The sequence below is a fragment of the Micropterus salmoides genome, unplaced genomic scaffold (genome assembly GCF_014851395.1).
Source record: "Micropterus salmoides isolate LMB-PRFRI ecotype aquatic unplaced genomic scaffold, ASM1485139v1 Ms_hic_scaffold_1, whole genome shotgun sequence".
Classification (NCBI taxonomy): domain Eukaryota; kingdom Metazoa; phylum Chordata; class Actinopteri; order Centrarchiformes; family Centrarchidae; genus Micropterus; species Micropterus salmoides.
In genome coordinates, this window is record NW_024040040.1 from 17,172,530 (window position 1) to 17,244,618 (window position 72,089).

At 40.2% G+C, this 72,089-nt stretch overlaps 1 protein-coding gene and 2 long non-coding RNA genes across 5 annotated transcripts; 2 read left to right on the forward strand and 1 right to left on the reverse strand.

Moving 5' to 3' along the window:
* Positions 1–8,704: 8,704 nt before the first annotated feature.
* LOC119904381 lies at positions 8,705–50,613 on the reverse strand. Of its 2 annotated transcripts, none has more exons than XR_005444693.1 (2): positions 49,105–50,613; positions 8,705–10,120 (listed from the first exon to the last, which is right to left on the reverse strand). It is a non-coding gene; the product is annotated as an uncharacterized LOC119904381 (long non-coding RNA). The 2 variants fall into 2 exon arrangements; XR_005444694.1 differs by lacking the exon at positions 49,105–50,613 and adding an exon at positions 11,572–14,001.
* prox1a (prospero homeobox 1a) lies at positions 14,104–53,114 on the forward strand. Of its 2 annotated transcripts, none has more exons than XM_038720991.1 (7): positions 14,104–14,287; positions 17,604–18,033; positions 18,150–18,770; positions 19,193–20,440; positions 27,930–28,037; positions 37,761–37,955; positions 52,390–53,114. In XM_038720991.1, the coding sequence occupies exons 2-7, from the start codon at positions 17,671–17,673 to the stop codon at positions 52,573–52,575; spliced, it is 2,721 nt and encodes a 906-aa protein (XP_038576919.1). In that variant the 5' UTR covers positions 14,104–14,287; positions 17,604–17,670; the 3' UTR covers positions 52,576–53,114. The 2 variants fall into 2 exon arrangements, with proteins under 2 accessions (XP_038576919.1, XP_038576926.1); XM_038720998.1 differs by having other exon boundaries at positions 14,106–14,287; positions 17,604–18,015.
* LOC119904390 lies at positions 28,044–36,588 on the forward strand. The gene is made up of 2 exons (XR_005444695.1): positions 28,044–30,628; positions 31,413–36,588. It is a non-coding gene; the product is annotated as an uncharacterized LOC119904390 (long non-coding RNA).
* Positions 53,115–72,089: the final 18,975 nt, after the last annotated feature.

Consider the following 72,089-nt stretch of genomic DNA (forward strand, 5'->3'; position numbering starts at 1 on the left):
GTTGAGAAGTGACTAAGGGTAAAACTTCTTTAAGCAGCCTAGTCGGGATGGGGTCTAAGAGGCAGGTTGATGGTTTAGATGAAGAAATTACTGAAGTTAGTTGGTAAAGATTGAGGGAAGCAAAGCAGTCTAAACATATCTGGTTTTACAGCTGTTTCTAAGGTTCCTGAGTTTGGAGATAAGATAAGTTGGTGCCAGTTGAGGGCAGGTCTTTGTTTCTAATAGTTAGAATTTTATCATTGAAGAAGCCTATGAAATCGTTACTACTAAGAGCTATGGGAATACTTGGCTCAATAGAGCTGTGACTCTGTCAGCCTGGATACAGTGCTGAAAAGAAACCTGGGGTTGTTACTATTTTCCTCTATTAATGACGAGTAGTACGCTGCTCTGGCATTACGGAGGGCCTTCCTATAAGTTTTAAGACTATCTTGCCAAATTAAACAAGAATTTTCCAGTTTGATGCAGCATCTAATTTTCCTATTCGTTTGCACTATTGCTCTTGTAGTTTTAAGTTTTTATGAGGTTTCTATGCACAGCTCCTCTTCTGTTTGCCTTTGACTTAAATAATTTCAATGGTCAGGGGACAGACATGGTCACTGTAGGGTTTGGGTTATTTTCACTAAGTAACTCCTGGAATGGAGAAGTGTGTTAGACTGCGACTCTGCGTAGGGTTTTGGGTGGGTAACTGCTGAAATAGAAGGGCAGAGAAGTGTGTTAGACTGCGACTCTGCTTCCTGGTCTCAATTCTGGGTTGTCATGGATTTGGTCCACTAATAAACTTGGCCAGATTTCTATAAATGAGAGCTGCTCCTTCCCAAGTGGGATGGATGCTGTCTCTGCGAATCAGACCAGGTCTTTCCCAGAAAGTCTGCCTACATCGTTTTCTGGACACCACCTCGACAACCAGCGGTGAAATGACGACATCACTGGTCAGATTTGGCAGGGGTCCAGAGAAAACTACGGTGTCCGACATTGTTTTTGCATATGTACACACTTAACTATGGCCGCTGGCTTTGCTAACTTCATGTTTCTCAAAATGGAGCTGCCAATGATAAGTGTCAGTTTCTCAGCGGGTGTGTCGCGGAGTGGGGAAAATCTGTTAGAAACGTGAACAGGTTGGTGGTGACCCGTGGGCTTTGAATGCTTACGACTATTCCTCCTTCGGACAGTTTGCGGGTGGTGATAGCGCAGTGGATAAGACGTGCGTTTGGTGTGAGAGACCTGGGTTTGAATCCACTGTGAGACACCAATGTGTCCCTGAGCAAGACACTTAACCCCTAGTTGCTGCAGAGGCATGCAACCTCTGACATGTATAGCAATTGTAAGTCACTTTGGATAAAAGCGTCAGCTAAATGAATAAATGTAATGTGAATTGAATTTATTGAAGGATAGCCCCTTGAGATGCAGCATCAAGGGGGTCCTATAACACAAATACATAATGAACAAATACAAAACAGAACATTACAAAACTACATATATTACACTTGTTACATTACACATATATAGATAACTCGCACACCCACTCTCGCCCACACCCAACAACCAACACCCTCAGAAGCAGCGAAAAGTGCTGATCGATCTTAGGGTAGGATGAGGTTTATTCCAATCACATGGTGCTTTATATTGAAATGATTTCCGTCCAGCTACAGTAAAAGTTCTTGGTACAATAAAGAAGAGATGTTGCATCTGTCTGAGTGGATAAGGAACTCTACAAGGAACTAAAGATTGTTTCAAGTATGGAGGACAGTTAAAGTAAACACATTTGAAAATAAAGTTTATCCAGTGAAATTCCCTTCTTGCTTTAGGCTGTAACCATGACAAATCTAAAAAGACAATTAAAAACAACATTAAGAGGCCTAAGATTGGTGTCAGTGGTGTTCATATAGACGCTTTCATCGGACGCATTGCCGAGGTGACGCGCCCGGCCCAAAGTTAACTGTTTGTTTATCACTGGGTTTGTGTTTACTGGCTAATACAGTGAGTGATATCCAGTACAGTGTTTCCCATACATAAATTTATTTGTGGTGGCCCACTACGTTATCAGTGCTGACTGCCACATATTGATATCCACTTTTCTTTTTACTATTTAAGATGGGAAAACTTGTATTTGATTGCAGAGCTGCACACAGCACGTATTCGCTCAGCACCTCCTCTCACTCGCTCCCTCTCTCTCTCTCTCTCCCACAAACACATTGACAGCGGAGCAGTCTGTGTATTGAATGGTTAGTATCATGAACACCACTGTATAAATCTGTCCAACGTCAATGTGCCCCCCGCCGCACTCGCCACAGTTACGCTGCCATTCTGTGGGAAACACTGCGGTAAATCAGGCAGGTCGGTAGAAAAACATTCTTGTCTCAAATTTTAGTACAACGGGTCTGCTAGTGTGACCTTATCACATTTCAGTTTGGCCAAGTAACGATTCTTTTCTTCGACTGGCAGCTAAGGTTATTTACTTGTTATGGATTGCTTGCTCAAGTCTGCCGGAAGTTAAGTGTGGGCTAGAGTAATGCACATGCGCAGTACCATTTGTTTATGTTGTTACAGTTGAAAGCGTCTATAGATGATATCAGCATAATCAATAATCGGCAGTATCAACTGAGTAATAATTCTTTTCCTGACTTAAAGAGTCCGTAAAGAGAACTTAAAAACAGCCATAGATTTTTTTTATAATGAAGTCAATATGCAATTTGAAATTGAGTTGAGGGTCTATCCAAAAGCCAAGATATTTAAAAGAATCCACTTCAACCACGAGAGACCCATCCTCAAAGTTAATATGCATAATGTACTAAGACGAGTATGCCTTGTTCCGAACAACATATTACAGGACTTCTTTTTATTTATTACCAATTTAGTCATGTGAAGCCAGTTTTGTATCAAATTGAAATCCGCTTGTAAGGAATTCTGTATTTTTAATATATCTGAGTCCGAGGTGTAAATAACTGTATCATCAGCATACAGATGCACTGAGCAATTTTTACAGAATTTTGAAAAATCATTGATGAAAATAGAAAAAAGTAGGTTTCCCAAAGTGGATCCTGACTGGGAACCATGGAAAACAACACACTGTTGCCTCCCGTGAAGATAAACATTAAACCAGAGTAGAACATTTTGATGCAAACCAATGGAATAAAGCTTATCAAGCAGCAGGTAGTGATCAACCGTATCAAAGGCCTTAAGGTCAATAAAGACAATCAGGTCTAAAGCCAGACTGATTAGAGGATAAGATATTGTACTGATTAAGATATTGTGATAATTGATTGAAAATAAATTTCTGAAACATTTTGGTAATAGAACCGTTATTATACAAATTGGACAGTAGTTGTTCACATCAGATGGGTCTCCAGTACAAGTAGAAAAGGACAGGTTGAATAAATCAGCAAGTGGGTACATTAGCACATGAGCAGCAAGCTTAATAAATCTTGCTTCGAGGCCGTCAGGACCCGCACTGCTACTTTCTTTTAACTCACAAATGACATGAAAAACATCAACAGGCATGACTGATATGAAACTGAATGCACCAGTAGAGCACATCATGCTGGAAGGACTGGCTGTATCATTACAATTTAAATTTACAATTTTAGAACTACTAATCAAAGAAAAATGCTGATTGAAAGCACTAGCAATGAGTAAAGGATACAAAATAATGGCATTATCAATTTGTATTTGATTCACAGAGTTTTTGTTATTTTTATTGAGTACACGGTTCAAATTATTCCAGAATCTTCTGGGATTTTGAAAGTCCTGTGAAAAGCTATCTCTATAATAACTAGATTTTGCATTCCTTGTCTTGGTCTTACATAAGTTCCTGAGATATCTATAAGCTTCCAAATCTGTGGCATTTGAAGAAGAGCGAAATTTAGCCCAGGCTATATCCCTTTGTTTTAAAAGACTAATCAGATGTGAGCTGATCCATGGCAAATGTCTATCTTCGATTCTAATTGTTCTAAAGGGAGCATGTTCGTCAATTATTTTAGTGACCTCAGAATAGAAAAAATGTCATGCATCTTCAACGTATGGAATTAACTGAAACCTATCCCAGTTGATACAAAGTATGTTGTGTATAAAATGATCAACATTAATATTTGTCTTAATGTAATATATTTGGGGGGAGATTTAGGGATTTTAATTTTCCAGACACAAAATATGATGGAATGGTCACTAAAACAGTCATAACACCTGAAGTAATTATACTATCAGGATTAGTGACAAGTATTCAATCCAGCAGGGAAGAAGACAGACAATCAACTCTAGTTGGTTCCTTAATTAATGGAGTGAGATTTACACTGCCAAATAAGTTTTTTTCTGCAGAGGACGAACGATTAAAATCACCCAGGATAATTTTGCCTTTCAAGAGAATTAACAGTTGACAAAATACAATTTATAGAATTAGTCGGAGCAGAGGGAGGCCTGTAAATATTTCCAATAGTTAAATGTTTATTTTTATGAAAAATAATATTGATAAAAAGACACTCAAAATTACCTGGCTCTATGACACATTCTGAAACTAAATTTAAAGCCACATAAAAATATACAATTATACAATCAAATTTAATGTATTGCAACACAAAGGAGGCTAACCCTACCTAGCAGCTGTAGGGTTAGTCGGTCGACATGCATATATTTACTGATTTAGGTTTAGGCACTAACTTCTGTGATGGTTAAGGTTAGGGTAAGTTGCCTCAGGGGGGCTGTCAACTCCTTAAACACAAACATCGGTAGCTAGCTAGCTACTTAGCGACTGGAAGCACTACTAGCATTTCCGGTCACCCCAGGGCGTCATATACACGAACATGGGGCGTATCATACACACGCAAAATCGTCGTTTTGCAAACAATAGCAACGGTTTTTCACTTTTCACAAAGTGTGTAGATGTGATGCCTGAGCATGAGAACAGGCTGGATCAACTCATCTTATTTTGAAAAACATCCAAAGCACTGAGAGTTGATTCAGTCCAGTTAGATATGCTGTATGTACCTGACCAATCAGCAAACATTAGGAAGTATCTGGATGACTAAAACCTTCAGAACCCCGACAAAACCTTATTCATAATCAAAACTAGCTATTACAGATACAGTAAAGTGGTTATGGAGAACATTTCCAGAGGAGATATTTGGTTTTGTAACCAAAGACAGCTCAGTAAGGCATGTTAACTTGTACAGTCAGGGTTCATGTTGACAGAACTGTTAGTCCTCTTTTGTGCAGCACACTTGAAATCCATCCATACTTCTACCACATGTCACAATTAATCTGACACTGATGCTTAATGTAGAGTTTCAAATTATGGAAATGAAAAACTTAGTAATATGCAATAAAATATATTCCATCACAGTGATGTAATTCCATGCGTAAACATAAAGGTAGTAAGAGAATGAGAGATGGTTATAATGACAGCCACAGTTTGCCAGCTTGTTCTCCACATAGACAACTGCACCGTGTATGCACTTCTCAAAATGTTTACTTAATAACATTGTCAGTCACACCTTCAATTATGAGCGATGCCATGTTACAATATTATTCCATAAATTATATCACAATATTTAGAATGTAACTAAATAAAATAACGTTAAGAATATTGTGTTGAAACATTAAACATAGAAAACATAATTTTCCTTGCAGAAAAAATGAAGCACTGTAGTGATGATTATTATTATAATTATGTGAGTTACATTAGAGTCACAATCTTAAATACATTCCTTCTAGACATGTTTACTTCAGCTAGACTGAGCTTTACCATTTAATTACCCTGTTACTTTAGCTCGTGTGTACATGCACACATGTACACATCCCTCTTGGTGTGTGTATGTCTGTTTGTGAGTGTGTGTGTGTGTGTGTGTGTCTATCTGTCTGTCTCTGTGTTGAATACCCTAACAGCCTTATTACTTATCGTGTTTTTACCTTAAACTTCTTGGTTAAATGAGAGCATGGCTCAGCTTTGGATCAGCCCCAGGCATTTCCTTACGTGCTCAGTTAAAGGGGCGGGAGGTAAAACTCTGTAATTCAATTTCAATTAAAGGAGAGAAGAAGAGAAAGCTTTAATTGATTGTCGTTGTGCCAGAGCTGCGTGTGTGCGTCAGGCTGACTGTAGACACACACACACAGATGTCCTACTTTCTCCTTGTTTGATTATACTCAGCTCGTTTCCAGTCTATGTTGAGGAAGCATGGGAAGGGCTTTTCAGGCAGCTTTCGGACAACCACTATATTATTCCATGGAATGACTGAAAAAATGTTAATTATATTTATTTTTGTGTCATTGTATTTAAATATTAAGCTTTCAATTGAGTTGAATTTATTGTATTACTAAAAGTTGGTTATAAACAACAATGTGCATCAGATAAAAATGCTCAAAGGTTAATTAATTTTTATCTTTTGTGATATTTATTAAATAAAACAAGTCAACAAACTGTTTGTTTAAGCTATTGTCACTGTCCAAAGCTTATTCTAATGTGCCAAAGGGTATCATTATAATACCCCATGCAAATATGGCAACATTATTACACTGAGCATAGTTTGATCCCCAAAGTGATGGCGACTCAAAAACGTCCTGAAAGTCTGTCCTGCAATGTCACACTGTGTACAAAACGACACGGGTCAATGAGTGGATGTAAAAAAAAAAATAATAATAATAAAACAAGGGATAAAAAGGGAGAGAGAAAGAGAAAAACCCACAGAACTGCTTTTACCAAGTTTGTTTTTGCTCTGTTTTTTGGGTCTTTTTATCCTTTGTTTGTTTGCATTATTTGTGTTGGGATTTTTATTCGGCATCTCATGTCCCTTGTTGGGCTTTTTTTTTGGCTCAGCTACAAGGCGTTAATGAAAGCATTTCAAGCAAACATGTTGATTTTTGTTTCCACGGGGATCCAGAAGGCCTGACAATGTCACAGAGGCTTCGGCCAACAGACTGGTGGAAAAGACGGCTGCTTTTTTCCCTCTTTTATTCACATCGTGTATCTCCACTCTACTACGTCTCTCTCTTTCATTGTTAATCACTTGTTATATTTCTTTAAATTTCTCTAACTGCCCCGCTGTCTTCTGTGTTTTTGCCTTTACCACTTGTTTTCCCATATCCATCTTTTTTAAGCAGCCCTTCAGCTCTGTTTCTCTCTTTTTCTCTGCCACTTTTCTCTTTCTCTTCTTTCCCTTTCTGTTTCTGACCCTCTCTATTCTGCTCACTGCCTTTCTTCCTTTGTTGTCATCTATGTGTGAAGAGCTGTGATAAATAAAGACAAACACAGCAGTATGTGTTTGTGTGTGAGCAGTGTGAGAGACGGACGCCAGCTCTCTGATAGCATTGTTAGCCTCTCCACCTCTCCTCACTCCACTGCACATCCAGCTACAGGCTTTCTTCCCCCCACTCCATCCATCCAGGCCCCAAGCCAGGAAGGCGGCTTCGGGGCCAAGTCAGGCCAGGATGGAGGCTTCATTGTGGGGATGCAGGGGGGCGTTGGTGGTAGAGGATGAGGACCAGGGATCCAGGCCAAGCCCCAGACCCAAGACCCTGATCTGGCTTGCCAGCCGGCCCACTAAAGGGCCTTCGTGGCTGGGCACAACATCAGGGCAAGAGGGGAGATGGAGGCTGGAGGTCTCAGCAGCGGTAATGGCAGTGGCTAGATTAAGACCTTCTCTTAGAATCAGCACAATGGAGGAGGTCTACAGCGGAGCAACACGCGTATGCGCGAACACACACACACAGGCATGAACACATACACACTGCCTCTATTCAGCTCCGTCCATGTCGTCCATCAGAGGCAGAAAAGCATGAATAAATACATGAGCAGTGTAGCGCTCCATAGGACTGATAAAAAGAAAGAAAAACACACATGAATTACAGGAACTGAAAGAAAGAATGGTAAATTGAAAAAAGGGAACATATGAATAATTTTGATGGTTTTGTACTACAGTAATTGTAATGGGACAAAAAAAAAGAAAATGGAAAAGGAGGGTGTTGAATTATAAAAATCCTCCAAGTCCCTGAGCTCAGGAAATAAAATAATTAGGAAAAGTTAAAGAGGCAAGTTTGGAAATGAATGGCAGAAATGAACTTTCAGAGGCCTCTGAGTTATTGTGCAAGTAGTATCAGGTTTATATGACGGTATAGGTCTGGTTGCACTGTTGCAATGGCAGCAAGCAACCATTTTTGGTGATTCAAAGATAAGTCATTAGATGTTTATATGCTGATGCAGTTATTTATGACAAATAAACCAGATAATTCAACATCTAACACAGCCTGCAGCTACTACTACTAGCATAGCTAGTAGTAGTAGCTCTAGCAACATTTTAATACTCCATCTTACAGTTGACGGTTTCCAATGCAAATACTTTTTACCAAAGAAAGTAGTTGCATTGAAAGCTGTTGTGAACTGTGAAGAAAATATTAATAACCATCATTGTATTGGGGTGGAGGCAGAAACCCCTTAGAGATGGACAAGTAAAAACTGTGAAAATAAAACATCTGCACAGCTAAATAACAATGGGGGAAAGTGAGAAAATATGTTAGCCATAACATTAGGATGGACCAACTGAGAATGAAGGAGTGAATATATCACACTGACTGATACAGCTTCCAGATGCTGTGCTCGTCAATTGTCGATATATCCATGCTGAAAATTTGTAATAAAAACCACGTTTGTGAGACTTTTTAAGGCTAAACCAAGGGCCCACCTGTTCTGAAATGACAGACAACAGCTCAGTGTACAACCGAAGCGGATTGAGCATTTTTATTAGGACTTTCAATTCCTGTTTTGCTTTGTTTGTATAATTGGCATGGTATTCTATCTATACAGTCTAAGTTAGGTATTCACATGAGGCACAAAAACATGTAAGTGTAATCCACTCCTAAGAGATTCTTAAGAACATAATACAAACTTGTGATAACAACTCTGGACCTGATAAAAAGAAGCACAATTAAATGCAGCAGAATTTCTAGTTGATACACTATCGAGAGCATTGCATCAATACCCTTATCTAATTTGGTCACACAATTTGCACCAATTTTCTGTTTCTTTTTACACATAATTCAAGTCATTATGAGAGTGGCGGGAGAAAGGAAAGCTGAGAAAGCAAGCAAAGAGAGAAGATGACGTGTATCAAAGTTCACAAAGTGTAAATATACCCGTGAGGTCTGCCCAGTGCAGCACACTGTATGTTGCTTTATTGAGCACTGTTCATTTTTCTTTGTGTTAGCTAATGTCCATGTTTTTGGCCACAGAGGAGAGTAGAGGAGCCTAGATACCTGGTAATGTCTGCAATAAGACCTTTTTACCACCTCTTACCTCTTCACCTATACTATATGGTACTTCTGTAGTCAAAGTGTGTGTGCGTGTGCATGCATGTGTTTGTGTGTGTGTGTGTTTGCGTCACAGCTCTCAGAAAGGACCCTGGGACCCTCCTCGACAGTGAGAGCTTTTAGCTCTTCTTCGCTAATGTCCTGAATAATGGCATCTTGATGGAGAGAGAGAGAGTAGACAAAAAAGAGAAAGAGAGAAAGGGGGAGAAAAAGAGACAGAGCGAGGGGGGTGGGAAAAAAAGACAGAAAGAGAAACCTCTGCATCCATCTGCCCCTACCTCCAGACCTCCATCAGTACCAGGCCTATCATTATTCCCTCTCTCTGCCTTTCTATTTTCATTTTTCCCTTTTTGTCTCCTTTTTCAGCATGATGATCCGCAGAGATTTTACTTGCTCTTGCAAAAAGACACATCTCAGTATGTGTGTGCACGTCCATCCAAAAGTAAAGAAGTCCTTATGTGGCATTCCAACCTTTCAGCAAAATTAACTTGTGATGCCTTTGAAGCATTATTATGAAGAAATGGGAATATGCTGTTTTCAGCAAAATTACCATTACACAAGTCCTTCAAGACGCAGCTTCATGTTGGCTCCAACAAAAACTCAGACTCTACCAAAGTCCAGTAAAGAGGTTTTCTGTTGAAATGCAAAGTTAGATTTTCTGCTCCACACAATTAAGATCTTGATAGTGAGTCTTGTAATGTGTCTTAGGTATGGCTTTATTACAAGAAAGAGAATAACATTTTGGTGTCAGCCATGGTGGGCCCAGACTTCCTCTCCTGTTGCCCAGATGTAGAGCTGACGTCATTGATGCTATGTGCGTGTCTTCTTCAGTCTATGGTTGAAACAGAAAAGTGGAAATGGAATAAAACTGTTTAAGACTTACAAGATAAAACTGGTTCCTGTTTTGTGCTACAAAGAAATCTTCTCAGTGTTTGTGACGTACATTACTTGCCTGATTTTGTCACTTGTCATGTTAAATTGCTATATGGCTCACTTAAAATTAAACTGCCTGAAAAAAAGATTAATTCACTTTCTATTGTTTGTTTAAAGTCTGTTCTTTAAAAAGTGATTATGAGGGAGATTACCACAGGTGTACCCCATGTTTAAAACATATGCGATAGTACTGTGAAAGTGGCAAACCAATTATGTATAAACTACGTACTGAAATACTTACTTACTTACACTGATGAATAAATCCCAAAGATAGCTTGAGTCCAGTATACAGTAACATGATGCTAGTAGCACCTCCCATTTGCATAACACACTTCATTAAGTATCAACACAGATTCCTTAGAAAATGTCACATCCAGGTATTTTAAAATGATGCTCTTAATTTCAAAAATACCTCAGGTGTTATTTTCAGATTTTTCTTTCCTTTTCTCTTGTGGGAAAACTGTTCCTGCTCCGTCGCTATGGATAAGAGTGTGAGCTAAACGTCAAGAGTTCTGTGCTCTTTGACGATGTTTGGATGGTCAGTTTGACTCTTTGGTTAAACCCTTTAATATTAGCAGCAGGTGGTTAATTACAAACCTCACTGTTGGTATTTGGGTTGTCAGGTAACTGTGGCACTGGAACTCAGCAAACTGATAGTCCAGGGTGACTGGCTATGACCGAAACACACACAGAAACACACTGACAATGCCACACGTTCTCTTTCTCACACAGTTTCCACCTTCTTGTCTATCTCTGTTTCACAAATGCAAGAACACTGGCTCTGTGTGTGTGTGTGTGTGTGTGTGTGTGTGTGTGTGTATGTGTGCATGACTCATTTATTGGAGTAACACACTCTCCCTCTCTCACATAAACACTAGTGTGGGGTCATCACCACATCAGGCAAGTAAACACAGGTAGGTCAACCAGTTAAACATTAATACAATTATTTTCTAATCATGACTGTCAAAACAGCTGCTACAAATATACCTGTCCATTATTGTTTTGAGTAAGTGAAATGAGACAGGTATTAGCTCCACTTTCTTTTGACATTTTTATCATCCTGCCTTTCTCATTGTCTGGCTGTTAAGTAGCAACACTTCTTTTGAAAAAAGGGCCATCCTCTTTAATAACTGCCCTCTTACCCCTTTTGGCCTTTTCTGTAAATTACCATTATTTGCTTTTTTCCATATTGTCTTATTCACATTTTCAGCAGCAAAACTGTCTCATAAGCAAAATACAACATTGTACCCTCCTCTTTAGAGAGTCATTCTAACCACATGGACTCATATATATATATAGGCCTATATAATTTTTTTTCTCTCTCCCCACAAGCTCAGGAGCGATACTCACTTCATAGAAGTTGGATTTTTCGTTAGCATTTTCTCGTCCATTGCTGATGCGCTGCACGCAGATATGTAGGCTAAGTAGTTAACTACAAAATGGCATCACCCAGGGCGCCGTCGCTCAAATAGGTCATAGCTTTTACTGCTCGTTGTTATGGGAAAAAAAAGTTTGTGTGTTGCATTGTGGTGAAGTTAAGTTGCCATGCCTGTGCCAAATAATTGGCAAAGCATCATTACAAAAACAGGGCCTGTCTGCCTCTGCATGCAAGGACAACCTGTGTAGCACGGAACACACATCTGTCTCCTCTGGGGAATTATTTATTAGACATTTCTGGGTTTTAATATCTATCTTTTCTACAAATTAAACCGCACGGCACAGCTGCAGAGCACTTGAAATTATAGTACAACTTCGTGTAAATGCCAATTATTCCCGTGCGTAATTAAGTAAAGAGGAGAGATGCTGGTTAAGTGGCACTGCGACGCACAGCTCTGATACTGCTTGTTTGTTAGAGAGGGTACGCCGATATTTAATATTGAAAAATAATGGAGAAATTCCGAAACCACGTTGAATTACCTCAATTGAATCAGGAGGAACGCAATGCCTCAAGAAAATTATTTCATCTCAATAACTTTGAATTACAAATGCACTTTTTATTATAGGAAATAGTGGTTTTCATAGGGTGGCCCACGCAGACACCGAGAGCACTGGCATACCTATGCACAAATATACACCGCAGAAATCTACATTTTTACTTTTATTCAATGAATCTCCGATCTAACTGTTTTTAAAAATCATACTAAAAATGCTGACATTGTATAGTTCCACTTCTCTCACAAAAAAAATAGTTCCGCGAGGTTCCCTTTAGCCTCAGAAAAAATTTAATATGCACGGTTTATTCCATAAATCGTGTATAGATTATTCTTATTAACCTCCATAATTAATCATTTTCGCTTCATGAATTTTTTTCTGTCTGTGTGATTTTGATTTTATTCATCTGTTGAGCGCCTGCGGATTTACACATGCTGCGTCAAACAGGACCAGTCTGTGAAATAATTCTCTTTTTTCGACCTGCGCACCCAAAATAGATAGCGGTCAATCGCTCATCAGTGAGCCTTGATACCATAGGAACGTTAACTCAACATAACAGTGCAACAAACACACAACTCTAAACCTTTTTATTTTATTTTATTGTGCCAAACTGTAATTAAAAACTCCGACTAAGATGATATCTTCATGTAATAAATGAAAAGTAGGCGGAGGTTTTATTGCTGGATCTTTAAACAATCTGCTTCTTAAAAGGCCTCAGCCTGTCCATCTTTTAAAATTCGCTTTAACATGGAAATATAGTTTCATCTTCCTGTGATTATGTTTTATTTACAGCTCTCAGTGTCTCTAGAAGGACGGAGAACGTTCTGGATTGGCGGAAATGGAGAGACTCCTCCAGCTCGAAGCGAGTCTCAGCTCTTCTGTAGTATCCGTGAGCTAAACACTAACACCCTCTTGCCTCCAGGGTTGCCTGACCTCTGGTCTCGGGATAACCCGGGAGTCTCCCCCATCAGAAGTATAATTTAAAAGCATTATTTTTCTGCGTTTTGGGCAACTTTCTTTGATTGACAAGGAGCTCCGGCAGAGGCGCACGGTTGTTTCCAATTACGCACATGCAAGCGGCATAAAGGCACGAGGAATGAAAAGAAACATAAACTTGAAGCATGTGTTTATTTAAAACACGTAATAATCAGAGCTGCATGCATACAGTGCACATGTACATAGGCATGTTGTTTTAGCTGTAACTGAGTAAAAGCATGCAAACCATGAAATAACTGACATTTCAAAGTTATCTTAATTGAATGACACAAGTCGGGAAAAAAGTAGGCCCACGCAGGTTAAATGTACTGCTTTGATTTATTAAACTGATGATGTATTTGTATCGCAAACCAGGGTATTTGATCTTCCTTCGTTAATCAATTAAATAGAAAAAACAAAACAGGGGGAATAAACTAAGCACAAACATGGAAATTAAATCCGGATTAAGTTAAACTATAAATTGGTTCTACAAAGATTTATGTTCAGCTTCTCCGCAAATGAGAAAGGTTGGTGAACCTGACTTTCAGTTTACCCTCCACATTATCCTCTGCACCTCTCTCCTCCCTCTCCGCTCTGGCTTCGCGCAGTTTTCAAATGGGTCCTTATAAATAAAATCCACCGTCCCCGGTTCCTGTTCCTTATTGGTCAGGTGGAGCCATTACCTCACTCCGGGGCCAGTGACGCAACGTCTTCACGTATCCTTCATGTGCGTCTCTTCGTGTTTCTTATTGAGAGTCTTGCCGTCGGTCAGAGGGAGAAAGCGGGATTCGCGACGAGCCGAGAGTGCCGGACGGACCGGGTGCGCTTGATACTAAACACTTCCCATCCCGGGAGGAGAGCGGCGCACAAGAGCAGGTTCTCTCTCTCTCTCTTCTCTGTGTCTCACTCACTCTCTCTCTCTCTCTCACACACACACACACACACACACACACACACACACACACAGACTTTCTCTAAAGGATCTCTCTCTCTCGCTACCTCCAGCACACACACTCACGCCCGCGTGCACGCACGCTCTGCGTACGTCTCCACTTTGCTGTAGTAAATTACGGCATTGATCTTAACGGCGAGTGCGGATCTGTCTCTTGTGTTCGCCCTTTCTTCGACGGACCGGCTTGGAGAAACGCTCGACAGAGAAGTAAGTACACACACTTATTTCTTGCCATTAGCCTATTATTATCACTCGTGGGTTTATATGCTGAACGTGTGTGTGATTTGTCAGACCGCACCGTGTTCGTTGTAACTTAACCTCCACTCCTCTCACATCATGGACTCAGATGGTTTAGTTAAATTTTGGACTGTTTTCCAAAAACAGTTTTTCTTCACACTGACTTCATGCGCGTCAGCCTGACACTGCTTATTATTTTAGCCGGCGAAAATAAATGTGCTAAAATCTCTGATTTAAGTCTCTTTAAGAATTAAAATGAGTTTTTGTTCGCTGCCGTGCTTTACTTTCATGGCCAGTTTGTGGTTGTTGCAGAGTTGAACTCTCGGGGATTTACGCACCTACTGTTGCTTTTGGATTTCTTATCGACTGATGATGGTCTATTTCTCTAATTAAAGTAAATAAAGAACTCGGACAGTGGATCAACATCAGATAAATGTATTTCAAGTCCGTTTTATTGATATGTAGTAAAGTAATTTAGCATTCAGCCTTGTATCTAGAGAAGCTATTGATTCTTTATATAGTACCGCTAAAAAAGAGCAAACTGCTTTAGAAACAAGCTGATTTATCTCTTTCCATTGGCCCAGCTCTCCACTACTCAGAGATAACTTTATAATACAACAATCAACGGTATGTTAAGATGGAAATGTTTGCAGCGTGTGCCAGTGGAACTGCCGCTGTCGTGTCATTATCGTGGACTAATTGGTGTATGGACTATGACAAACATATTTCTATATTTGCCGTCCATAATGCCGTGCGTAAAAGTAACAGATTGTGTTTTCTGTCCGACTCTTGGCAGCGGTGCTCTCCGCTCACAGCGCGCACAGTCAGCTTAAGCGAGAAGAAATGCTCTACTTCACACTTTAGCTATCAATAATGACCGCGCTATTGGGTTCCTCTTAAGAGGTGTAGAAGGAAGTAGAGAGTGGTGATCTATCACCACTTTCAAAAATAATTTTTACATAATTGTACTTGTTTGTTATTTTCTGCCAAACCTATTTCTATGAGGCTGAAACATTGGGATAAACTCTATAAGTAAGGTGAGCGGCTTTACCCTTCACATCATTGTCATCACTTCCTATTTCAGTTCTCAACTGCAGAGCCAGTTATTCCTGCACTTTAAATTCAGATAAATAAAAAAAAAAAAAGTTTCTGTTTGATACAGAAACCCCCACACACTCTCACATCTCCTTTCACAGGCACCTCTGAACAGTACTATGAATGTTTTTTCTGAACACCTTGTATTGCTGCATGGTGTTACAATAGTCTGAGTCCAACTTAGATTTCTGCATGATAATACTTGTCAATGTTGATGAAAAAGGTGCTGATCATCATCCTCCTTTGCCTTGTTTATTATTAAAACACATAGGATTTTCTTTTTTACACTGATGCGCTCATGGTTTGAACTCAGACACAAATTTCGAAATAACCAAGTTTTCCAGCTCTTTGGACTCCCTAATCTAAACTGTTTGCCTCTCACTCTCTCTACCTCTCCTCTGTGTGTGTGTGTGTGTGTGTGTGTGTGTGTATGAGAGAGGAACTAATAATGCAAACAGAGAGCAATGTGTGTATGCATGTACTCTGTGTGTGTGTGTGTGTGTGTGTGTGTGTGTGAGAGTGTGTGTATCTGGGTCACTGTGCTGAGGGGCTGAGTATTTATCTGAACACCTCTTGTCTACAACACTGAAAGTCGGAGTCACATTCGAACTAACCCTTCTCCCCTGCATGGAAAGTATTTGTCTGTATATGTCTGCTTTATCGGCTGTTGTCGGCTATTGCAAAAGCATCTCATTTGTGTCCCTGATTCAGCCTGTATGTGTGTTTGAGCACGTTCGCATTTTCTGTCATTCTTGTCCTGCTACAGTTTGTGTTTTACCGCATTTAACACTGAACGTATATCTGCTTAACTCCTATGAACACAGGCAACAGCTCTGCCAAACTGTTATAGGAAGCAGCTCTTTATTTTGTGAAATGACTTGAACCTGAAATCACTTGCAAAACAGATGCAAACATGTAACATGGAAAACGCTGCCTATATGCATGCGTGTGAAGGCACAAGTGCAAGCAGACATGCACTTCCATCGTTCACCCGTTTTACAATGGCTTTTTATAAATCGTGTTAGATTAGTAGATAGTTTTTGAAACTTTTTTGTCTTCATTCATTTGATTTGATCCATAAATTAATGAGGAAAGTCAAATAAAAAAATTAAAATCATCTGTGCTATAAATTCAGATTTGGCACGAGATCATATATTTTAAAAATCCGGTTTTGATAGTTTAAGTTAAGTTAACATCCTACACTATCCTGGGATTTCTTGCATTTTTTACAAGCACCTCTCTGGTGCCTCTACCTCTCTACACGTGCCGCATAATCGATGTAGTCACTCATGACAGAAAAATAAACTTATGCTTTGAAAATGCAGTATGTGGAGAACCTACCTCAAGTGGCAGCATGTATAAGATTTTTTTTATATATATAAAGTTTTATACCATCAATGCTTTCCAAAATTTTAGTACAAGTACCTATTTCTTTCACATCATGTGAAGAAGGAAAAAAGAAAACTAACACACTCTTGAGAGTGGAGTGAAATCCCTCTGACAATAAGAGAACGCCTGTCGATTCTTCACAGCTCCTCACAAGATGCAGAAATCAAGGTTACCCCTCAGGGGACGAGGAGGAAAAGGGAAATTGTTTTGGTTATTACTGGCAGGTGTTACTTCTCTGTGGGAATATATCCTTTAACTATTTTAAAGAGTGTGTTTGTTTCTCACAGTGGTTCCCTTGACTTTTGGTCAAGAAATGCACTATGAGTAATGTTTTGAATTTGACTCAGTTTGCAATCTATAATAGTATCTGCCCTATTTCTTTCTCTGTTGGTTTGAGATGTTTGACATTTTTGTGATGGTTCTTGAGTGGTGATTTATATATCTGTTAATTATTGTCTACCCTGTTTGATAGTTGGAAAGGTAAGACATAGGGTAAAGAAAGTTTTCTACATGAGATTTCTATATTTATTTCGGAAAGGAAAAAAGCACATTATCTGCAGTTATCTAATGTCTTTTAACTGCATTTCCTGTATTTTCAAAGTTAAGTGTCATTAAATGTAGCTACCAATTTCAATGAGTGGGCTTCTCTCTGCCCAAAAGATTATCACTTGATGCACTTTCTGCTAAATGACAAAGATTTGATTTTGGGAATGAAAAAACTTGGCAAAACGCCACTTTCCGGGTGATAGTAAAAAGATGAAATTATACCAATTTGTGTTTATTTGTGTTTGCCGTTGACCAGGTAACTCCTCTCACCCTGCGTGTGTCTGTGAGGACTCCTGGACATGTCCGTTTAGCCCCCCTGCGTGATGCCTGATCATGACAGCACCACCCTCCTAACCAGACAGACCAAGCGCCGACGTGTCGACATTGGGGTGAAAAGGACTGTGGGTAGCGGGATATTCAGCCGCGCCAGGGAGACCCTTCTCGACAGCATGAATCAATCGCACGGCATCGATCAGGACGGAGACTGCTCATTGGCCAGTCATGGCCATGGGGGTACAGACGGAGAAAAGTCGAATGTTTTGAGGAAGTTGCTGAAGAGGGCCAACTCGTACGAAGATGCCATAATGCCTTTCCCCGGCGCTACTATCATCTCTCAGCTACTGAAAAATAACATGGGAAAGAATGGAGGCAGTGACTCAGGCTTCCAGGTATACGCAAATATACAGGTAGTGTTGAAATGTTAAGTCAATCAATAAATTTTTTCAACCCTTATCGATTGATCAGTTAAATCATTAATTCAATTTGGTGTTTATTAATTCGGTCCTCCTGTCCTGCATCACAGGGGAGTGGAGCTCTGTCCAGTGGAGGCTCAGAGATTCAGGCCGAGGACGCCTGCAGCAACTCATCCCGTGACAGGGACAGCCCCTCTGACTGCCTCTCTCCTGGGCCTCCTCTTCCACCTCCACCTTCCTCATCCTCTTTCGGGCGGCCACCACCTCCTTCGAACCATAACCCCCACATTCCACCTCAGCCCCTCTCCCTCTCCTCCTTTGACTTGGACAGGCTTTCAGATGAGCACCTTCGTGCCAAGCGTGCCCGCGTGGAAAACATCATCCGCGGCATGAGTCATTCACCACTGGTCCGGCCCAACGCCGGTGACCACAACCAAGAAAGCAACCGCGATAACGAGAACAGCAGCAACAGCAGTAATGACCACAGAGTAGACGGCAACAGCCACGGTATCAGCAGCCATGACCACAGGCGGAGCGATGGCCCTTCTTCCCTTCTGAGCTCTCCGGGTTCGCGGGGCGGCGTGGTTGGCGTTGGTGAGGTTTACAGGGAGAATAAGAGGAAGCAGCGCCTGCCACAGCAGCAACACAGCTTCACCCAGCTGGTGTGTTCCAGGCAGGAACAGAGACAAGAAGAGCGGCGGCAGCTCAAACTGCAACTGGAGGACATGCAGGTTGGTAGCAGATGACATTAACAGACCTTCTGTGTAGCCATTTGTAGATAAAATGCACCACAAACATCAGCCGCCCCTACCTCCTGTGTGGAATTGAAGTCTGAAGTTCTGAACTGAGTTTATTTAGTAAAATGAGGCACTAGAATGGCAGTGAATAAGTAGATGGTATTCTATTCCTTGAATCTGTACCTAGAGAGAAGCAAGACCTGTTACAGAAAATCATTGCGCTTGGTGTTTTTGGTGCTGATGCACATGCAAAACAGTACAGTAGAATAAAGTGTGACAGAGTGTCTGACCACCAAGTGGGTTACATGTAATATGAGGCATACTGTACTATTTTCATTCCCCCTTCAGTATATTTATGGTAACGTGACCTTTAGGTTCAGAAAGCTCCTTCTTTAACATTCTTTATCCTTGTTCAGAAACAGCTGCGTCAACTTCAGGAAAAGTTTTACCAGATCTACGACTCAGAGACAGAAGAAGAGGAAGAGAACGGTGAGAGCGCAGAGGCTGACCGAGGTAGAGAAAGAGAGGAGGATGGCAACTTGTCAGAGGACAGTATCCGCTCTGATGGCTTGGAGGAGAGGCATAGAGACAGAGGGCGGCATAGCCACAACGACCTGTCTGACCTGGACCCAGGCCTGTTCCTGGACCGGGCCCGAGCACTCCTCCGAGAACAGGCCCTGATAGATGGAGAAATGGAGGAGGATGTGGATGGCAGGGAGGAGGAGGGGAGGAATGGAGAAAGAGTGACGAAGAGAAGAGGTGGAGCAGCAGGAGGAGGGGGAGGAGGAGGAAGGCAGTTAGCAGAGACACTGAAGCAGGAGCTGAACTGTGCCGTGTCGCAGGTCGTCGACACCGTTGTCAAAGGCTTCTCCTCACCCAAGCAGGCCATCAGTCACCATCACAGCTGTCACAGCAGCACACCGGCTGCACCCTCATCTTCCTCTAATTCGTCCTCTTCATGTCCTCCGCCTTTTGGTCCCCTTCCCTCCCTCACCCCAGAGTCACGCTTTGGTGGTGGCGCTCTGGCCCTCAGTCTGAACGGCGACGGCAGTCCCACACCTAACTACCACTCATCCAACCAGAGGCTGCACTGCTTTGGCGATGTAATCGTCCCAAGCCCGCTGGATTCCTTCGGTGGTTTGAGTGGCAGACTGAGTGGTGTGCCAACTCCCAACGACCAGACAGAGGCGCTGCCTCTGGTGGTGCGCAAGAGCAGTGGAGGAGGTGGAGGAGAGAACAACAACCTCTCTTCCTCTCTTCCTCCTCCTCCTCCTCACCATCCCTCCCTCCACCCCTCTCCCCTCACAGCTTCACTTGGGTTTAGCCCTCCATCCTTTCGCCACCCATTTCCTCTTCCCCTTATGGGTTACACCTTTCAGAACCCCCTGGGGTCACACGGGGTTGGAGCTGGCTACCCTCCAGGGCCGAAAGACCACCACCGGTCCTCCCCCGATTCCATGGACATGACCCGGGAAACTGTCAGCCTCAGAACCAAAATGGCATCTCTTGGAGGAGGCCATCTCAGTCACCACCACCACCACCACCACCACAGGCAGAGCTCACCAAGCCAACATGGACCGGAGGGTCTCTCCCTGTCCCTAATCAAGTCTGAGTGTGGGGACCTGCAAGACATGTCCGACATTTCGCCCTACTCCAGCAGCACTGTATCCTTGCTTTTTAGTCTTGGGTTAGGTTTGGGTCACAGAGTTAAGATTAGAATTTAGCTGTATCCCAACTGCAAACCGCATACTAATTCTTAGCTGGCTTTTAATATCCAGTTCATTACATTGCAATGTTCAAAGGAAATGGAGGCGGCTCAAAGGTGGAAAAACTCTTGGGGACGATGGTGAGAAGGCTCCAGGAAAAGTATACATACATCTAAAAGTATTTATGTGTCTTCTCTTGTTAAGTTTGATTCAATCAATCAATCAATCAATCAATCAATCAAACTTTATTTCTAAAGCACAACCAGGTTAACCAAAGTGTTGTACATTGACATGAAACAGTTAAAATACAACACCAGTCAAATATAACATACAGCTCTCTTGCCGAATTAAAGGCCAAAGAATAAAATGTGTTAAATTGTGATTTTAAAGACCGGAAAGATGGGGGCCAGTCTGACATGAAAAGGCAATTCATTCCACAGTCTTGGGGCTGCGACTGAAAAAGCTCGATCCCCTTTGCTCTTGAGCTGTGTTTTAGGGACAACAAGAAGAGACTGGTTTGCAGACCTCAATGACCTTGAAGGAGCATGTGGCTTCAACAGATCAGTGATATAGGCTGGAGCTAGTCCATGGAGGGCTTTAAAAACAAACAATAGAATCTTAAAATCAATCCTAAAATTAACAGGGAGCTAGTGAAGAGAGGCAAGAACAGGGGTGATGTGATCTCTCTTACGAGTTCCAGCAAGGAGACAAGCGGCAGCATTTTGAACCAGTTGTAGTCGAGAGAGGGAGGCCTGGCTAACGCCTACACACAGAGCATTACAATAATCAAGGCGTGTTGTGATAAATGCATGTATGACCCTCTCGAAATCTGTCAAAGATAAAAAGGGCTTAAACTTAGTAAGAAGCCTACGTTGAAAGAAACTTGCTTTCACAACAGAATTGATCTACTTCTTCATTTTAAAATCACAATCCATTTTAACTCCTAGGTTTGTTACAACAGACTTAAATGCCCAGGTCTATTTGTGAGACATCAGAGGTGCCACTGGGTCTAAAAACCATGACCTGTCGAGAGTTTTACTCTTGTTGAAGTTTAAAAAATTTAAGGCCATCCAGGCTTTAATATCATTAAAACAGTCAACCAATCTTGTTAAAGAACTACCATCTTTTCTTTTGATGGGCAGATAGATATGCGAATCATCTGCGTAGAAATAGAAGCTGATGTTATGTCTTTTTAAGATTGATCCAAGGGGAAGCAAATACAGTGAGAAAAGAATTGGCCCGAGAATTGAACCCTGGGGAACTCCACATGTGAGGGACACAGAAGGTGAAATAGATCCACCAAAACTAACTCTAAAGTCTCTGTCTGAGAAGTATGACCTCAACCAGTCTAAGGCAGTACCCTTAATCCCCACGCCATGCTCGAGGCGAGAAGTAAGGACGCTGTGGTCAACTGTGTCAAATGCTGCTGTAAGATCTAAAAACATAAGAATTGAATAATCTCCAGAGTCAGTTGAAAATAAAAGATCATTAAAAACTCTTTCTCTAAAATCTTCGAGACAAAAGGTAGTTTAGAGACAGGGTGTTTTTTTGATGAGTGGTTGCACCACTGCTTGTTTAAAATAGGCTGGTACAGAACCTGAAGTAAGGCTGCTATTTATAATTTCTTGGATGTTAGGTCCAATAGTGTCCCACAGCTGGTGTGTAACAATATTTTTGAGAGTAGAGATGGATACAGACTCAAATCTGGTGAAAACAGCTGCACTCTATGGAAATGGAGGGGTCAAAAGCAGGAATGAGATGCTTGCTCTAACTGAGGCAATCTTACCCACAACAAAGTGGAGAAATTTTTCACAGGCCTCAGAGAATGCTACATGATAAACGTATTGGGGAGTATTAAGAACAGAGTTAATTGTTTTAAAGAGAACATGATGTTTGTGGCAATTATTTGAAATAAAATCTGAGAGATACTTGGTCTTCTCAGCTATAACTGTTCTCTGATAATTGTGCAAACTTTCTCTAAGAATGTCATAAGAAACCTGCAGATGATCTTTTTTCCATTTGCGCTCAGCTTTCCTACACTCTTGTCTAGCAGCCTGAGTTAAGTCATTTATACAACGTTCACATTTGGGTTTTGAACACATGGATTTAAATTGGGCAATGATGTCAAGAATGTTGCAACAAGTGGATAAAAAAGAAGATATTAACTCTGTACATTGTATTTTGACAAGCAGAGGATTCCATAGTCTCCCTAGCAATATTAAAAGCACCAGAGCATTGGTAGTTTAATTGACATATGTTAATGTAATGTATATGTCCTGAAATATCCAGTATATCATGATACATTTTGCACATTCAGTTACATTGACGCATCATTTCCTACCTCATGTTTGATAATTGGACTTATTTGTCCTTATATATTAAATTAGGTCAGATTATTTAATTTATTGTCCAGCTCTACATACACAATAAGCATGTAGTATGGAATTGGGGCACATTGGTATTAGTATGTATTACGGTGAGCATGTTAAACACTATGAAGTAAAAGAAAATGATTGTTAGCATTAAGAACATCCTAAATTTAACTTTTTTGTTTGTGCACTTGGAAGGAGTTTAAATCGGCAATGATTTGATTTCCCTGCTTTACAAGAGTCACATTTTTAACAGTCAAACACACTGACACCATTTAGAAGCAACCGCAGCAGCAGGCAGTGGTCAAAGAAAGTCTTTAATATCAATTAATCTGCATTAATTGGTTCCTGCTCTAAACCTCTTGTTTCCTCGCTGAGTGGGGAAGATGAAACAGGGCGCTATGGGTCTTGCAAGAGGGGGATGATTAAACAGGTTGCACGCTGCTCTCTCAAGCTCTTTTAAGTCTGTGCAGCAGGTTGTGGTGTTTAAAAGTGCTTCGAAAGGATAGGGAGCTACCTCTTCAACTCACACGCTCTCCCACTGTCTGAGACACTCTTGTGCGGTTAGGTTCTCTTTCATCACAAAGACTTTGTACATAAACGCTCAAAGCAAATCATATTTCACTGCGTCTGTGTGTGTTTGTGTGCTAAGACCCTGCACATAGGAGCTCAAAGCTAATCATATTTCAAAGAGCACGGGAGAGGAACAGGTGAATGCTTGGCCTTATTGATGGAAGCTTTTTAAATGTGTGTGTTTTGGGGGTTGAGGAGACATATAATGTTTAAAATGTAAGTATTGGTCTCAGCTTTACAGTTTCTAGCTAGATGTCTCCCTTTCGTTTTCTCCCTCCTACTTGCTTTCATTTGTTGTCCTTCGTTCACAGTTGCTCGGCAGCTGTGTGTGTTTTGCCTCCTTTCACGGTGCACACACACACATGCCCACGCACACACACACGCACACACACACACACATTCCCTTTTCATGGCGTGTGCATGTGGACAGGTGTTTGCAGGTAGCTGTTTATCTTTTCGTTCCTAACCTTTCATATGAAGAGGGCTTCTCCCGGCCACGACACATGCACACACTTTGACTCACACATGCACACAAGCATGTGTGCGCACACGTGCACGCTTGAAGAACAAAGTGAAAAGAAAAATAAGACTTTGAACCTCACAAATAGGAACTCCTTGCAGCTGTGATGAGGATGCGATCACAGTGTCGTCTTCAAAGCCAATGTAGATGTTGCTTTAATTAAAAAAGAAATATTTGACACGTCTCTTGATCCTGCTGAGCCGTTTCATTCCAAAATGCTTTTCCATTCATTTGGACGGGAAAAAAAGTCTTTGAAATTGGACATTAGTATTTCAAAGATATTGAACACCCTGCAACCCTCCCTTTTTTTTATTTTGTAGGTAAAAAAAAGTTTGATTGTTTTCAAAAACTGTGTTTTTACAAGACATTTCATTTTAACAACAACAATCCTTCAATCCAAAATGAGTTAACTCACTTTTATGAGAAAGGTATCTACTATGTAGGCTTTATTCATTAATATTATTATACGATAAATTCTTTATGCTACTGGCAGTCCTGAAAGGATGTCCAAATAAGCCTTATAGAAAATGTATTGACAACAATTTTGCTGCTTTTCTCAGCTTTCTATCATTTTTAGGGCTGGGCGGTATTTCGGTATATGAGGTATACCGAAATAATTTCAAAAGAAATGTGAAATTAGACAATGCCGTTTATTCCGATATAGTTTGATGTTGAGTTAATTAATATGTTTCGCAAAGTCCTGCCAGCACTCCTCTCTCTCTCCCTCACCGCGCAGCCCAGCCCACCCTATGTGTTTGCACATAGCCGTCTACTCACAAAGTCTCTAACAACATGGAGGGAGAGACTGCTGAAGTAAAAAACAACGGTTCAGTCAGTGTTTCCCACACATACACTTTACTTCAGAGGGCCGCCCAGGTATATTAAAGGCCGCTCTGGGAGATTTTTACCATTTTCTGACATTTTATAGACCAAATGATTACTCAATTAATTGAAAAGATAATGGACAGATTGTTAGTAGCATTGCTGACTTTGTATGACATGCACACATTTTTACATTTCTTGGCATCAACCATGTCTTAAGCTTTTGAGAACACACCAAACATCATTGCTATGTTCATAAAAAAGGACACATTTTGCATAAACCTTGTTGTTTCCTGTGGTGCTACTTCTTCTCCCTCAATCTGAAAGCGATACTTTAAAAAGAAAACAATTTCTGTTTTTTTCCTTGTTTTATTTCTTTCTCTGCCTCCAATTTTGATTTGCATGGCAGGGATAAAATGATGATGGCATTGTCATGGATTTAAGGCTTCAAGAAATCCTCGCAGTTAGGTTAAAGTGTTTTGCATCAATCATGGTTCATGGAAAAGGCACTCACACACCAACACACATACAAAAACAGTCACACATACTCTCTCTCACAGGTCTGTGTATCGTTAATCCTTTGTACAGAGCTGAGCAGATGTCCCCCATTCATGTACCCCCCCCCCCCCCCCCCCTTCTCCTCCCAAGCCAACCCCCCCACCCCAACCCCCCATTAACACACAAACACGCATACAAACACACACACACCTGGCAGCAAGGTCAAGTTACAGCTGATACAGTGCTGCACAACACACACACACACACACACACACACACCATCATCATCGTCCATTGCATTGTTTATTCACTGACTCACACAAACAGACACACACAGCATTGTTTTTTTGTCATTATGATATTGCTTCACACTGTTTACTCTGAGTCATGTTTGTGCGGTTTAGTGTGTATGTGTTTGAGATCATATGCTTTAGTTTGTGTGTGTGTGTGTGCGTCTGTAGAAAACAAGGTAGGCTGCAAAAACACAATGTATTATCTGCCCTAAACACACACAGATAGTGACAGGTTGATATGAATGTTAACTAGGCGGTGGTGTTGTTGTCCGGTGACCTGACGGATCTGCTGCTCCATGAATGATGGATGACAATACGACTCACCTCTCGCTTCAGCTACTGAACCAAAGTGAACGGTGTTGTGTCATTTTTTTTAACACATAGTCAGTGGATTTCTTTCAAAGTTTCTTTTTGTCAGGACATTTGTTTGAGGAACATAGAGAAACACAATAACACAAAAAACAATATCTCTGTCCTGAAGCTGCTCCTTCTCTCTTTTTCTTTATACTTTATTCATTTGCTTTCTCTCTCTCTTTTCCTGATTGCTGATGCTACTCTCTCCCTCTTTCCCTGTTCTTCTTTCCAACCATATAGGGCCCCTGGGGTTTCTGTATGTGTATGTGTGTGTGTGTATGTCTGTGTGCTAATTGACCTTGCAGGGGGTTCCATTGATTGCCTCATCTTCTCTGATAGATTATAGGGCTGTTAATGTGGTGGGGAAATGGCAGCGTGGTGGGGCACAGCTGTTGTCTCACACACACACACGCACGCACACACACACACACACACACACACACACACACACTCTCTGTGCCCATGCAACCAGGGCCTCCACAATTATTATTTTCCTTGTTGAGACAGTGGAGTAGACACCGGGGCTGCAGAGTCGGCGAGATGGCAGGAGTGAATGTGGGATTTGATCCAAAGCCAGCAGGTGCTCATATTTGCTTTTGCTTTGGGTGTAAAATGGCATGCCAAACAGAGGACTGGCTTTCTTTAATTGTATCTCCTAATTTTCTGTGGTTCTGTTAAATGGTAGTGTTGTCGTCCTCCTTGCTTTTGCTGGAGCGGTCACTCCTCGCTCTGACATGCAGCCAATGTGCTATTTTTTAAAAAGAAAAAAATCCCACCATCTCTGGCACTAATCACTCTGTGTTTACAGTAAAACATACATCTCATACTTGCACTGGCTACCATGGATAGCTTTAAAAAAATAATTAATGAATATTCAAGGGAAGGGAGCAAAGTTTCTTGTAGTTCTCCATCCATCTATCCATGTTGTATTCCTGCTTATTCTTTCCAGGTTTGAGGGCAGGGATGTAAGACAACTAGATACCTTTTTCCAAGATGTTTTTCAGACTCTCGGTCTCTCTGCATTGTTGGCAACTGGTCGAGCCCAGTTGAAAGGATGTGCATAAGACACTTGAGAAATGACAGAGTCATTTGAGGGTGACACTCAATGACACTCTGAAAATGTATTGATTGTAGGAAGTCTTTTTGGGTCAGTGTGCACCACGTCAAAGCTCAGCACTGTTCCTGGAGGCTTGGTTGAGGGAGGCTAAAGCCTATCCCATCATGTGAGACAGGTAGCTAGTCTATCACTGAGGCCTTCGTAGTTCTGTTCTGAGCAGTTGGCAACAGTGTATGAATGTGTGTAAATGGGTGAATGTGACATGACAAAAGCGCTATGAGCAGAAAGGTGCTAGACAAGTACAGACCATTTACCATAACTGTGCTACCAGCAGCATTTACTCAGACAACAAAATCTGGTCAACAGCCAGTATATGTTTGCGGCCCTGACCAACAGGGGCCTGTGTCTGGTAAAATGAGCAGCACATTTTCTTCCTGGTCATACTTCCGATAAACAGAGAAACTGGCACCTCAAAACACAAAAAGAATCACTATACTATACCCTCAGTTTTTTAAACATTTGACACTTTAGGAGACCACCAAATTCACTGACAATAGAAGAAGTGGATATTGAGTGATTACTGCTAATAACAGAGGAGCATATTTAGGTTGTTAGATGCCAGTTGGAAGTTTGGAGACACCACATTTCCTCACCCGTTAGGTCTAAATGCAGAACTCAAGTGCCAAACTGCTTTAGAGGGCCTACATCCAGCGTTCTTTGCGGCATATAATAATTGTGATTGTTGCTGTGGTACAGCTAACAAAACACAATTTCATTCCAAAATATAACATGTTAACCAATGGTACAAATGAAGCTGTAAATAATGTGCACTGAATGAAAGTAAATAGAACATTTTAAGGGGGTTTACTTGGATGTCAGGTCCCACTAAAACATCACTCTGCTGTTCCTCAAAAGCTCTTGACACAACTGCTTGGTGGCTCCTTAACATGTTATTATTCAGATTCAGGAGGGCTTGTCTCCCAACCACCTGAAGAAGGCCAAGCTGATGTTCTTCTATACACGCTACCCTTCCTCCAACATGCTCAAAATGTTCTTCTCCGACGTGAAGGTAGGATTTTGCCCTGTCTTTTCCTTCTTCTCCTTGTTTCTCTTCTATTTATTCTCTTTTATGAACCTCTTATCATGGTTCTCTCCTAATTCTGTTTTTCTGTTTCATGCTGTCATAGTGAAGTCTCTCATCTGTCTTTTTTCATCTGACTTTACTGATTTATTTGTTTCCTGCTCTAGAGATTGTAAGTCAATTTAGTCTGTGACTGATAAGCTAAAGCTACATTATTATTTATTGGAAACACTCAGGAGTTTGCTCAAGTTGCTCTTGGATTAAAAAAACAAACAAAAAACAGATCGATGGGAATTCAATGGCATCTCTAGAATCACATCTCAAAAATCACATCCGTGTATTTTTCAGTGACAGATGGGGCAGATGAGCTGTTGTAAACAGGTATGCGTCTTTGCGTGTAGCGTTTGGTTTTTAGATTTGGTTACAGTTACATGTGTGTGTGCCTGTATGTGTGTGTGAGACCCTATAGCACAGATGGGTGATCCAGTCTGTCACGTCTTTGTAGCATAATTAGAGTTTCTGGCCTTAATCTGCATGGGTTTGGAGAGGGGGGTGTTAACGCCCACTTTCTCTCTCAAACACATACTGCACCCCCCCCAGCACCCACACACACCCTGACCTCAACCTCCGTCCTTTCACTCAAACACCCACACATACACTTTCACTCTCACTAACATAAAATGAGACATTAACTTTTCTTTCAACACAGAAACAATAAAATAATAATAATAATAATAATCACGGCATTAGCGCTCATTTGACAGGTGACAGGATGCATAGATGGAAAGAAAGATAAAAAGAATAGAAAAAGGAAAGAAAGTATATAAAATCAGTAAGAAAAATGAACAGAGTGAGTGTCAAGGCAATAAAAATGAGTTTGTGCAAGCGTTGGGAGGGGGTTTGAGAAAATGACAGAGGGAGTGAGGGGAGGGGAGGACAAACAAATGAAAGGGATGACAGCAGAACAACAGCTTTAAAACAAAGGCGCTGATTGTTTTGTGTTTACAGGCTGCTACATGTTTTGCAAAGGAGCATACGGCTCCTCTATGGATTCAGGACACTGTTTTCAAATGAGCAGCCACACACACACACACACACACACACACACACACACACACATACACACACTCCAGCTGCCCTTTGGCTCATATCTGTGGTGACCACTTCCTCGTGGCGGTGCCACATCCTCAATGGCTGCCATGGCAACAAGGGTCGCTGGGACACCGGGTTGCTAGGCAAACACGAGGTTGCTAGGCCTACCTGCCCCGAGTACGTGTGAGTCTGATTGGTCGTTAAGTGGGAGTCCATTAAGTGATAAAAATGGGTATCATGGTATCCAGTTATACCTCTGTTTAGTGTTACTCAGACAGTAAAGGTGGAAAATGCTGCATTTTTCGACCAATTATCAAAACTCATGCTTTAAAACTTTTTCATCTCTCCAAAAAGTCCAATTATGTTATTGTAATTTAAGTGAGAATGTTGGGAATATTTTATTCAGGCTAACAAATGACACTAAAAATCCTAAAAATGTTAAATGAAGTAATGAAATAAAACTAAAATAAGTGAAATCTGAAATTAACTTTAAATGTACACCATAAAAATGATTTTTATGATTGATTTTAAACACTGCATCTTCTTCAAGCTAAATATGAAAAAGCTAACAGGTTGTGCAGTGACATATTCACAGCAAGCTTTAAACTGCATTTGACTTTTTGTCACAGCTGCTCCAAGGTGGTTGTAGATATGCTGCCAGTCAAATGTGCTAGCTTTAGTTTTTCTGAAAATCTCTGGGCAGGAGAGAGCGTAATTAAACAGATACCTAAGAACTTGTGAATATCAAGATTATTAGTGATGAGATACACCAGCTAATGAGCTATAACAAGATTTACCAGTCACCAGTCTCACTTCATTTTAACCTTCAGATTTGGGAAAAGAAAACAGTTTAAAACTGTTATGTGCCGACATTGATCATTTTCCATAATCGGCTTACTTATCATGTCTAAGTCATACTTTCAATTATCTGAGTAAATATGCTTAACATTTATTTGGCCATATAAACTGTGGCTTTGGGGTTTAATTTGGAAAATGAATAAATTAGGACTAATGAGTTAATGCATAGGTTCAGTGTATGAGTTTATCTTTTGAGATTGATATTAGCTTTTAAAACTAATCTAGTCCCCAATCTGTGGGTTTACCTCCAAACTGATATTCAATTAATTAATCTCTTCATCTAAACAAACATGGATTTAGATTAAGAGATATTCACAGTGCTTTGGCATGCCACTTTGCTCAGCAGATGGACAGTATTACAGGCTCGATCTGTAACGAAGTCAGAACCAAACAGTGGGATTTATCAGAATCTATTTTTCTAGTGGAATGTATTGTCCAAGCTTTAAGGACTGACAGCATGCTTTGTGACAGCTAAACATGAGGTTTTTATTTTATAGACAAAGAAAACCAGATGTTAATTGTGGTTAATTTGTTTTGTACATGTTTTCCTCTAGTCACATTTACAGTGACAATGCCTCTTTAATGTTATAATCCTTAAGATCTCAGTCCTGGGTGATGGCAACAACCAGGTTTGTATTAGCAGTGACTTATTATTACTTACTCTGATGTGGAGTTATGAGAGCGAACAGGAAAGAGTGAGGCTGATATCAATTAGATACAATTAAAAACAGTACTGCCAAATTACATACATGAATAATTTCCTGTGAATCCCTCGTGTGTAAGTAGACAGTCTGAATCCAGCATCCACCGCTAACAATGAAAACTACCAAATAGAGAGGTAATTGCTTAATTTATATACAAACAGAATCAAAAATAGGATGTGATTCCATGATAGCATTAAGGATTATAATATTAAGGATAAGACTGACAAAAATATTCTATATATTTGTTACAGTATACAAATCCTGTGACAAGACCAAAACTAGGGCTGCACAATTTAGAGAAAAAGTCATGTTGCAATTATTGTGGACAATATTGCAATTTGATTAAAATGGAACAAATGGTGCTATGAGTCTACTTGCTTAATTATCAAGGAAAATGCACAAAATACTGACGTTTTGAAATGTGTATTTTACCACTAGTTGAATATTAAATCCAATTACAGCTGTTTCATTTGTGCAAGAAGGAAAGGCTCTACATTGATCTCTATTTTGTTAATGTTAAGTACTAACTCTTCAATATAATATTGTTCAACATTTGAAAGTTTTCTGTAGTATGTGAAACTTTTTTGATGTCCAGCCCCAGGCTGTTAATTGGTCGACGAGACTTTATGAAAAGTTGAACATGTTGAACAAAAGGCCCAAACCCAAACCTTCCTTTTCTTCTCCCTTTTCTTCTGTCTTACCGCTTCAGCTGCCGAAGACACATCTCTGTCTCTGTCACAGAGTGGCCGGCCCACCGGTATTTCTCCCGGTATTCCGGTGTCCAGTCCGACTATGTTTTACGAGGGGGCGGGGAGGGGGGGTTACGGTAGGTTGTTGTCTTTAACGTTACTCACACACAGCTCATAAATTATTTGTCTGGTTCGCACGTATTTGTTTTTAGGGGCACGTGTGAGAGCCCGGTGTGGGCGTGGATAGTGAGCAGACTGCATAGCAAACAAAGACTCGTTTCACACAAACTTTTTATTCCCTTTTTTGTATTTATGTAATCGCACATGATGACATCAGGATTGCAATTGCGATTAGATTAATCGTGCAGTCCTAACCTCTTAAAACTTTATACTTTTCCTAGCGTATATGTGGCATTCTGCCCAAAGCCAAGTTCAAGAGACTGGGTTACAAAATGGGTCACAAATGTCAAGTTGTTTTTTAAGTCTAACTAGTGTCCTAAAACAGCTGGACACTGTAGTTTTCAACAAATGTTACTTAAACAGAAGTAAATGGTGCATTTTTGGTGGGACTATTTTCAGATGTGGATTAATATACATTCAGTGCTTTAGTGAGTATTAACAGCTCAAAATAAACTACAGTGTTTGTTTATGGTAATGAAGGAGCCTGTCACCCAGTGCAAGGTGTTTTGACAACTATGGAGGTCTAAGAAACAGATGAATAAGATATATCAGCCTTTGGATACACAGACAATAGAGGAGCAAGTCATTGTTGGCTATTCGTGGGATTTGTTGACAATAAGAAGAATACATTAACAGTCTTATCTATTAAGAAAATTATGGTTTCTTTATGCAAATAATGATTTATAATCAAATGTTTTAATTGACTCGTAATCCCACTTAATCCAGTATATATATATATATATATATATATATATATCCGTGGGAGGAACTCTGCAGATATTATTTCGCTTAATAAAGAAATGATTCATGGATAATCCTATTTGTAATGAGCCAGGTTGTTCTTTTCAAGGCTTCAGTATGTGTGTATGTGCGTGTGTGTGTGGAGGATGGAGTAAGAGAAAGCACCATGTTGCTGTCTGTCTATGTATTTGTGTGTCCTGTTTCATTGTCCCATTGCATTCATTACCCCCCATCATTACCATATATCCTAAATCCGGGTCAATGTATCTTTCTCTCACCCTCTCTCTCACTCCTACTCCTCCCTCCTCCTTCCCAGGGAACAATAAGTAGCATGTGTTAGGAGGATCAGGCAGATTCACTGTAAGGGAATTAGGGCCCAGAATGGCTTCCCCTAATTGGACTTGAATGGACTTTGACTATGAGAAACTGGATCTTATAGATGAGCTTCTTATGCACAATGGTCGCCTCGCTCAGTGTGGGAAGTGGGTTGAGCTGACAACTGTTTTAGGCACAGATGAACAAGCACGCACATAAACACACACGGGATCTTAATTGCGTAGTGGAAGCTCTTGCCTTCTGACCAGACAGTCGTGTGTGTTAGCATGCGGCGCAGAGGTTGCTGTCGTCTCGTCTTGAGAGAGTCAGTGAGAGTAATTAAGACCTCGTTAAGACTGGAGGAGTTAGGATTAATTAGACGCTTGCTGGCTCAGGGAGCTCCTTCTGACTCACACACACTCACTCACAAGTTCCCTGGCAGCTGAGGGTTTTTACATATGCTCTAACACACACACACACACACACACACACACAGACACACTGAACACGAAGCAGCAATACGTTTATCAGCGAGAGCCCTGAAGACGCTTGCCTTGAGAGGCTAAAATGACATCCCGATGCCGCCTTCTCAGCAGGAATCAATTAGCGCCCAACCCGCCTCTCGCTCGTCTTGTCAATTAGAGCTACACAGCCAATTTGGCAGCGTCAGGACATGAACCAGCAACAGCTTGTCTATTGATACCGATATAACTGAACTTCAGTGATTACAGTGTTTAAATATTAATACCTGTCCCAAGTTTTACAATGTCTTTAATGAACTGTGAAGACTGTGGAGGCAGAGATCTGTAGCATGAGTGTAGCCTTATTCTTGTTATTTAGGATGTATTTAAATGAAAAATGCTAAAACAAAGATTTCTGAATTGCTCACAATTTATATAAATAAACAAAATAAATAGTTTAGCTAAATAGGAAGGACAGTCAAAGTCAAATCATGGCTATTCACACCATGTGGAGGGAAGGGTTAGACTAAGGCCAGTGGGTCCAAAAAGGCCAAATTTAAGGTAAATTTAGTTATAATCCTTAACATTTAGCACAACGTAATACAATGCCATCGAAGGGAATTCTGAAATCTGAGCTCAAATCTGAAAACGATCGATTGAAAACCCAATATAACCAAGCGTCAGTGGCCTATAGCTAGTTTCTATGCCAAACGTTTGGCACTGCTTTGTCAACAATTCTGGAAGACTTTTTCCAGTAGCAATATACAAAACCAAAGACTTAGAGTTCTGCGTGACTATAAATTAGAGGTTTTGTTATTATGCCTGAAGTTGCCTCATAAATGCCACACACACAAACAACTTTCCTGCAGTCTATACTGTCTAGTAAAGCAGAAAAGCCCCAAAACATGATTTGAAAAAGTTACTACAACAGCTATTCTTCCAGGTTCCACAGGAAACCTTCATGGTACAACTCGTAGAATTATGTCGATTGTGCACATTCACACTGTCCTCTATAAAATGTGCCGAGCAACGACGAATCTGGTTGAAGTGGGCAGATTCTTAAAGGATGCGTGTGTTTGCCCTCCCAACATGGCCTGGGGGGTGGGGGGACTGACAACAACCGCCATCAAGGGAAGGAGAGAGGGAGTGAGGCACCCTGACACTTTCTGTGACATTCTCTCTTTCCCCCTTTTCGTTGTAAACAGAAAATGGCATTCCTCAAGCTCAGCATTTTGCCCCCCCCCCCTTTCTGTCTTTTGTCTCTCTTGTTTTTTTTGGTTTGCGCTGATTGTGATGAGCTGGGTGTCGCAGCAGTGGTTGGGTGGGAGGGCAGCCGGTGGGATGACTGGGTGTATGCATGTGTGTTTGTGTCTTATCTACATGTGAAGTCATTCTTTTGAAGGAAAATTACCAGGTTGAGAAAACACACTTGACAGTTACCGATTTTGGCTATACACCTGCACTCAAACAGTGATATTCTGCATTGCATTAATTTCATGGGGAGGAAAGAGAGACTTTGACACGTATTTTGTTGTAAACCATAGATGGAAAAAAGAACTTCTGTGCACTTCTGGTGTTATACCTTCTAAGGAAAACTGTATCTGTCTGTCATCAGCAGTCTGATATAGACAATTTTGACATTAGTGCTGTTAATGTATTTAAAATATTTTTAGTTTTGAAACCCTCCTTGCAGTTTGAGTCTCTGCACATACAGTAGTATAGAATCACATCAATACATAAGACCTAAACACATGAGACCAGGTTGTACAGTAATGCTGACTGCAGTTGTTTATCTGGCCGGAGCATTCAGTGTGGCATAGGCCGCCATCAAAAAAAGCCAAAGCATGTAAAACTGCTCACAGGACAAGGGGACTTTTAAAACATTTAACAAAACATTTAATTGAAATGTCCCAGATCCCAGAAAAGCTCATTTTATACACATGACATTGTCTTAAAAAAACTAATAAAGTGGTTAACTGTTTGGTTTTATAAATACCAAAGTAGTGGAAAATGTCCACCCAAGTGTTGTTTTTTGACCGACTTGCTCTCTAAAACCCAAAGACTTGTTTTTCATAAATTTATAAAACTAAGAAAACCAGCAAATATTCACAACCGAGAAGCTGGAGCCACTGAATTTTTTATATTTTTTGTCAGCTATCGAATCCGTACCTTTGGTAAATCATCTCTATGTATGTATAAAGTTGTATAATTTATAATCCTTTACTTGTACAAGGGCAAATGTTGCAGAGCTTGTGTATTTGTGTCAGTGTATTATTTTTTGTACATTTGTGTGTCAGAGGTTGTCACTGACACAATCGTCTTTTTGTGATTTTAGAAGGACAGATGACATCGCCTTGTGTGTGTTTGTTTATGCATTAATTGCCGAGTTATTACGTTCATTCCATAACTCTTTTGTGGGTCAACCCCCCACCCAACACACACTGCTTTGTAAACCCACCTCCCTTTCCTTCTGCTGCAGACACACACACACACACACACACACACACACACACACACACACACACACCCTCCCAATTATGCTCCATTATGTCACCCCCTCTGACAGCTCCTGAAAAAATATCTCTTTCCCTCTGTCATCGTCTGCTCATCTCTCTCACTGCATTCGCTTTTCCATGCTACCTCCCTCCATTCATCTCTCTCTCTCTCTCTCTCTCTCATCCCTTGTTCCTGTGAGACAATGTCTTGTAACAATACCGAGCTTAATCTCCGTATCAAAGCCGTTTTTCCCCTTCACTGAACACACACAAACACACACATACACTTTCACTGTGCTTTTTTTTCTGTCCGTATTTTTGTTTTTTATGGAAAAAATTATATTAAGTGCTAATGAAAAATGTTATCTTCTGTTGCCTCTGTCATTTCCTCCTTCATCCCTCCTCTACATCTCATTAATACATCACTTACGAGGTGACAGATACATGGAATTTGGCTATTCAAAAGTCGCAACTACAAAAAAATCAAACAACATTTTATCAGTATGCGTATCCTGCATTAAGTACCATTGTTTTTGTACTTGTGGTGTGATCCAACATGTTTCACATCACTTATAGTTGGGATATGCAAACAAGTGAAAATATTGCATTATGCTGAATTTTTTAACATGACTTTTGGTAGACATTTTTACAGTGTACTGTTAACTTAAGGCCTGCAGGACAGGAACAGTGTTTGAAGAGAGATGTTTAATGTTAGTTCAGCTCAGTCTGAAAGCCCATGATGGCATAATAATAGGATAATATTTGGGTCATTCTTGTTTGATTAGGAAGGTTTCTTTTTTTTCTCCAATGAGGACCCCCAGGTGTAGACAGTGTTTTAGTGGCTAATGAGGTAGATAAAATAAATTGAAATATCTTAGATAATTTAACTGTGTGTGTGTGTGTGTGTGTGTGTGTGTGTGTGTGTGTGTGTGTGTGTGTCAGTTAAAGTTAAATGCATTTACACACTTGCATTGTGTACAAACAGTGACACACACAAGAAAACACAAGTAAATTACAACTATTTCCCCCTGTTTAGATTGCCTATTACATTTTTGAATGATAATCTCATTATGTTGGAAATAACTGAAACTTACTGATTCACCCAAGTAGTAAGCAAACTTTATTGAGTGAGATTATGCTGCTGTAAACAAGCATTTGACATTGAAGAAATAACCTTAAAAAGATATAGTAAAAGCAGAGATCTTACTTTTAGAGAAAGGACTCCAGGTTTGGCTGCCAATTTCCTCTCTGTGACCTGTGTTTAAAGCTGCTTGTTTGATTCATTTGAAAGTATACAAAGCACTTTGTAACTTGTTTTTGGAAAGTGCTCTACAAATAAAAATTATTATTATTATTATTATTATTACAAAGATCTTGTGTAAAAACATTCCCTCTCAAATCTTCTTTTTATCCATACATTTCAGAGGTGGTAAGGTTTTCTTTAAAGAAACCAGAAAATGTACAAGTAATGACTTGCTGGCCAGCTGTAACTGCTTGAAATGTCCATCCTGATAAAAAAAAATGTTTATGCCATAATCCTAAGTAAGCACGGAGGCCCAGTTCAAGTCAAATTTGATCACATGCCACCATGCAAATAAGTACCAAAGCAAACATAAGGCTGTGCGATTATAAATCCACAGCACCATGAAACAGGAAGCAACATTCAGCTTTAAATCTACTCAATCTCACCATGAAATTAAAATCATTTAGAAACTTTTAAGATGTTTAAAATCTGTTGCAGTCCTTTAAAGTTCCGAAACAGCTATAAACTATCTTGTGGATAACAGGCCAAATATATATAATGTGATATGCTGAATATCAATGTAGTTCAACAATAAATATCAGGGGGAAAAAACAGGAACCTCTTTCAAGTCGTATTATTCTAAACTGATGTAAAATAACCCTATTGTATTCCATAGTGACCTCAATGCACACAAGTGCATTCACTTTTCCCTACTGGGAGAAATGTTGTCTTTTGCTATTGCTATCAAGATCTGTAATTCTTTCTCTGCCGCACACATTAAATTTATCAAGTTTACAATTGCCAGGGCTGTCGAATGTAAAATTTACAAAATCACATCTAGCCATCAAATAAATAAAATAAAAGATTATGAGGAATGTATTCATCTATGAAACGTAATTAAATGTTCTTTTCCATCTCTGGCTTCTGCTATAGTTCAATCGATGCATAACCTCCCAGCTGATCAAGTGGTTCAGCAACTTCAGGGAGTTCTACTACATCCAGATGGAGAAGTTCGCCCGGCAGTCCATCAACGAGGGTGTGACCGCCGCAGAGGAGCTGGTGGTCGGCCGCGATGCCGAGCTCTTCAGGGCGCTCAACATGCACTACAACAAGGCCAACGACTTTGAGGTAAGATGAGCTGGTGGGGGGCTGTCCGGTGTGTGTAAGCGATGTTAGTATAAAGGAAGATAAAGATCAGTGTGGAGTGTGTGTGCCATTGTTAATAAGACTGAGAGCTTTTTCATTTTAAAGTTGTTCTACTATTACTACTATTTTTGGAGTAATGCAGTCATTGTGTCAGAAACCAACCCTAGCTATGAGAAGCTTTATGTTTTTATTTTATGATTATATGGTTCCATAAATTATCCAAACCATTTTAAAACATTTTTGGATTATGAAAAAATAGTCTTCCTGTTATATATGTATTTCCTTTATCTAGTCCACATTATTTTAAACATTTAAACTCCCATCATTAAAAAACTGTTTCTGAGTTCACTTTTAAAATTGAATTAAAACTGGATTCAGCACAACTCACACACACTCACACAAATGTCCTCTACCAAGTCAGCTGTTCAGAGCGCAACAGTCACCTCACGATTCTGCTGAAGTGTGGATGTCGCAGAATGTGTGTGTGTGTGTGTGTGTGTGTCTATGTGTTTGTGTGTGCGTGTTCGATGAGGCGAAAGAGGACTCCGCTCGAGGCGCGAGTGTCCTTGTCAAAGCGATTTGCAGAAGTCACATTCTCTCCCTCACTTTTTCTCTCCCAATATTGGTCTAAAGGGACCTGAGGGCCCTTAAACTATTCAATGTAACATCAGCAGCATTTAGATGTCCATTAGCACACACCTCACTGCTGACACACACACACTTCTTGTTTTGGCTTCGGGAGAGAAGTGTTGATGCTCAGTTGGAGCTTAAATGCATAAAGACACACAGACTTTAAGGTATACTAGGATAGTTTTGGAGGAATGAAGAGCAAATGCTTTGCATGCTTTGCATAACAAGATTCAGGTAGCCTTTCACAGGTGTGTATGTAAAGAACCTGTACAGGAAACAGACACACACATGCAAATAATTGGTGTGTGTGTGTTTATTTTAGCTGGTCTTCAGTAGAGTTATTTTGAGGACTGTAAGGTAAGGTTCATATTGGGAACCCTGACAGTGGCTGTGCATATTTTAGCTTTTCAATCACATTTCAAATATACTTGAAATTGGCATACTTTTAAAAATGTATTTCCCTGCATCCATTAGTTTCAGTTGTTTTCAGTGCAATATGAAAATCAACTTGAAGACACTGGAAACCAGAAACTGAGATAGGCAAATCATTCCAGTGAACATTAAGTTGCCTGTATTTTCTGTCATAGTTTGAATATTGTAGTAGTGCATGTGCGAGCAGTTACTGCTCTTCCTTGCGTTCCTTGTGTGCGTTTAATGAATAAGGTAACTGATTTTCCAAAAACACCATGTGAATGCAATGCTTTCATTGCTTTCAATGCTTCATTTAATCTACCTATTGCAGTTAATCTTTTAAATCAATAATACATTCAATTTCAGAAAATAGTGACTAGTACAACCTCCTAAAGCCCAAGCTAATGTCTTCAAATAGATTGTTCTGTCCAAACCTCAAAGATTATCATCTTACTATGACATAAGATGAAGAAAGGCAACAAGTCCTCCCAATTCGGAAGCAGTAACAAGGCAATATTTGGTATTTTCCCTTGATTTTGTGATTTATTTTTTGTCATTTAACCAATGAATTCAAGTAGTGGTCTACAAAGAAGACCACTGATTTAGAGCTGTACCAGTTCTAAAACACCTCATCATTAAAAAATACATTTTCAAAAATGTTCTTATATGATTTTTTTTGATGAGACACATTTGATAGGATCCATACATGTATGAGGCATATTGGCACACAGACCCAAGAGCCACAGCAACAAAATGGGACCCTACCAGGACCCTGAGTCATGAAAACTTTGTGTCCTGAGATTAATGGAAACTGGCTGCCTTAAAAAGGTAGAAAAAGAAAACAAAAAACGTATGATAATGTGTTGAAAACAGTCAGGATTTGTAGTTAAAAGGCTTATTGGCTGCCCTATATGTTAATCAGTAGAACGTACTGAAAAGGACATCAGTAAAACAACATATGCGTCCTTTATGCAATAAAGCACTGGTGTGTTTGCAAAGGTAGGTATATAGTTTCTTCCTGTACTTTGTGCCCTGTCCTGCCTGCCTCCTTCTCTCCCTTCACCTCCCTCCTTCCATCCCTTCGTTCGTCCGCCCTGAGGGAACATAACTGGCTAGGGACTCTCTCTCTCTCTCTCTCTCTGTCAAACTCAGAGGCATGAAACTGGAACCACGGCCGATTCAGCAAGTCTCTCGACATACACACACACATACAGAAGTCTTCTCCTTTTGCCAAATTTAGCATCATCAGAGTTCCACCTTGGTTTGTCCCATATCACACCCACCTCCCCTCTTTTCCTCCTCTTTTTGCTCCCTCTCCTTCCTCCCACCCTTCATGCTGAATCTGTCCTCTGTCAATATGTTCTCTTCGTCACCACCTCTCCTTATCCTCTTCTCTTATCCTTCTTTCATTTAGCTTTGTCCTGGCCTCCCTCTATTTCCCCTGATGTATTTTCCTTCTGTCCTATTGTCCTTCTCTCACCCAGTCCTCAATGCTTTTCATCCCCTCCTTTCCTTTTCTCCTTCATCCCACCCTTAACTCCTCCTGACTCCCGTCTCCTGTCCTCTCCCCTCTCTTTCGTCTCACATCTTCTCATCTTCATGCCCCAACCTTTATTATTTCTTCCAAAAAGAGCTGCTCTTTGTCAAATCTCAGGCTCAAAGGAGGGCTTACAAGGTTAAATCATTTGCATTTGTTATGTTTTTCCTGGTTAAAAAATAACTTAATCTTAGTCAAAACTGTGCTCTTAGGTTTGATGGGTCGAAAAAAGCTTGTGTCATTAGTAAACGTACATGGCCGGCATTTTAAATAGTCATTGTAGATTATTGCTGTGGAAAGGTGAACGTAATTTGCCGGGACTGTGTGTGTGTGTGTGTGTGTGTGTGTGCATGTTGTCTTCCAAAGTTGGCGTAAACAGACCCCAGTAATTATAGCAGCTTCATTAATTACCTCCTCCTCCCCTCTCCAGCCACATTCTTTCAACTCTTCTTTCTTGTTTACCTCTCTCTCTCTCTCTCTCTCTCTCTCTCTCCATCCTCACCATCTCCTCTCTCCTTCCCCTCCCCTCCCCAGTCTCTGAAACTATTTTGTCCTAATTGCAGCTCTGCCCACTAACTAATGAGGAAGGCAAAGAAAGGAAGAAGGCTGGAGAAAGGGAAAGGAAACGGGGAATAGTCTCATCTTCAAAAAAAGAGAGAAAACAAAAAGAGACAGAGAGAGAATTTCTTTGCCAGGACACTCAGGGATAGGTGTCAGCTTCTACCTTCTGCCAAGAGGAAGAGAAACGTTTCCTCTGTTTCTTTTCTTTTTTTTTTTTATATTGCGAACAGATTGACGAGTCATTGGTTAGGGCTGCCAGCAGCATTGGGCATGGCACTCTTAACTTGTGGGTTTGTGTGTGCTAAAGTTTTGGTGTGATATTTGAAGTACACCTATGCTTTGGTAACTTAGGCATGCCAGAGCGCGCGCGCGCACACACACACACACACATAGACTAAGTGTGAATGTAAAGTGGAAGAATAGAGTTGTAGTATTTTGGTGTGGATGTGTGTGTCGGCTGAAGAGGGACAACAACAGTTTTTTTTATGAAGCCTTCTGGAGGACGTTCTCATCTTTCCAGTTCAAGGATCCTCGCTGGCTTTGTCAGCAGCAAACCACGGCACAGCTGTTTCACACACATACACAGATACTCATTTGTGTTCGTCTGAAAGAGCAGAGATACCCCCCCTTGAGGGGTGGGTGCGGTTGCTACCAAAATCTGCCCTTTGACTTTGAATGACACACACACACACACACACACACACACACACACACACACACACACACACACACACACACACACTCCCCTGCAGGCCACAGAGTGGTCACACACTCACATTTCAGGCTTATCTGGTTTCATAAGCTGTGCACTTCATGAAAGGCTAAACTTCTCATGTCTTTCTCCGCCGTTTGGATTCTTTGTCATCCTTTGTCTCTCCTTATTCATCTATTCACTCATCTTTTCCGCTTCCTCTTCTACTGAAAAAAGGGGCCAACGTCGACTCTTAGGAATCAATTCTCAAAGTGGGCTTTCTATCAGGTTCTCTGTTCTCATAGAAATGCTCTGCAGCTTTAAAAAAAATCCTTGGTGCTGAAGTTTTGGTTTATTTTTTGAATAATTCATCCTTTTGTTATCAATTAACCAACACACACCAAAATATTATAGACTTGTCTCTCAATCCATTACCCTAAAGTTCTTATGTTTTTTTCCTTGTCTCCTCCGTCTTTCGGTTGTCCTCATCCATTTTTGTCTTCTATTTGTAACCTACCCAGAAGGCGCGCACATGCACGCGTGTGCGAACACACACACACATTTCAAAGACTGCACCTGTCCTGCTTTCTTTTTCTCTCCTCCCTCTTTCTCCAACTCTGATCTCTACTTCAGACTGAGTGTAGAGTTTTGGGCAATTACTACATCTTGACTCCATCTTTTAATATCTGTAATTTGACTAGTTTCTTGCCAAGTATTTAAAGTTCCCCCCTAAAATATATTGAAAGACGGTACCAAAGCATCAATAAAGACTATCATGGGACACCAAAACACTCGCTTCAAGATTAAAAATACAAAAGTGTCTCAAGGGAATCATTTCAGATTTGAGGGATTCCCAGAAACAACTAGGGTTGAACTAATAGCTTCTACAATAATTATGCAGTAAAAAAAGCTCCACAACTATTGGACCAGAGTTAGAAGAAACCTTGTCTTCTACAAAATATGTTTATTTGCTATTGATTTGCCTTGATAAATACATTTCTGAGTAGGTCAGGGTGGGTGGACAGACAAACAAAACTAAAGACTTTGACACTGGAGAGAGGGATTTGCGTCATGCAATATATTGTAAGCTGTAGCTGAGGCTACTGAAACAAAGGTCAGGGTTTAGCTGAAATTTTAAAAAGTCAAAACATCACGTCGTGCTTAAAGTCAGCATGATCTTTTAACCAACATGTCCATCTTTCCCTGAGCTTCGAGCTTCAAGTTATTCATGTTTTAGTTGCCTGCAGTAGATATTGTAGTTAAAAGCAAGAAACTATCTTTGCTAATGCAAATTAGATTTATATGAACTTTTATTTTTCGGAAACAATGTTGAATACACACACACACACACACACACACACACACACACACACACACACACACACGTCTATAATCTATGTGAACACACACTCTTTGTTGCAGTCACTCAAAGTATGAGCACTGCGTAACTAAGTCTTCCTCACTGTTGCTGATTGACAGAGAGCGGTATGGTACAGACAATGCCACCTGCCAGTTTCTGTCATTATAATTATAGCTATCTCTATGCAGTGTGTGTGTGTGTGTGTGTGTGTGTGTGTTTGTGTCTTAGTATTCCAGTTGAGAAGAAGAAGGCATCATCTTTGTCACTGAGCCTGATTGGAGTCACGAGGGGGCGGTGTATGTGTGTGTGTTTTTGTGTGTGTGTGTGTGTGTGTGCGTGCCTGTGTGCCTGTGCATGGTCTTCCTGTATGTGTGTGTGTGTGTGTGATTATGTGTGTGTGTGTTGTGCATGCAGTGATTCCCTTCCCCTGCCCCAGCTGTCTCCTTAGCTTTAACAATAGGCCTGGTAACAAAGACGTGGCCTTCAGCCTCCGTCATGTGATACTAGTGGTCTGCAGCCTCTCAGTCAGATGACCCAGGCTATTGTCCTCTATGGGTGACACACACTTGCACACATACACACACACACAAGGAAGCACAGAACACACACCAATCCAAGGAAACACAGCACGTGTATGAACGGACAAATGCAAACTGCAGCGTGCAGAGATACAAAGACAGACGCAACGGTTGCACACAAGAAGAAGAAACACACACTCATGAAATAGTGAGAACAGACGCAATCTCAGGACGCAGACCCTTCCTCTCAGTCACATGCAGTCTGAACAAAGAGAAACTTTATTTCCATTGTCCTGGTGACAGTGAGATCAGTGACTGATTGACAAAAGAGCAGCAGAGAAAGGAAACATATTGCTGATGTCCTGGAGGAACCCCCCCTGTCTCCACTTTTACCTTTAATTTCACACTTTAAATGGCAGCTGGTTTTGTGACCCTGAGGCCATGAGAGAGACGGCTTTATTTGTCATCAAACAGCTGATTGTTTCTAAAAAAATTATGAGTAGTTTTTCTTTTTATCCTGCAAAAGGTTCCAGCAATGTATTTCCTGCTTCACTTCGGCATGGCTGCTATCTGCCTGGTGCAAATATAGGTGACTGTGTCAAACAGCACCTTACCAGCAGGTCATTGTATTTGCTATTTATGTGCAGTATGTAAGGTGCTGCAGGAACATAGAGGAACAGAACTGAAGAAGCTGAAGAAATGAGAAATGAAAAAAGTCCAGTCCCCTCTTCCCTGAACAACTAGCATCTTTGCATCGATGCTTCGTTTAATCCATGTAACTATACAGCACACTGTTTCGCACGGACATTTGTTACTGTTGCACATCGCATGTACGCTTTGAACACAAGGTGATTATAATGGCGCTGTTTGCAAAGTGGAGGAAGAGAGAGAAAATAGTGAGGGACAAAGAATAAAGTGTCCAAAGTATGGGATTATTTCAAGCTAAAAAAAACAACAACTCTGTAATGTTACCGTCCTTACACCGTAAAACGAAATTTATGTCGCCTCGGCAACAGCACGACGGCACCTGATCAGAAAGCACCCGGTGTACAGCAGACCACAGACAAGTTAACAGTAACAGCAACTTTAGCATTTAATTGAAATCATGACTGATTGTTGAGTTGAAGGCTAGCCAAAGTAAGCTGAAAATGTGCACACGTGCGTTTGTTGTTCTCCTTTTTGGGCCGTGAGTTGTAACCTCACAGTCAAGAGTTAACTGGGTGTCGGGGAGCTGCACCTTTTAACTCACCTCCAGGCCGATGCTGAAAGTCGTGTAGTCTGCACGAGGCATTAGTATGAATTGTATAGCACTCGGGTGATTTTTGTGTTTGTAAAGCAGCTGTCATGTTGTTGGTCTGATGTTTGCCGTATGACAGACTATGAATTTCCGAAAGGACCAATAAATATCTATCACCTATAAACATGCACAGCTGATCCCGTTACCGGGGGGGCCCCGCTACCAAGCAAAAGTACCTCTTAAACGACACATCGATGAATTGTTGAAATAATCTATAGAAGCTTTGAATACTAAAATCATCGTTAGCTGTAGCCCTAGACAAAATGATGCAGCATTTGAACATTTCTGAACTCTTTTCAAAGTTGCATTAATACCTTTTTTTTTTTTTTAAACACCCTTCATTGACTTTATAATGAAATGTTCCAGGTGGGTGGCCAAGCAAGGCCTGCCTGTCATTTGCCGGGTTAAAACCAGAGAATTTAAAGTTTTTGTTTCGAGCATCAAGGCAAATGTCAAGTCTTCATTTTTCAGTCTTATTGTTGAGTCTACCGCCAACACTGGGTGTACAGCTTCACCACCCGCCAAGACAGCAGAAGTAGTTTGTGATTTTATTAGATGCGCCTAAATCTTGCATGTCACAGTTGTGCAATTTCACATGTTTTGAAACACAGGTGTGCATGGAAAAGGACAACATTTACAAAATCTCCTGTTTTGTCTTTCACACTAACATTATCCTAGAGGAGGACAGTTACAGACAGTCTGAGGGGAAACAGAAGCTAATGCTCAAGGAGCTCGCAGACAGAAAGAGGAGAACACGTATGCATGCGGTATATGTGTGTATATTTGGAGTTTCAAACCAAAACATCAATGCTTTGGACACAGATTAAGGAGTGTCCTTTTAATGTGTTAGCGTGGGAACTGGAGAAATGGGCACAATACTCAGTCTGCTTTTCTCAGATAAATAAATATTCAAATAGGAAAAAAGGAAGGGAGATAGAAATGGAAAAAACAACATAAGGTGTTTGACCACCATTAGCTACCAGATAGCATAGATTCCACAAGAGACGAAGTCCTTTTTAACATCCTTAATCACGCCCACACTCCTGTCTGTATCTACAATTTAGAAAGAAAAGTCAAAGTATGAATTTCCATTCTGTTGATGAAGAAAGGATTGAAGGAAAAAAGATGAAGAAGAGGAAAGGACTCCCTACTCTGGATGTGTTTGTGTGTCTTCGTATTTTCCTGCCAGGGTGTGTGTGACTAAAGCCAGGCCTGATAGCAGGGAAAGAGAAGGAGAGTGAGAGAGAAGAGGAGGAAAAAGGAAGCAGATGCTTGTGTGCTGGCACAAAAATGATATGTCCACTCAGTCTCACACACACACACACACACACACACAGCATTTGCTCAGTCCACAGAAGGAGCAGCACATGAAAGAGTTCCAGTATTGTCTCGATGATAGAAAAATAGTACATTGACCAACAGCAATGTGGACCTCAAGGCCACAGAGCGAATGAATGGCATACAAAATGGAGAGTGTTGAGGTGTGTGCGTGTATGCAGGGTGAGGGTCATCTGAAATTGAAAAAAGCAACAGATGAAAAAAGATGGCTTGAAAGGGACAAGCGGGCTGAAAAATGATCAATGATGAAGTAACGCACACAAACGTGAGCTCAAGTAAAACACATTACAACACACTAAGCCAGTGTACACATGGACACACACATGCACACACACACACACACACACACACACACACTTGAGTGAACAATGACGTCTCCTATGTTAATGGAGGGAGGTAGAAGACCTTTAAGTATAACAGAAAAGAGAAGGAACAACACACATAGACAGATAGTCTCTTTCTGTTTGTACAGCTTGAGAATCAAACATATGGTGTTTGTACAATGATTTCTTAAGAGCCTATTGTGTGTTTTTCCTTTTGTACAAAACGGCGAGTGAGCATGGAAAGGAAACAGAGAGAGAGGTGGAAAGGCAGGTTGAAAGACGTATGGAGAGGTGAATATGCAGAGTCAACTGAGGATTGTGTGAAAAAATACACACACAGCCCAGACGTGTCCATCAGTCTCATGGTGACAACGTGAAGAGAAAGAGCATTAATCCTTTAGGAGACGGAGAGGGAGATGGGGAGGCAGGAAGAAAAGAAGATTGGGGACAGGAGGGGCAAAATGAGGAAGAAGGGTGAGCAACTATGTTGGATAGAAATCACGAGAAGATAAAGAGATGGCTAATATAAGTGAGAGAAGAGCAAGGTTTAAGGGTGCAAAATAGAGAAGAAGGGTGAGAAGAGATATATAGTAAGACAGACAGCTGAGAAAAGCTTGGTTTGGGAATTGTCAAAATTTGATTTCGGTACAAAATGAACAGCAACAGTTGCATCAAACATCAGTATTGATTAGAGATGATGGATTAGCATGATAAGCAAAAATCACAGGGAAGGCAACACTCAAAGACAACATACCAGATTTTCACAGATCCTTCAGTGTGAGTAATTCTGCGTTTGAGACAAACACTGTAGTTGTAGTGGAGAAGAACAGGTTAACAGAGTATTTTCGTGTACAAAGACTGTAGCATCTCACATCAGAGGGCAGCTGGGAGAGATTCTTCTGCTCGCTGAAGGTTTTTTTATACAAGTGACTGGGCTGCCGGGTCACACTGTCATGGATAAAGTGAGGATACTCTCGATGATAAGTAGCCTTGAGGATGATGATGCCTTCTATGTTGATGTCCACATGAGTGTGTAACTTAAGTCTATGCTAAGTTTTTTTTTCTGTTTTAGAAGTATTAAAATGGGGCAGTGAAGAAGCAACCTACTTATAAAGGGCTCTCCTTTATTCTAAAAATAATTTTTAGTGCAACACTGCCCTTTTGTGCTTGTGGTTTGCCCTGTAAAAAAAAAGACTAAATTAGCAAAGCAGACGTCACTGTTGCTAAGTGGTTATTGCTGTGCTGTTTCTACACTTCAGGTTTTCTAGTGTGTTTCTGAAGGTGGCGCCCTTTTGTGTTTCCACTACTCACGCTAACAATGTCATCCTTTCTCTGTTAATTGCAAAAAAGCAGTGGCTATTACTAGAGATGTAGAAAATTCTGTTTAATCACTACTTTTTTTTAGCAAGACAGAGATGTGAAATTAATATTTATATTCATTAAAAACTGTCAGAAATGATACAGTTTAATTCGTCCATAAGACTGGAATTGTCAACACTTGCAAGAAGCTTCCTGTTTTGAGATCAATGTGGTATTTGCCTGTCCACTTTCCACCCATAATAAAACTTTACAGAGACAGAGATGCATATGATGAAAAGCAAACATTTATACATTTGCAAATGCAAATGGAAATAGCTTGCAAACTTACAAGCAGTACATGCATCAGGAACAGCAAAAACAGTTGAAGTAGCCTTCAGGCGATACATCTTTAAAGCTGCAAAGGCTTCCATCAGCACACTGAAAACTTGTCAAATATCTTTAAATAAGTGTGATGAGTTTGCCTGTGATTTGTAATAAACTATCAGTAAGCTTGTGATTTCTCATAAAACTAAATATCCAAGAAGAGATGAGGGGCAAAGGAGCCAATGAGGACGACAAGTGAGAGGATGAGAGAAAGGAAAGAGACGGGGAAAAAAGAGGGAGGGCGTCCCAGTAGGCTTCTTTGTTGGGCAGCGATTTAGAGATTTACAGGCTCTTGTCCTTGTGTGTGTATGTGTGTGTGCATCCGTGTTTGTGTGTGTGTGTGAAGAGAGAGTAATTGAGCCTCCCTTCATCCAATATTTACCCACCAAACCGGAGCAATCATGCGAATTATGTTTACTGGGAACCAAGTGTCTTTCTTCCTCTTTATCTTTCTTTCTCTTTCCCACTTTGCCCATTCCTCACTCGCTCTCTCCCTCCTGGCAACTAGACACCATATCAAGATCCAAGCCAGGAGTAAATCACACACACACACACACACACACACACACACACACACACACACACGGGGGAAACAGGCCCATCTGTATTGATGATGGCCTAATTTAGATCTCTTTATTGGACTGATTTACGATGGCCAGACAAATCTGGGCATCTGGACCAAAGTGTGTCTGTATGTGTGTTTGTCCAGTTGAGCTGATACCCATTCAGACACACAATATCCTCCCTGCTTCATTTCATTCTTTCTGCATGTGTTTTCCTACCTCTCTGTGAATCAGCAGTGCCCTTTTCTCTCTCCATCAGTCTTGTTTCAGCACTTTGAGTCCTCTCACTGCTGCAATGATGACGCACGTCATCCTGAAACGTTAAAAAACAACAACACACAAATCATCATGCTGGACACAAAAAACACTCAGGCTAGAGCCCTTATGGGTCAAGGTCACTGAATCTCTTACTGTTCTACTGTGTGTGGCGGTTTTTGTTTCATAGCTTTGAGTTTGAGATATCACAACAGTTCAAACAAACACACAGGAAACAGAAATAGCAAAAGCAGAGTTGGGGGACTTGCTGAAGAGCAATATTCAATCAGGGCATCCAGATTTTGTATCTACAGCCCTGCATATTTGGTGTTTCACTGATGCACCTCACTCTAGTGAACATGACTAGAATAAGCTTCAGTTTGGAAATGATCAATATGAAGTGAAGAGATCAAAGATCAAAAATATTAACATCAGAAAAGAAGAAGAGTTCTGAGAAGATGTGAAAAAAAAATGTATTTCTTTTTTTTTAGACGATCAAATTTGTACAACTAAAGGATCAAGGGATGTAATCCAGGAGGGAGAGGACGCCTCAAAAGCACATTTTATCTTCAAGATCAAGCTCAGGTTTCAACTTTTATTTGTCCCAGTGGGCAGTTTCTCAGCAACTATTAAAAACAGCAGCTTGACTTTGGAGCTTTCTCTATTTTCTCGCAGAGGAAAAACTAGATGGTTTAGCCTTTTAAAATTACACAAATGTTTTGGCACCTTCTGAGGTTGAATGATTTTGTTGTTCTGGCAATCATTACTATCTCTAATAATAACATCGCATTCACAAAGTTAATTGCTGGGATCTCAAACGCAGCAGCATCACTAAAAAAAAGAAAGATGGGGTTAAGAAAAACAGGCAGTCAAGACAATCTGACGTGTTTTAAACAGCCAGGTTAGTCACACATACACACTAGTGCAAGAACTGTGGAAGGCAAATGTTAAGTTAAAACAAAACAATTTGTTGTAAACATTCATCACAGTTTATAGTTTATATAATTTTGAAAGTGCTCACTTTTGGTTTCACCTCCAAATAGAGTGGTTTAGATGATCTGGCTAAACTGTTGGCCTTTTTCCAACCTTTCTGATTGTATCACCACTTGTTTGTTAACTTGCTGTTGTTATAGCAATTTTGCCACATTCCCTGGTCAAAGAAATTAATGTGACCATAAGTGATACGAAATACAACTACAGAAATAACACAGGAACGTTTCCTTTAAAGTGTACAAATGTGCAAAATCCACCATGTCTGAACCGGCGTAGACATCACCTGTAAAGTTTAATTGTTGCTGTGTGCATGAGAAAGAGTGTGTGTGTCTGTGTGTGTGTGTGTGTGTGTGTGTGTGTGTGTGTGTGTGTGTGTGTAGTAGTGTAGTAGTGTAGTAGTGTCTATAGCAAGACAGTGACAGAGGGCCTCATTGAAATAACTGTATCCTCAAGGGGCCAGCTAAAAAGAGAGAGTGGGTAGGTGAGGGTAGACAGAGTATATGAGAGTCCAGGGAATCATTTAGGGTGTGTGTGTGTGTGTGTGTGTGTGTGTGTGTGTGTGTGCATGTGTGTGTGTGTGTGTGTGAGTGGGATTCATCCGTTCTGGTGGCCACTAACCTTGGCATGTCCTGCCACGCGTGACGGGGTGACACCCGGCACTGCCGTCGTCCTCTATGTGTGTGAGTTTGTTGGGGTATATAGGAGCATGTACCTCGTCTGGAGGAGTCAGCTGTCTGTGTGTGAGTGTGTAAGTGTGTGTGTGTGTGTCTGTGCATCTGCAAGCAAGAAAAACAGACAAAGAAGAATAAGAAAAAAGAGAGCGGGTAGAGAATCCTAGTCAGGTTGTTTAGTGTCATTGTATGATCTTGCCCCCGGGAGAAAGGGCAGAAAAAGGAATAAAAAAATGTGTGTGTGTGTGTGTGTGTGCCATTGTTCTGCTGTCAAACAGTGCCATGAGCACACACACACAGCATTAAACCCCATACACAAACACACACACAAAGCCTTGTGATGACAGTATATTTATGCCTGCATGTGGAAAGGACAATTGGATCCCTGCAATTCCTTCGCTCTTGTTTAAACGCGTGCGCACACACACACACACACACACACACACACAGACTGTGACAGATCACAGACAACTGTTCACCTGCCGTTGTCAAGGACCGAGTGTGTCATCTGTCATTACTTGTGACTATATGTGCATAAGGAACTCTGACACCAAGCACACACATGCACAGCTGGAGATGTTAAGAAAGGGGAAGTATATCAGGGGAAGTTCAGAGCTGAAGAAGAACTTGGTAAAGGAATAGTAATATATGGACACCTGAAACACACGCACACGTAACTTAATTCATCATTTTCAGTCCATTTTCTAAAAACAAACTCTCTGTATTTGAAGACTTGTTCCCTATTTAAATTTGCTTGCATTTCACTTGTGATGTTAGACATGTGAATGTGTCCTGGTGGACTTGGCCTTGGCACATATGAAAAATACATTATATGGTCAGAAATCCAGTACATGGACACATTATTTTGTGTCCTTTTGGAGTAGAGCTATATGGTTTGGCTTAGGCTTCTTAGTTCCAGTTAAGGAGGGGGAATCTTAATGCCACAGCAATACAATGATATTTTAGACAATGGTGTGCTTCCAACCTTGTGGCAACAGTTTGGGGAAGACCCTTTCCTGTTACAACGAGACAATGCCCCCATTCACATAAAGAAATGGTATCCTCAGCTTTACTGGCCTGCACAGAGCCCTGACCTCAACCCCATTCAACACTTCTGGGATGACCTGGAACTTCCGTCTCTTATCACCCAACATTACTGGCTGACCTCACTAATAATCTGGTGGCTGAATGGGAGCATTTCCCTGTAGCCAGATTTCACAAATTTGTGGAAAGCCTTCCAAGAAGAATGGAGGCCGTTATAGCAGCAGATTAATGCGCAAATGAGATGCTCAACAATCACATACGGATGTAATGTTTGGGTATCACCATACTTTTAATCATATAATGTATGTCTCAAGGCACGTTCTACTAAAAAGATGTGAATGTACTCACAGTTCAGAATTTGAAACTTTTCATAATCATGAATACTGTATTGTAACTTTAGGACAAGAAAGGGGAAGATGACTGAAGGGAAGTTCCTCTGCAGTTCAAATGATCAAAGCAGGCATATCACTTATGATTTCCTGTTTCTTCCTACCTCGTTCCCTCCTCCTTTGCCCACTCCCTTTTCCTTTCTCCCCTTCAGGTTCCTGAGCGATTTCTGGAGGTGGCCCAGGTGACTCTTCGCGAGTTCTTCAATGCCATCGTGGCAGGAAAGGATGCAGACCCATCCTGGAAGAAGGCCATCTACAAGGTGATCTGCAAACTGGACAGCGAGGTTCCTGAGGTCTTCAAATCCCCCAACTGTCTACAAGAACTCCTCCACGACTGACTAGGACGAGAGAGGAAACTTGGCAAGCAAGACAAACCTCCAAGGACCGTGAGAAGGCCATAAGAAAACGCAGAATTAGACTAGGTTGAGGTCTTTAGTGAAATGCGTTTGGAGGTCTTCATAACACGATGTAGAGACTTGAAGTGATTCTACTTGGAGGCTTCCAGAGAGCTTTGTTGGTGGATGCTTTTGCTCAGCCCTTCTTTCAAAGACAAAACTGCCCTTAAAATGTTTTATAAAGAAAAAAAATATTCCTCTTCCATGGGGGAGAGGGCTCGGACTCATGAGTCAGATGACACTCAAATTAGCTAATTATGTTGAGACTTTTAACAATTAGAAGCAAAACGGTGAAAATTGAACCTCCTTGCACTTACAGAAAAAGTACTTCTTGACGAAAACCCCCTCTCCTCTTTCTCCTCCACCTCGTCCACTATTCATCCTTCTCTGGAGGAACAATGGGATGAGGAAGATGATGGATCAATATTCAGCCCATACCTTGGGGAGTGAACTAAAAATAAAGAAGATAATATATAAAAATCTTTTTATTGTGGATGTTTTTAAGTTACATGGACATTTTTGGGAAAAAAGTTATGTTTCTGTATTTTTCTCCTTTGTATAAGCTTACAGCCTCTCTTCTATGAACCCTCAGTCATTCACATAGTTACACGTGCACACAACACCAAAACAAAAAACGCACACTTAAACACGAACACACGCACACGCACACACGCACACACACACACACACACACACACCTCTTGAATAGGAAAGCACAGTAGCATTCCCAAATCCCCACCCATACCTAGACAAACTGGGCATAAACAATAGATGTTCATTTCCTTCTTTTTACTTCTCCCTCTTCTTACTGTACTGAGATGTACTGGGTGTTTATTTGACTGTGTGGCTCTCCCTGCCCCACTCTTCCCTGGCCGCCTCTCTTGGCTCATGTTGCATTCAGGCACCCAAAGCATCGAAGACAAATTCTACCCATTTTATTAGAAAAAGAGTTAGTCCAAACCTGACACAAACTGTATGGAAATTTATTTTAAGATGTCATGAATCAGAATCATGATTTTTTTTTTTTACATAAACACATTGAGACATGTTTTATAAGGAAGCCTTAAATTTTGCTATGTAAGATTTGTGACAAAGTTATGTACTGAGCAGGATATTTCATAGTTGAAAAATAGACTTAATTGTCAGTGCTTTCTGGTGGACAAACTGTGTAATGCACACTCTTTATTAATTTACCTCTTTTTTTTGAATTTCTGTAGTGTAATTTCTGGCGAAATACACCAGTATCTATATATCTGTCATAAGCTAATCTCGGGTTCAACTACCATTGGTTTATTTACAATATTTTCAAAACACAGATGCTATAAAGTGGATTTACTGTATGTAAGTCATTGCTGTAATAGTGTTGCTTAATTTTGTAATGATTATCAGGACCCAAACTGTTTCATTCCAGTTTCATGTGGTTTGTAGATCACTCTCTAAGCATCATTCCCACAGGACAGGCTAACTTTTGGCGATACGCACTTCACAGTGCATCTTTTAAGTATCGATTTGACTCAAACACTTGTGTAGAGATTTATAACACTTTTAAAAACACTGAAGACTAACTGTTGTACAATCAGACGTTATCAAAATTGAGAAAATCCCCAATTTTAAACCCCCTTTTATGCTAAGAACCTTGAAACTGGAAATCACAAAAAGTAACCAAACCACCACTGAAAAAAAATCTCTTTGCTCTGGATGGCCAAGAGGGGCAGCTGCACCGGCCAGGTCATGTGTGAAGTGTTTAAGGTTTTAACAGCAGAAAAAAAAAAAAATAGATATACAACAAAATGCTGATATTTGTAGCTTGTATAGATGTAATAATTACTCTGATCACTCTGATATTGTTATTATTTATAATTGAAATAATTATTCCTATTAATGTTATTCTGATGATGATGATTAATGCTTGCTACAGATTTGACCAGTGGTTTACTCATTGTTTACCCATCACACTGCAACATGAAATAAATTATTCTTTGAAAAAAAAAACATAAGGTTGTATGTAAGAGTGTGATTGTACTTTTCTCTATTCTATTTTTGTTCAGCAGAGGTGCAGAGGGCGTTGACCATTCACATGTGCCTGCCCACACATCAAATCGCCATAAACCCAAGCAGTAACCAGGCAACATGATGGCCACCTTAACACTACCCATGCCCCCTCTCTCTCTCTCTCTCTCTCTGGATCCTGTATAGGGGACATGTGATCCCTTGTTGTTGTTGCTGATGAATTGAAAAGAGGAGCGCTGTGTGATTATTGTCAGCACAAAAGCCTCAAAAAGCTGCTGACGCCTAGATTAGCCAGTACAAAGACACAGGGACAGACACACACGCACACACAAAAAGACATAGGTACAGACTCACACTCATACACACACACACACACACACACAAAGGCATAGGGACGAGGCCTGTCTGCCCTCGTCTGCCCTACCATCCTTCTCACTCCTCTATCCCTCCTCTGCTCGTCCTCTCTCAGTGTCATTACTGACATTACTCTCTCCTCTTCCCCTCCTTACCTTTCCTATTTCCTCTCCTCTTTGCTTCCATACTCATATGTTTCATTTCTGTCATCCTCTCAAACCACTTACCTACCTAACACTCCACACCATGCCCTCTGTGTGTTGGCGCCAAATGCTAACTGGCATCACACAATGCCAACCATCACCAGCATGATATAAAATGCAAAGACTCAATGTGCCTCTCTTTATTTCTCCTTTTAATCTCTTACATACACAAGATATGTATAAAACATAGCTACACTTACGTCTGTGATCAAATTCCAGCAATGATGACGGTAGTATTTGTAAGTAAGAATGCATGTATTTCCAGAACCCCAATGAAGATAGTAGCACAATAAAATGTTTATAGGTTTCTGCAAAGTGACAGCTTTGGTAATAATCCAGTTTCAATGATGAGAGTCTACAGCCATGCTGGTGGCTCTTTGAGGCTGCAATATGTTGGGCTAAATGCTAATGTCAGCATGCTAACATGCTCACAAAAGGCAAGATCCTGATGTTTAGCAGATATAAGGTTTAACAAGTTCACTATCTTAGTTTAGCGTGTTAGCATGCCAATATTGGATAATTCGCACTAACCACAAAGTATAGCTAAAGCTGATGGGAATGACATTAGTTTTGCAGCGACAAACTGAAATTTAGACCTGATGGTGTTACTAGTGAAAAACGTCACAGGATCACTAGAGTCAATCGGATTTAACTTCTGGGGAATGTTAATTATCATACAAAATTTAATTGCAATCATCAAACAGTTCAGATATTTTAGTCAGGACCAAAGTGGTGGACTGACCAATTGTGTCATCACCAAAGCCACGCTGCTAGCATGTCCAAAAATCTAAATGCAGCCACTTTGCAATGCTAGAGAGGCAGCCAGCTAGATGCCTGTTTAAAACAGCCCAATTGTTTGCTTTGATTTAATTGGTTTTACAGTCAGAAGAGTGTGTATGGTAGTCGGAAAAAAGGATGCCAGTGTGCCCTGAAGGGATGGACAATAATCAGTATATCAGTTAAGTTAAATTAAGGCTATATATTTTAGTTTTACATTGTTTAATGTTAACTTAAGTGGTTAAACGTAAGTGAATAAACCAACTATAATTCATATTAAGAGTTTTGGTATAGGTGCTAATGCTGATGTTAAGCACATCAGGCATGGGCCATGACATGACTGATCTACTTTGAACAGACTTTCATTGTCATTTTCAAATTCAGTGTCAGTTAATTGAATTCTGTCATAGCAGGACACCCACTCAGATTTTAGTGCACAGAAATCCCTGGTCTCACATTTGGGTACTAGATATTGGCTAAACCTAAGATGAGCTATTAGAATTGGTTTTCAGATATTAAAAGTTGGATAGTGCATTCCTACTCCACAGAATTTGACCATTGCTTTTGTAGTCTGTCTCTCACAAGTGAGATACTAAATGGCTGGAGTGCCTCTTTTAATAATTTAGGGAGTCTGTTAAACACACACACAAATGAGAATACTCCAGGAATGAAATTGTCAACTGAGGTCAATACACTGAGGTGAATAAAGGTTTTCAACATATTTTGTCACTAAGTCCTTTGAAGAAAACAAAAGGCAGAAATTGAGAAGATATAGCCTTCTGCACATTCAAACTACAGCAGTCATGATCATCTTGTATGTCGTTTGTAAGTTGAAAATACAGTAAATTAAAAAGAATACAGGCTGAAAGAGATGAGTGGTGTCCTGTGCATTAGCTTATACTGCCAAATCTTTTCATTAGCACGGGAGGGGCTGAACAGGAGGTGGGGTCACTCATTGCTCTATATGGTCTCACACACACACAGACACACACACCGTCTGCCTGTGAAGGCACATCTGAGCAGTGCAACAATAAAACAGCTGTGTTTGTGTTGGCCTGCTGATTGTTTCATTGTCAATCACCCCGTCATACGCACAAACGCACTTACACAGACACAAACACACTTATTGTCCGCAGAGATGGCATGACAGTAATACATCTTGGGTAATGGCCGCTATTATTATGGAGTAGGGAGAGAGTTTATTATGGAGGGAAATCTCCCCTCAACATAATTCTAATAGCTGTAACTGTCTTCTCGGTGATAACTGCTGCTAATGTGGACTGTAGTGTTCGTGTGTGAAAGAGTGACTTTTTATTCACATGCACTGCCATATTGGTAGACAGATGCAATGGCCTGGGACGAGGAAGAAGCACAAGTTGATGTCCGTAGCTGCAAAATGACAATTTCAACAATGAGGATAACCGCAAAAACAGCCTGACTGCAATTTTTAGGATTTGATTTAGGGGTCAGCTCATTGGTTTGCATCTTTACAGAAATTAAGCATTTCACTAATATTATAGCAGCTGCAAAAAGGAATACTACCCAATGTTTTCATGCTGTTCATGTCTTTCTTTTGGTTTTCCCCTGGTATTTTCCTAAAATTTTCCTGTCTAGGTTGGACCAAACACACCTTTTGTTGACAGGGATGACCCTCGTCTTTGCAATGTCACATATAACTGATGATGATTGTGTAAAGGTTTGAAATGTGCATGCATGAAAAAGCAGACCAGAGCAACTACCAGCATGTGATCCAATTTGATCATTATGGTTGTAAAATAACAGTTAATGCTAAAACAAAGCCAGCAGATGGCAAAGACAAAGTACATGAAGTTTACAGATATCTTTATAATCAAACGCGTTACTGATCATTGATAATGATCGGGTTTAGATGGATATGTCTGTTCACCTGCAATATGACATTCCTCCCTGACTACACTTTTCATTGTTTAGCTTTATTTCAGATAGATCATTGTGTATTTTCACTTCACTATATCTATATCTGCCTCAACCGGCTTTTTTTATTTCTTCTTCTCTCTTGTCCATCCTAACATAATAACACTTGAGGTTACACATTTTCCAGCAAGATATTTATTTTCATATATTAAATCAAAAATTAAATCAGAAGCTTCAATCCAAAACTACCAAAAGCACATTTAATTGTTGACACTGTATTGCCCGAACAAAGCACATTGTCAGGAAACAATCATGTCACACAGTTGGTAAGAAAGCTACAATGCACTTAAACAGTGAGAGCACTTTATGGTCATGTTTTAGGGAAATTAATTAAATGAAACAATCATGGAACATGTTCTGCTTCATTTTGGATTGTTTTACAACCAGCAGCGCTTTGGGCTCGACCTCTGTTTAGTGTTATATGATCATATGATATGAAAGCTAAACATTTTAGTAAACCAATCCAACAATATGGAGTTTTTCCACACCTGAGTATAAGTTGCCAATTGTGTAGAAATTACTGTGACAACTAAGAAAAGAAAAGGCTTCTGCACGCTGTCTAGAAGAGTTGTCTAGTGGATCAGTCGATTAGCTGTTGAACACAAGCAACTATTTGGCTTTAGATTAATCATTTAAATCAATTTTTTTTAACCAAACTGTTTCAATTACAGTTTCTAAATGTTAGGATTTGCTTTTGTCTTAAAGCTAGGGTAGGCAATGTTGGAGAAAGCAGCAAGAGACAGCTAGCTAGATTTTGAAAGCATCCAACCAAAAAAAATCCTCGATTCCTCCCTTTAGGCTTCCTCCAAAGCCACTCCCTCAAAATACATTTTCACGTGCAGTAAGTGCACAGGCAGAGTGTGCACAAGTAGTCAGGTCGGTAAGTAGATACATTGGCGTAACTACCGTATATGCAGGGAATGCAGTTGCATAGGGGCCCGCAGTCGTTGCAGGGCCCGCAATTTACCTCTCAATTTAGTATAATTTAAATTTAGGTGAAGTAATCTGACCACATAAACTTATATCGTATCCATATAATTGATTTCTAATGTGTCACAGTAGGTATTTCTAGTAGTCAGTGAGTTAAGCCTCTTAGTCCATGGTGTCTCTGTCTAACACTTGATTTCATTCATACTCAATAACAATACAATAACATGAAATGCTCTGACATACAAACACTCTATAACTCTACAGTAGGTACATCTAAATAAAATTTCAATAAGGATGAATTTATGGGATTTTATGTTAAAGATGTGTAACCAGGGACGTGCACAGGAATTTTGAAGGGCAGTTGCTCTGACCTGAAAAAAGGCACCCCCCCCCCCCCCCCCAAAAAACAAAAAAAACAAAAAACATGGGCTATATGAAGGACTGAGAAAAAACATTTTTTTATTAAAAAATATACAAAAAGTAAAAACACTTAAATACAGCACTCAATAACCTAAACTACTATTAATAACAAAACAGAAAAACATGACTCGAGTCATGAAAAAAGAGTTCCTTATATTATTGTTTATTGTTTTTTTTAATCATTATTATTTTTTATTTTTTTTCCTTTTTTTTTTTATTTGAAAATAAATAATCTAGATTGAATTGACAGATGGGGAAAACTCGCTTCTAATAAAATATTAAATAAAAAAACGCTTAGATTTCGGAAAAAAATACAATCCTTTTTTAACCTTTTGGCTTCCCGTACATTCAGTTGCGCTTCTAGCTCGTATTCACTTCTGTTGGTACGTATCACGTATGGTAACTGGGCAAAACTACGCATGATTTGTTGTAGTATGATTGCATAAAGGAAGGAAACGGGAATTCCGGTAGGGAACAGAATCGACTGACGTGCAGGCAGCGCTGCAGCAGTGCAGCCACTTAAACAGAGTTTGCCCTTCCCCTACTGACTTTCACTTTCGGTGCCCGAATGGAAGTGAATGAGGCTTTGCGATCGCGATTATTTTTTTATGTTATTTTTTTTTCTCGGAAGGGCGAGTCGGAAGGGCAACTTGAGTCAGGAAAGGCAAACGGGCAGTTGCCCGGGCAACCAGAGCAACCCCCCTGTGCACGTCCCTGTGTGTAACGTGGGCCCGCACAGAAATCTGGTTAATACTGATTGACTTTCTGTGTAGCACAATCCACACAGAAGAGTAGCTAGCTAATGTAGTGACAGCAACTGGAAAATAAACACGATATGGATTACTAACACAAAAGCATGTTTTCAGAAGCGAAAATTTTAAGAAGCAGCCGAGCAAGAAAAAGGAAAGCCACCAAAACTATTCATTCTCCTTAAAAAGAAAAATGCAACAGCAACAGCAGCGCACCATACACTAGGGGTGATGATGAGGAGTAACGTTACATGCCACCAAAGACATTCAAACTCCTACAGCCTGAAACACTGCGCACTGCAACAGATGGACTTTTTTGAGCAAACAAGTGAGTTATGTCATATTTACAAAAATGACATAACCTCAGCGTTTCCCATGCAACTCCTGCAAACCCCCGGTTGTTTAACAGACAGCACCTGAAGAATGAAAACAATACAACTAACTTAACCAAGATATTGCCTCTGGACAACAACTGCATCACTGCAGGCTTTGTGGTAGTCCGCACCCTTATACTGCTGTTCTTAACAGCTCAAGTGACTGTGGCCACTTACCAAATCTTACCTAAGAGACTGGCACAGAGCCGTTAATCTGGGCTTTCCACACTGTCAATAGAGATTGCTGTGCCTGCCAATTACATTTATTCATTTAGCTGACTCTTTTATCCAAAGCAACTTACAATTGCTATACATGTCAGTCGCACGCCTCTGTAGCAACTAGGGGTTAAGTGTCTTGCTCAGGAACACAATGGTGGATGGGTCACAGTGGGGGATTGAACCCAGGTCTCTCACACCAAAGGCAAGCATCTTATCCATTGCACCATCACCACCAAATTGGATTAAAAGATTTAATAAATGACTTTGGACAACAAGAAGCTCAGGGGAGTGCACCTATAATGCAAGTAAAACTTATTTATTTGACCAAACACTAATGCATAATGCTTCATGCAACTAGTAATAAATCCACATACTTTGCATTTTGCTGTGGCTGGTCATTTTAAAGCTGCAAGCTTTCATTCCTTTAATTTGATACTGACATTATGCTACTTTCATTGTGATGGGAGGGCCCGCTATGACCATCTTGCATTGGGGTCCCGAGCCAACTCATTTCGCCCCTGCTAGACAGACAGGTAGGCCAGCCAATCACTTCATTTGGACTGAATGAAATGAATGGCCGTGATTATTATGGCCCTGCGACAACCACAGATACCGGATTTTTTATATTCATGTCAGAGCATGTGATTTATTGATTGCTGTCGAGATGTAAAGACGATTCATTCGAAACATGCTTCTAGAATAAATGGCCTACTCTAGATTTAAGTGATAGTACATTTAAAATCTGACTGCTGGTCAGACAAAGTAAGCCTTTGGATGGCATCATCAGCGCATTTTTCACTATTTTCTGCCATTTTAGAGACCCAACAATTGTTCTAATAATTGAGAAAATATTCGGCAGTTGAATGGTTAAAGAAATGTATTGTTAGTTGCAGCCCTGCTGTCTAGTGAAATTAAAAGGAATCCTAAGCATGGAGAAGAACATTTAAGCTCTAGGATGTTAATCATGCAATCTCAGCATCTTTTGAATCTTAAACATTGTTGTCAATAAAGATAATGCAATTGCAATGTCCAGGACACAATTTTCTTTGTATAGACGTTTTTTCTGCTACACACTGGCAGTACTGTTTGATATTGTTATTGGTGTGTTTTTAAGCTGCTCAAGAAGAACCTCAGCACACTGTCTGACCTCAGACTGACCTGTTAGGAAGCTAAATTCAGCTCTCACTCATTATAACATAATAACTTTAGAGCATCCTTCAAATAAACGACTGACTGAATTGGACCATCACTGGCTGCAACAATCACTGTTAGCTTGTTGAACAGACTTTAATCAGCCAGCGCTGCAGGTTTACTTGCATCAGTTCTTTAAGATGGCACCCAGGTGAATGAAGCTAATTGTTGTTTAGAACAGCTGCCCCGACTGCATTTTTACTTCCTCCCCCCCAGAACGCTCTGACTGCATCCCTTTGTTTCTTTATCAGGCCGCGCTCCTTTTTCCCCTAATTCCTTCTCTTATCAATCCTCCATCTTTCTTTTTTATTTGATTTCTCTCTCTGTTTTGTACCATCCCAGCCATTCAGTCAACCATCAATCCCTGATTTGTAAAAAACACCCATGTATTTGTCAAAAAGTTATTCATCTATCTATATGTTCTTCCATTCATCCATGATTTAACAATCATCTATTGATAAATACTCCTTTCCCCCATTTGTTATGCATTTATCATCCACCCATCTACTTTTTAACCTCCCTTCTCACTGATATTCATTTCCTCCTCCCTCGTTCTTCCCTCCATCCCTCCTTCCATCAGCGGTCTGTTCGCTAATCAAACACCATCTGTCCTTCCATCCCCAACCTGTCAGGAACAGCTGCCAGCCGCTCTCTTAACAACACTTTTAACAACCCTGCCGCATCTTCCACGGCCCGCCGCCCGCCACCACCACCGGGCGGACGCCGCCGATGAGAGCCACCGCCTCCTTTACGGGCACACACGAACACATCAGACACGTGTGATCAGTGGCGCACAAAACCATGCCTGTCTAGTCTAGAGTGTATTAGATGATCAGGTTGTGAGAATCACAAAGGAGAGAAGAAACTTTAAAGAAGAAAAACAATGTAGAGGGGAATAAAAAGAAAAATGAAAAGGAAGAGGTGGTCATGGAAGAACGCAGTCACAGGTAAAAGTGAAACGAAAACTTCTACTGGCCTCTCTTTGAACCTAAGTAGGACCGTTGGGGACCACGGGCAAAGTAAATAAAATGATTCCAGAGAAAGAGTAACGAGATAGCAGAAGTTATAAATGGAGAGATAAAACAAAGGAGAAATGGCGCTCAGAAAAAGAGTGGAAGTCTAAATAGTAATCAAGGGAAGAATCAGCCGCCTGCTCAAATAAGGGTTTAGAGCTAATGGCGGGAAGTAAAAGCTCCCAACACATACACACAAGAATACAATTTTACACACAAGTACTGTACAATCACCACTCAAACACAAACATAAGAATACAATCATCTTAAACTCACTCCGACATAATAATTTTCACACACATTTAATACAATCATCTCTCACAGACACGCATCACAAATATAATCACTTACAAGTTGCAAGTTCAAACACACACACATACACTCATTGCACAAACTGCACTGCTGTTGTCGTGAACATGCCAAGACATTTTCAAGTGTTATATCCTGAGGAACTTCCCCAACCAATCATTGGCACATAGGCCAGATGTTCACTGGTACTTCAATGCAATGTTCTCCTGGCACACACACACACACACACACACACACACACACACACACACACACACACACACACACAGAGCAACACTGGCTGGCATCTTTGTCTCTCTATCCCTTTACGCATATGAGCATTTGATATGAAACTGAAACGCCAAGATTGCACTTTTTCATCACACAAATGGGAAGGAAAAGGGGTTAGATGGGGGGAGAAAGAAATAAAAGAGGCAACGAGGAGCGAAAGCCAGAGTGATGCACGGGAAAATTAAAAAATGAAGTGTGCGGGTTTAAGACTGAGACGTGAAGGCGGAAGAGAGGGGCAGAAAGGAAGAACATGTGTTAGAGACAAATGACGTAACATCACATAATTGGAGCATTCAGGTGCTTCAGGTAAGTGATAATGCATCACCATGCCAGCTAGTGGGAATGTTTACATACTAACTTACAGGAGGCCTATTCACCTGGCAGCCCAGAAGCCGACTCAGGCCCGCCAGATAGCCCTGACATACGGTCTGAACATACCTGCCAGGTAGGGAAAAACTACTGTAGAATAAAAAACACTGTTCACTCGACTCCTGTGGCTTCACCTGTTAACGTAACCAGAGATAACACCTTGACCATCAAAGTCACTATGAAACTGCCAGAACAGCGAGCCACATGGAGTCGAATTAGATTTATCGCCCAGCTCTACAGTGACATTTCTTACCACCCCCCCCACCCCCCCACTTTGTTTCTGAAAGGTGCATAATAAATAAAGTTTATCATTACTTTATTATTAGGATGAACTCTTTCAGGCCACAGTAACATATAGAAATTCTTCCGGAAAATATATTAAAAACTACCTTTCACTTCTTTTAAGTAAGCGGAAATTATACATCCACTTGAACCAGACACTAGATGGCTCTTATGATGTGTTATTGTGGGATTTCAGAACAGACAAGTTTATATCCACAACATTGCAATGTCAGCTAGTTGGGTCATTTGGTTTACCTATTTGGATCAGACTTTCCATCTATCCATTCATTATCTGTAACTGCTTATCATTTGCAGGGTTGCGGGGGCTGGAGGTGATCCCAGCTAGAACTGGGCAAAAGGTGGGGTACATCCTGGACAGATCACCAGGGCTTGGTTCAGACTAAAATATCTCAAAACTAATGTATGGACATTCCCAAATAGTGAATCTTACTGACTGTGGTGATCCTCTGGCTTTGACAGGTTGACATTTTAGGTTCTCAGAACTTTGAAAAGTCTCTAAACTACTGGATGATTGCCATAAACTTTGGTACAGACATTCAATGTCTCCAGTGGACGAATTCTAATGAGCCACCATGAGGTTTGTATTTTGGTTTAGTTGGATGGATTGAAATAGAAGATGGTCTTGTATGAGTTATCCATACGTACCCGCTACGTGATGCACCTTGACTGAATTACAAGAGAAATACAGTTAATGTGAGGACAACGGCTAACGAAAATTTGGCCAAAGATGAACTTTTTGCAGTCTGCACCCAATCAGATTGATGTGCCTCCTTTTCTTTTACTTATTTAATTTAAAGAACAATTGTCCCTGCTTGTTGCAAAAAGGATGAGAAGTAGATTTATTCAAAGCCTCCCAATTCTCTTTGCTTCAAAGAATATCAGGAATTAATTTATTGAAAATGATGTTTAGAGGACACCTGCATCTTTTTTTTGCAGTCAATGCTTTTCAATTAATGCTGCCTGATAAGCTAAGCTCAATAGGTGTGAAAAGTCATTAAAACAATGTCATATTGTCAAAGACAACACCAAAGCAGTGACAATAGCTGAAAAGTGACCTGCCAGTTAAAGATATTTTAGCGGGGTACCACTACAAAGATGCAATCAGAAGGCATTAGATTTAGATTTCATGCGGTGTTAAAAAAGTTTAGAAGCATGTGCATTATCCGCTAAAATCAAAGCTTTTAAACTTTTATTCATCAAAGGATTGAGTTCTATTTATGTTGCGTGTTATCAGACATCCTGAGGGCAGCGACTGGACACCCTGCGATGGGAAAATTTAACCAGCAGAGAGAGGAGACTTCTGGTGTGGAAATCAATACAGGCTCATGCAGGGCAGATACAGGGGGCTCATACAGACATTAATACATGCTTATGGATATACACACTTTCACCATTAGGTTGGACACATGCACTTGAGGGAGCGTGTCAGCCACGTGTCTCATATCCAATAAGAGCATTAGGTCTGTCAATAAGAGCCTTTCAAGAATACCAGGGGTTCCATCAACTGACACACAGATAATACATAAGGACGGATAATACACCCTCATCTGTGCACACACACACACTAACTTCCCCTTCTCACTTTGTCCTTTAACCAGACAAAAATGGAGTAAAGCTCGGGGCCGTTCCATTTTAATCCACATCACCCACCTCCCCCGACACCCCCCAACTAACAGGTTTTTATGCTTCCTCTTCTCTTTGTCTTATCTTTGTTGTGTTTGTTTCCTTTCCCCTTTCTCTGAGTTTCTGTCTTTTGTATGTTGTCCCTGGTTATGAAAACTAAGGAAGAAGAAGAACCTTGGATCAGCTCCTATGTATTTGTCAGATTTTTGATGATGGGTCAGATTTTTCATGCATTTGTTGTGTTTATTGTAATCATAGACATTTTTAAAGAACTCAAGTTTTAAAAAGGATTTGGAGTTTAATTTCACGAGATGCTGTGTTTTTGCAACAATTGAATGCACAATAAATATAGTTGTCAAAAAGCATAGTATGCAAAAGTCTAGGTACTGGGTAAAGCTCTATGTTACTACTACTATGGCAGTACAAGGAAGACACGGCCACCTAAATGAGAGGAAATATTTGATTCTGCCAAAAGAGCAGCAGGGGCAGCTGGCCTTGTATAAAATTACTATACTAACTGAATATTGAGCCTACTGAAGTGTCCTTGAGCATGCCTCCAAATCAAGATCAGGGCCACTGTTGATAGTTCTGATAGAAACAAAAAAAGGAGTATTACCCATCATGAATGAAGAACACATCACATCAGAAGAAGTTAACGCGATGGGGATGATAAAACAATACTGTAATGAAAAAAATCCAACCAAAAGCAGGGCACTGATGTAAAATGGCACCGATTTATAAAAAACACATCTTTTATGTTGGAAATTCTGAGTCAAAATACTTCCAATTCAACACTGCTACTCCACAAAAAGTGTGGTCACAGTTGCAACAACAGCCAATCACCCAGCCTAAACAAAAACCACAACGTAAAATGTCGTCTTGTGTAATAATGTGGCGTTAAAATGCAGGACAGCAAGTTACAAATCTTACACAAGCAGCATTAAACCATTTTGAGCGTTTGCAGCGAGGTAATTGCATGTATGAAAGCACATAGTCTTAACTCCTATTAGACTTTGGACTGAAACTTCTGATATCCTTTGATCTATCATGTATCACTCAGTTTTATTCCAATTTATTTGATTTGATTAATCAATGTATCGGTCAGTCTATAAAATGCCAGAAAATAGTGAAATAGTGATAGTTTCCCAGAGTCCAAGAAGAGGTCTTCACACTGCTTGTTTTTTGTTTTGTTTTTTCTTACCAACAGTCCAAAACCGGCTGGAAGCAGACAATGACTGGCACTTCTGCTTGATACGTGAGTAAACAAATAATTATCAATAAAGTTGGGTTAAGGCTTTCATTTCTGGAAGAGTCTTTGGTTCCTGTATGAGTATGTTTGTGTCCTTGGTTTGAGAGTTTCTATTACATATCTTTAACAGTACAGAGACTGAAATCTAGTTCAGGTGTCAACTCTCCTCTTTTTCACATCTCACAATGAATTTAATTTTGACTGAAAAGCAACCTTAAGCAGGGAGGAAACCTTTAGACTGCTTGTGGGTAAAATATGTAACTGACTGAAGACAAAAATTTGACGTGAAGCAGATGCACCTGAGTCTCTTAAGCTCAGTGTCCGTGTCGTCCTTTTGTTAAGACCCCAGAGTGGGTCAAGGAATTTCATTTATCAAGAAATGGATAGGGCTTCTATAAGAGCCCTCTTCAGAAACACACACATGTACTATAAATAACTAAATGACACACTGCGCATTGTCAGAGAGGAGCTCCTTACTAGTAGACAGAAAATGAGGGATAGGAGGCTTACAGTAGGTAGAAAGAGAAAAGATGTTTGTAAGCATGGAGGGAAGGCATGGAACTCAGACAGACAAAGAGAAAAAAAGGAGAGAGAAAGAAATGGAGAGAAATGTGAACAAGTGCTTGATAAGTGGCATGAAAGAGGGGCAGAGGGGAAGAATCTCAGGCCTCCCATGCTCGCCTGTCCACACACAAACAGACTACAAATAAGCTTGTGCGGTTTCTTTGAACATGCAGCGGTCAAGGTTCACTGGCAGGTCAGTGGGGGGTGGGGAGGGGGGACTGGGTGAGCAGAACATGGAAAATGAAACACACACACACGCGCGCACACACACACACACACACACACACACACACACACACACACACACACACACACACACACACACACACACACACACACACACACACACACACAGACAAAGACACTTGTGGACAGCTGTCAGTTGGCAGCTAAGCAGGTCTGAGGTGAAACAATAGGGCCGAAGTAGAACAGCAAATAGTTTTATTGGGTTTAAAACAAGGGTAAGTGCTCAGATTGGCATGTGCCAGGGTAAATCAGTGTGTCAAGAATCCTATGTGTGTTTATAATACGCAGACATCCTCTAGCAGCAATTTTTGTTACAGTTACTGCGTACATCATGTGACACGGAGGAATTACCATAATGTACGTAGTGAGGTAAACAAATGTAGAATTCATATAAAAGTGAAATGTTTCTGTATCAATTAATCTGATTATTTCCTTGATTTATTGATTAGTGCCCCTTAAAATTTCTTCAGCCCCAGGTGAAGTCTTCAGTTGTCTCGATATGTGCCACTAACAGCCTGGCACCTAAAAATACATTATCAGAAAAGACAGCAAAGAAGAACAGAAAATCCTGTGAAACCAGATAAAGGAAAAACAATCAACTAATCATTTCAGATCGAGTGAAAATGATATTGTTATGTCTAGTCTCTACCTGAACGGCGCACACACTTCCTGCAACACCGCTGCATTAAACAAGTCCACTAAAAGTATAAAACGTCCAGTGAATGTATTCAAACTGCAGCGTAACATTGAAGTTTTTTGTAGCCAGATGACAACACCTTTGGTTCAAATATTTACCTGATCCCCTTGGAAGGGATCGGATTGGAGTTTTCCCTTTAATTTCCCCAATTTACAAATCTTTTAGCAGATTAATTATACAATTAACATTAATGGTAATAAAACCAGTTGCATCTGGTTTTTGTTTTTGTTGTGACAAAAATGGTTTCAAAGCATAAAACAGAATTTTGTTGTAATTTAATTTGTTGATAAATTATTAGATTCAGACATCTGCTGTAAGGTGACGGTGCATCAGCACTTGGCTATACAAATATTCACAAGCCTTTTTTACAGTAAAATCTAGTACTTGTCACACTATTTGATCTCTTTTCTATCACTTTACAGCGAGTTTGCCACATAACCAGACAGAGAAAGTATGCACATGGCCTTTTGAAATGAAAATACACCAATCAATTAGACTTTGTTTATCCACAACAATACACTCTAGGGTTTTTCTATTCAAAGCCTCTTACATTGCCAAGGCATCACGCTGTATATATAATACAGCAGGGCACGGTGCTGCACATTACCATGTAATGCTCTTTTACTGCCCCCTGCCTTTTCTTGTACACATCCATATGAGACTGAGGGAGGGAGACCGAAAAGACAGACAAAAGGCATTGTTGCAGACAGAATCTAAGCCTCCAAATAAGGATAATAGAGTCAAACATATGATGATAATGAAATGTTATGAAAACATTTGGAAGATTATGTTTCTATGGCTTTAAGGATGGCTACAGATTTCTACAATAGGAGAGTGAAATTAAATGTTGGAGTGGATCAAGTTGTTGACAAGTTCAGAATGTCTCAAAAAAACTACAGGATCCCAATCATAATGGATAACAATGAATTAGTTTGACTACTACAGTACAAACAGAGCAGATGGTTAATGCAAAACAGAAGTAAATATTAATACTAAATATAAAGGAATTAGAAGTACTACTCTCTGCAAGCCTCTTTACCTTCTCTGGTGTCCCCACATAACCGGCATATTTCAAAATCTAAAAATGTGTTGTGGACATTTCCTGTAATTAGTTCAGATCCTGTTCGCACGTTAGAAAAGTTTTACTGACAAGAAATTATTTCTGTTATCTTCTGGTGGTATATTATATAATTATATTATATAATCTGTCCAAACATAACAAATTATGTAAATTATATAGGTGTATAATCATTGAATTAACCAAAGATTACTATACAAAGTAGAAGTGTAGCAATGTCAGCACTGAACATAAGCCTACACACAAGCTGTGTAACCATAATGTCGACCTCAGCTGAACCTAATCTATCCCTAACCATTGACTCTGTGCAGCATAAAGCTTGCTGTTATCATCATCCTGTTCATACTGACCATTAAACAATCCCTTCCAGTGTAAGCTATTGGGACAAACTCCACAATCCTTGTTTTGTACAAAAACATATTCTAAAGTTTCTCTTTGAGGGAAATTTCATACTAAAAAGACTTTGGAAGATACTGAAGAAGTGTCTAATTCAGACAGCAGAAGCCTCATAGCAGCTTGCTGATTTTGTCCCCCCATCACTTTGATTGAAAAAAGGGGGGACGATTACAAAGTGAAAACTGTCTCAATGTTCATTTGGGACCCTGGTTTTTGTTTTAAGACACTTGAAAAACTGTGAACATATCCTTTAAAGCCCCTGCATGCCAACTTTTGGTTTGTGTGATTGTAGAATCTGTCAATCAAGTTTTTCTGTATAGAAAAATGAGACAATCCTCATAAAAACTGTCAAACCAACATATAACAATATAAATACTGTATAGTTCAAATACACAAACAATGCACATGATATGATATGGTGTGCAAACCTTAGCAGCTGTAAAATGGTGGTAGACAAGGTGAAGACCAGTACTGCACTAAAAGTGAGAACACATGCCAGGAATTATAAAACAAATGTTTCATAAATATAATCTGAGTTTAAGCAGTCGGTGACCTGAAGGCATAATCTCCCCAAAGACCATGCAGTCTTCCTACACTAATCTGACTCTTCATCATCCTCACCCACTCTTCCCCCTCCATCTTCAGATCCCCAGCTTGATCTTACATAAACACACATACAAATAAAAGCACAAACACACACACACACACACACACAGCTACACACACACACACACACACACTCACACGCAGGCTGTTTCCATTTATCAAATCAAGAGATATAAATAGCAAATGTCTGACTTGTTTTACATAAATGATCTTGAAGCAGTATGTGAAATTAATAAAAGCTGTAGCTCTTTTTGTTTTTGTTGAACATGGCTCTTGTCCTTGCCCACACAAACTACAATTAAATGAGAGAATAGTCGCTGCGTGTCTTCTGAGTGAGTACCACATTAACTTGAGACAATGATCGCCACAAATGTTGTAGAGAATTGTAGATGAAAAAAGGCTTCACATAGCAGCTCTATATTTGGAAACAGACATCCTGATATAAAAAGTGTCACTGTCTTGGCTGTTTATTGGCTACATTCAAATCATGACTTTGTTTGTTCATTGTTTTGCTGGTGAAATGATTCCCTGTCAGTCCATTTTTTATTATTTATTATTATTATTTCTATTCTTTAAGGATCTTAAACCCGTAAGTGGCAAGTTTATGAACATGTGCAATCGTGCACACTTGCCTGAGTAACTCCCTAACACTAACTTTAATTCAAAGGGTGTTTTCACAGATACAGATATAAAGATGCAGGCTTGTCTGTCTTTGATTTGATCACGTAATTTTCTCACATTGTCATATGCTGATATAGTGGCAAAGTCCATTTCCCTTCTTGGCGTTGCCAGCATGTTTTGTTTTGTTTTTTAGGTTATTTTCAGAAAGATTGACTGTTGTGTATTCAGTTTTTGAGTCCATCTATGTGAAAGGAGATAACCCTGCTTATCCCACACTGGAAATGTATACTTCATAGGACAACTAACCTTAAAAGTAGCCAATTCTCATGATGCAGCTCAAACAAAGATTTTTTCCGAAACTTAACCAAGTGGTTTTGTTGCCTAAACCTAACCAAACTACCAATGTTTCACACCGTTTACCATGTATTAAATGTCATGTAACTTAAGTCACGAGTCTTATGTGACGTAGTTAAGGTCCTGCACGCCTGTCATTGGACTGGTAAAGGAAACCCTCATGTTTCGTTTTGGGGAACGGTCATATTGTTGGACTTTCCAACGGCCATTTATGTCGTTATGGAAAATGGTATTTTATGTTGTTTTGGGACAACTGACAAACAACATATTATGTATGAGGACGTGTTGCAGCATGCATCTTTTTGAAACACTAGATCTAGAATGACTTGTCTTGCATGCTGGTGTGTCAATAAAAACTAAATGCAACAAAGTGCAATAGAAACAGACTTAACTGATAATTATGATGTACATGAAGCTTGTGGCTTAAACATCCACTGAAGCTTCCAACAATTAGGTCATCTCATTGTACCCTGTTCTTCTGCAAATTTATCATAGCACCTGATTAAAGAATTAGTGCCACCAACTGTTTTTCTTTTCAAAATCAAACTGTTAATATTCACATAATGGTAGTGGATGGAA

Bases quoted from the DNA above. Each gene is read 5' to 3' on its own strand.
- prox1a (XM_038720991.1), top strand. From the start codon at position 17,671: ATGCCTGATCATGACAGCACCACCCTCCTAACCAGACAGACCAAGCGC. The intron at 18,034-18,149 runs GTAGTGTTGAAA...CCTGCATCACAG, and splicing joins AGGTATACGCAAATATACAG to GGGAGTGGAGCTCTGTCCAG. The intron at 20,441-27,929 runs GTATCCTTGCTT...GTTATTATTCAG, and splicing joins CGCCCTACTCCAGCAGCACT to ATTCAGGAGGGCTTGTCTCC.